Raw genomic sequence first — 71,398 nt, forward strand, 5'->3', positions numbered from 1 at the left:
TTTTAAAATAACCATGTTGATGTAAAAGTGTTATTGACTGTCTTACTTAAATACTTCAATATTGTTGCAGTTCTAATAAAACTATGCATCCCCAAAATTTTTCAGTGGTAAATTTACAGGAGCTGATGTGCACAGATGATATAGAAAAATAAGTCTGAAAAACATAGAGGCAACAACTGATACATAGTTTTCATATAACACCTACAACATGCTTGTGCCAGTAAAGCTACTAATTTTAAATTAAATGATGTGCTGTAACCTTGTATGCTTATTTCACATACTGATAACACTGTTTAGAACGTGTGTCTCATTTAATAGGTACTTGTGTGCATTATGAAACATACACTGTTAATCATTGCCAGGATTTCACAAAATTTAAGAGTACTTATTTGTGGTGAAGCACTGTATTCATAATGTTATTGTGAAATCAACTTAGATATTTTTTGTAATAACACAGAAAATTACGGTGAGGTTGATGTTGAGCTGCACCACATAGCATTACAGAGCATGACAGAAACATTTTTTAATAGTTTTTAACAAATGCATTTTAAGTGTTTTCATCGTGATGATTCAGGTTTTGTTGTTTTAAAGACGTTTTAAGATAATTTTTTTTATTGCTTAAATGTCAGAACACAAATTGACAAAAATGTTATTGTTTATTGATAGTGGTCATGTGCATGCAAATTGTAAGCTGTCTGTGAAATGTGCATTTGCATATTTATAAATACATATTTCAGGTATTCTGTGCATATCCATTGCAGAACATGGTTAATAAATATGGCCATTAATATATATATATATATATATATATATATATATATTTTTTTTTTTTTTTTTTTTAATGAACACATTTTAAGTCTTTCATTTTTTTAAAAATGTCAATATACAGCAAATCACTGGCTACGTATCTGCATTATTTTTACAACTATTGTTTTTTTTTTTCAAATACAGGAGATTACACAGTCTTACTGTAAGCAAACTGCAGAACAACAGCAACATCACTGTAATCTTGTGGTGCTGGTGACTGTGGAGTCACAGTGTACAGTTGCTATTCAAACTTCACACCCCAGAACCTTACAGCAGTAGCACAAGTAGATGCATATGATGTCTCAGACAAATATATGCATCTACCAAAACCAGTCTGACCATCAGTTGAAATGCTCAGGCTCAAGAAACTAAGAAGTGAACCTTACCAGGATATGGATATAGATACCAACAGCTCAACTGTTGAGCTGTCACTCACACGTTTTTTTCTGGTTATATCACAGAAGAAAATAGAAATGGTCATAAATGATTCGATAAGAGCTGCTTCTTTGTGTGTGTATCTCTGAAAACACATAATGGATATATCTGCATTTTAATTTATTGCCTAGTTTATTTTCAGCCATTTTTGAGTACCTTGTAGTGTTTTTCTGATTTGCTGGTGTCAGTAAAAGGATAGGCATCTGTAAGTATGTCTGTCTGGTGTGTGTGTGTGTGTGTGTGTGTGTGTGTGTGTGTGTGTGTGTGTGTGTGTGTGTGTGTGTGTGTTTTACAGCATTTCGAAGGGGTAGAATGGGAAGCAGTAGCCGCTTTTTAATCAGGCCTCTGGCTCGCATGAGCATCGCTGTCCATGGTGCTGAATAAGGGAACCTGTGCAAAGCGGTTCATAATAAATCAACCACTTAAACAGCCGCAACTCCACAAATGAACGAGTAAGCAGGATAAATCATTGGCTCGAGTGCTATTTATAGTCATAAGGTGTCAAATTTAGTGTTAATTTCCTACGTCATTCCGCCTCTGTGACGTAGGCTTTCTCTTCATTAATGAAGAAACAAGGGAACGATTTTCGTCATAATCCAATGACGTTACAAACGCCTGTTAGAGGACCTAATTCATAGAAGCAGTTAGACAGCAGCCCATAACGTGACATCAAGGGAAACGCTTTTGTAGCCATAAGAGACCCACAGATATGAACTTGCTTGCTTCATATATGTTGTTTTTGAGGGAAATAAAACGTCTTTTTAGGATTTTGTGTTTTTCGACAGAAATCTTATGTAACCTCAGCAAACATTCCATCACTTGAAACATCAGATCCAGCCTCCTAATCTCAGTGCAGGGCTGCATTTGCCACCGTGAGCATAAAAATTGGTTTGAATTTCCTTCTTTTTCCAGGCGCAGTCTAAATAAACCCTTTCTCGCCATGGCAGTAAATATATGCAGTCTAAATATAGGGCACCTGCGGACCAGACCAGCGTTCCTGCGCTTGTGGAGCAGAAAAGAAGGGTCTGAAATACAATGACATGTCCTTTAAACTTCTAACATTAGCTCACCCCCCACCCCCACCACCACCACCACCCACCACCCACCCCCAGCCTAGATATGGGGGGCGGCTTATACAACTGAATTAAATTAAAGAAACGCCTGAAGATCTCATAGGGATATTGCAGCAGCCGGAGCACCTGGTGGCTCATACCTAATCTAAAAGTGCATTTAAGTCAGAATCAAGAAACCACGTTCAAAATCACAAAACCAGCCCATCCATCCATCCCAATGTGGTCGTCTTATATAAGTGTAAAATCAAACTAGGTTTCTTAAAACGTCCCCTCCACGCCACATCCACGGCGAAGCACGCGGAGAGAAATCATTTAGCCTCCACAAGGCGAGGTACAGCCACTTTCTACACTCAGCACATCTCAGTCTTACCGTGGCTGCGCTGCGTTTCCCCTTATATTAATTCCAGTGGCGCGCTGCTTTCTGCCCCCGAGATCCAGTGCATGCGCGTGCTGCTGTGCGCAGAGCCTGCTGCCTGCCTCTGCTCCGCGATAAATCGGTCCCCCTTCCCTTTCCCCCGCATCGCATCTCTCCACGAGTTTTCTGAGGCGCTGCGGGGGCGGCCGGTGGGCAGACAGTGGGAGTGTGCTGGGACGGACGGAGGCGAAGGACTGGCGTCCAGACTGCTGCTGCTGCTCACTGACACAACCTGTGCGGAGGGGGCCAAGCACTCATCTCATTTCACATTTATAGTGGCTTAAGGCTTACGTGGACTCCACATGCAGCATGCTTCAGCGGTGCAGATGCGCCTCTGTGTTTTATCTGCAAGTCTTTCTCAGGTTAGCTTGTGCAATTAAAAATGCAATGGATTTTAACATAAAAAACTTCAGACAATGCCTGAAAATGTAGCATATTTTTGATCTACTCTTATTCTCATCCAAACCTGATATGCTCAAAAGTATCCAGGCAATTCAGTTGCTTTAAGGTGACACAGGCACTCAGCTGCACACACACAGCTTGTATAATCTCCATAGAAAATGACTGCTGATAGAATGGGACACTCTGGAGCAGCCACACATGAGCCTAACGTGACCATACCTGATGCCAATCATGGGCTAGATGAGTATAAAGTGGTGTTGTAATCCAGAATGAATCATCCAACATTAGTGCCTGACCTCACTAATGCTCTTGAGTCTAAGTGCAATCAAACAGCAATGTGTAAAGCTGTTCTCAGGAGACTACTTACTGCAGCAAAGGGGAAAGACTCCCTATTAATATCATTGATTTCAGAAGAAGCAGGTGTCTACAAACTTTTGGACATATACTAGTAATTGCCTATCATTGTATTATTATAGCAGCTACGCATAAATACAAGGCGATGCAATGCTCATCACATGGAATTGTGTAATGCTGTAGTCTATATAGGCTAAAACTAAACTGTATCGGCTGGTTGGTGCTATTTCTACATTTAGAAAGTGTGCTTAAATTACAGATTAAATATACCTTATCTGGTTTTAGATCATCTCTCTTGACCTCCATATGCAAGCAATGGGACCCCCCCCCTCCCCTTCCAAGAATGTCACACTGGCTTTGGCAATTTCCTCTGGTGTGCAGGGGTTGGGATTTTGGGTTGTGGGGAAAATCTAGCATTCCAAGACTTAGATTTGCAGCACTATTTGCACCACAGCTGTCACTTAAACATCTTGCTGAAGAGCACATCTTAGCACAGCATAAATCTTAAATATTGCTCTTTATAATTTGCGAGCTAAATAAATATTGAGGCACTCTTCACAGAAAGTAGGGGTGCAATACAATTCCCAGACTGCATAAATACTAACTCAGTGACTGTAGCTATTATGGAACACAGTTTCTATGGTAACACATTCTGTGGATTCCGACAGAAGCGTTCCCACGGTGACATGCACATGCCGCTGAGAGAGAGAGAGAGAGAGAGAGAGAGAGAGTGGAGTGACAGTCCAGTCCAGATTTAGCTGAAAAGATGCTAAATCAGTGCTTTTTAAAATGGATTATGGGAGTCATATATCTATTTTTGACACACCAATTATAATAAAGAGGTGCATTTAATATACAAACAATGGCTCAGTGCAACGCAGGACACACTGAGGTCTAACACAAAGCCCTACAATCAGACATTCTTAACAGAGGGTCTGTAAGTCACCCTCGCTACCTGCTTCTTCACAAAAAATAACATCAGTAACCAACTCCCTGGAGGTTCACTAATGTGTAATAAATATGCTCATCAATATGCAACGAATATGAATCTGTAGATGGTTTAACTTTGTTGCATGAGTTTAATACAATATCAGCTAATAATACAACATGAACTAAACCTCTAAAAGAATCATATATTTAACTCCAAATATACAGTAATTTGCAAAAGTCACAGACCACCCTTTTATCAACTTATCTAGCCAAAAGGGCCAGTAAGTACATCTTATTTTTTTTCAGTGTCTGGCCAAAAATAGAAATAGAAAAAATATTTAACAGCTACAACAACAACTAAATATCTTTTTTTCAATATCCAAAGTGTCCACCCTTTTCCTTTATTACAGCTTCCATTTGTTTCTGTACACTTGCTTTCAGTTTAGAAGTTGGTTACATTTTCTGCTTCTCACAGTCCAAGTAATCCCAAACACAGTTGATGATGTAGCGGTCTGGACTTCAGGGTGGCCAGTGAACTGTTCTAAGAACACCAGCAGCTTCTTTGTTTGATTCCTTGTTTGCCATTTGTTGTCAACAAGATAAGGGCTTCTTGACAGCTACACATCCTTTCAGACTCACAGTGTTGAGTTGCTCTTCTCATAGTGGAAGGATGAATAGAAACGCCTCCAAGAGTGGAGCTTGATTTTCTCCTCTCTCTCTCTCTGGAGCATCTTGCATGGTTGTTAGGAGTCCCATTTTGTCTGTATATTTTAATCATTTTTTGAGCTCATACTTTTCTACAAGCGGATTATCTTATAAAAATGTCTTCTGAAAAATGAATAACTTGTACTCAGAGGCTGTTTTGACTGGAAAATGAAACTTTTAGGTGCTCAGTACTGTACATTGAAAGTAAACATTGAATTTGTGTAAAGGTGCATGGTGCAAAATAGTCCATAGATTACAGTGACTACGTTTTCTTTTAACCAAGATTTAAAATTTAGCTGAAAGAGTATTATGCAGTATCTATTACATTCGTTATATGTATAGGTAATTAACTCCTAGCATGAGCTGCTCTTACTGAAAAAGTTGACCGTCCATGGGACAAGTTTCTCATTCACCTCCCTGCTCTCTGCTGGATCCTCTGGGACTATTTCACAGCATCAAGACATATGACTTGAATCTGAAATCTGCAGGGCATGAAACAGAGTCTTAATGTTACTCCAGAAAAAAATGCTGTGATGGATTATTTATAACTATTAAAACATTCTATCGTCAATGCTTTTCTATGGAGATTGTACAAGCTATGTGTCCACAATGGACCACCTGTATCAGCAATAAGTGCATCTTAAAGTGGCTGAATTTACTAACTAGAAGAGGTGTCTGGACACTTTTGGACATAGTGTCCAAAGCTTATTCTAAATGTAAGCATTGTAAGTGAAAGATTGTTCTAACTTGTTCAAAGGTAAAGAATCCAAAAGTGTTGTTAGAGCACTCATTTTTTTTAGCTGTAAAACCTTTCATGAATTACAAGTAAACACAAGTAACCTATCAACCAGTTGCATTTCTCTTACACCAGAACACAAATGTTACAGTCTAACAGTGCAACATTCCCATCACCTGTTATACAGTGGCCCCAAAACATATCTGGACATGTATTTGGGTAACTATGCAATGTGGTTGGATAGTGTAGTGGTTAACACCTCTGCCTTCTATGCTGTAAACTAAGGTTCAATCCCCCACCTGGGCAAGCACCCTATACTATACCAATAAGACTCCTTGTGCAAGACTCCTAACACTACCTTGGCCTACCTGTGTAAAAATGATCAAGTTGTAAGTCACTGGGGATAAGAGTGTCTGCCAAACTCTGTAAATGTATTACATTCATTGTGGTAGGAAACAAATAGCCAAAGTGGCATTATTTTAAACAGACTATGCCACATAATCTTATTTTTGGCAAATTACCCTTTTAAGTGACGACTGTTGCGTTTCAGTTTCAGATTAGTAGTTTTTATAGTTTTTTTTTCCAAAATGCCTTTGTACACTTCTGAGTTCATGATTCCATCACGAACATGAACACAAGCTCGCAGACACCACTGTAACAAAAACGACCCCCAGACTTTGACGTATCCACCTCTGTGTTTTACAGTATTCTTAGAGCTTATTCTTACAGCAGTCTGGAATTCTTCTCCCGGTTTTCTCCAGACAAAGAGCCTACCATCGGTCACGCTGAAAGTGTCACTTTGAAATAAAAGCATTTTGTTAAAAATGAAGTAGCCTAAAGCAGTTCTTTAAAGTTTACAAATGGTTAAACGTTTAAAGTGGTCCAAATACGTTTTGGTACCTCTGTATTCAGCTGTCACTTCTAGCTGCTGCAGTACGCCAAGCCTAGAGTTGAATAATGTAATAAAGTGAGCAGCAATTCAATCACAAACCCTTTGAATCCTGACCTGCAGCACAAACATTGTTAGTGTTTCCAGGATGTCCGGGATGAGTTTAATGCTTACTGCATTGCCGGGATATGTTTAATTACCCTGATATAACAACGGTATAACTGTACAACAACAACCTCAATGGCAAATATAATAAACATTATTTATTATTTTATTTTATTGTTATAATTGATGCATTACTGACGCATTACTGAAGTAACCACTCAGGAACTAATTTATCAAACGTGTTTTCTAGAGGGAAGCCATTCTTGAACACAACGAGACGGAGGCGGGTTTGTTTACACTCAGTTTGGCGGGGAATTCCGTTTCAACTTCAGCCGAAACGCTCGCTGAATATTGTAATTACAGCGATAAATAATGCGATAAATAGAGGCTGAAGTGCGTGAACTGATGTCATTTCCAACCCTAAACAGTTTCGCGGCAGTACCGTAACGTTAGCATGACGCTTAGCTCAGTTAGCCTGCTTTAGTTCCCTTGAATTTTTGTCGCCTCATTGTTGACATGATCTGCTCTGTGGGCTCAGAAACGAGTGGCTTAATGAAAGATGTGTGACTGTTTTTCTAACCTATTTAGCTCTGAAGCTCTGACTGCAGTCTGCATATATTAACTATGCAGCTGGTGAACTTAGCTCACAGTCTGATCAGTGAAAGTTAGAGCTGGCCGTTTTCCTGGAAGTCACAACTGTGCAACGAACAAGTCCTGTGTTTTTACTACTGGTGTTCAGCAGGCGAGGTCAGTTAACTAAAGCCGTGTTCGGACGGGATTTGTTTAACTTGAGGAGGTGGGGTAATTTAATGTAAATTGAACTGCTGTGTCCCATCTGAATGCGCGCTCCCGCTTCAGTAAAGATCCGGATGTTCCCCACCGTAGCGCGTGTTTTAGGTTAAGTAGCGCGCTACATAAAACTGTAGGTAGGATATTCTGATAGCCTAAATTACCCTGTCAGAAAATCATTCAAATGTATAGGTAGGATAGTTTGATAGCCTAAATCTTCTTATCAGAAAACGTTATCAGCATTTAAAAAATAATTCGGATATTTTGATCGCCTAAATCACCTTATCAGAAAGTAAGTAATAATATTAAGCGGAGTATGTATTGAATTAACGTTAAAAACATTTGATGAAAAATGAAACGTTTGAAACAATAATATACTATGCTGTAGTAATGATATGCGCATGCCAGGTAGGACCACTCAACAGGTAGGACAAACTGTTAGAACACCTTTCGCATTTTGCCTTGCTGTAAACAGGCACTTGATTAGAAATAATAAACTCAGGGTAAATTACTCTTGTATGGATCGAAATGTCGGTAAAACGCTATCATATTTGTGTTAAAAGGGAGTTTCTTAAGCATTGAGGCTCGAAGAAGCATTTGTGTTCTCTGTGACTAAAATCAGCTTACATGTCTTTACAGTCTTGGTGACACGAGCCAGGTGTCGCAATGTCTATAACACAAATAGGCACTGTGTCCCATGTGCATCTCAGAACATATAAAATTATAGAAAAAACTTTGATTTTATGCAGCTGTTTGCTGTGAATATAAACTGCATTACTCCACCTCCATCTGGAAAGCTAAGTCTGTCCGAACAGGGCTAAAGTTACTCTGTGATTCTTCCATTGGGTTAAATTACCTGAATTTTCACCCTTGGTGCACTTTAAAGGGATATTCCACCAAAATTCTGAAAGCTTTGATGCGAAATACTGCATTGTAGAGAAACGTATAGGGGTAGTGATGTCTACAACACAAATATAGTCATTTCATATGCTCCTCCAAAACCAGTTGACCTACAAGATACCTTTTATATGTAGTTTTTGAAGTTAAACTGGTGGTACTTTTTTTTTTTTAAAAAAAGCTTTCTTTACAACACACTACATGCACGTCTTCTGCGTGGAAAACAATGTAGCCATCATTTTTGTAACTATTTCCTGTAATAACTTTCTTCGATGCATTAAATATTTGTGACGTCTCTTTCTTATTAGTTTCTCTAGAATAGAGCATTTCCCATCAAACCCATATATAGAAATCATGAAAAATAGATAGAATTCCCCTTTAAACTTTTAGCTAAAATATCTTAGCTAAACTTTATTAAAATATGTCATAGCCTTAGTTTACATCTATATGTGACCTCTTTGGTCCATTTACAGAAGACTCACGTTGTTGATATTAACTTCACATGCCTGGACAATGGCTGGACGAGGGCGTGGAAGAGGACGAGGTCAGCTGAGTTTCTGTATGGAGGCTGTAGGAATAGGAAAAGGAGAGAATCTCCCACCTTCAACTGTCCAGCCTACACAACTGTTTCCTGTGAGTTACAGTCTTGCTAACCACTGACTGGAAAAATATCATCATTATAACACTACATTATTTTGTACTACATTGGGTGGAAATTTGACGATATATAGTAATGTTTTAAATTAACATTTATCTGAGTAAATAGGGATTATTTATTGTAGTTGGAGAACACATGTTTTAAAAAAACTGCATAATTAAGTCCTGTTCAGTTGGATTTATTTTGGTGTAGTGTGTCAAAGATTGTTGTATTAGCTTACATTGGGCAAAGTGTAACAGTGTGGAAACCTAGAACCGAGAGTGAGGAATGCAACAACTGGTATAAACTGAGGTGTGATCAAATTTTAGATCTCAGTCCTCTTTTTTCAGATGTAAAGTGTTTTGAGATATGACAGCAGTGTGACCACCATGAGACGCTTTAAGGCACAGCATGTTGTCACACTCATGAACTAATGAAATATGGATTTTCACAGTTAATCACTTAATATATTAAACTGGTGTTTTCATAAAGCTGTTGAGGAACCTGTTCCTTACTATGAACTTTACTGTTGTTGGGGAAATTATACTCTTGTTTGAGAAGGTCATTTTTTTAAAATAGTGTTCCTAATTTTTCAGAATTGCTAGTTTTAAGGAGCTTAGCTGATTGGACAAATATAAAAATATAATTTTAAATAAAGCTGATTTCATGTTTAGCACTATCCTGTGTGGTTGAGGGTTGCCTGAGGTACATCATGCATAGATATCACCAAGCACTGGGTATCTTCCATGATGTCTCTGCCAGGCCTGTAATGTGGCCATTTATTTAGTGTAGTTTCAGGCTGGTTTTGCCTTCAGTCTTGTTCCCAGACATTTGCATCTGCTTCTTAGCAAAGTATATCCTAACGTTCAAGTTCTATAGGCTTACCAGTGTTTGATTTTTGTGGTAAGCCACGTGAGCTAAAGCTGGTATGTTCTTCTGTTTGTGGACACCACAAAGATATATGCGTTATTTTGATCATGTTAGTTAATCGTATTAGTGAATTACTATAAAATGAAAAGGTTTTTTCTTCTTCTGTAAATAACATTTTTGGAGATACAAGACAGCAACAATATATTCAGTATATTTATTGTTCTCCAGTGATAAAAAATTGTCTTTGTCACTGCCATGCTTATGTAAACTAAAGATATATTATTTTCTACTGCAGACATTAATTGTGTGTTTAGCAACATGTGAAACATTTGTATGTGGTAATATACTATAACTGTTAAACAAATTTGTTTGGATATTTGTGACATGTGAGGTAATGGCTGTTATGGTTAATTGACTGTTCTCTCTGTCTTGTTGTTTCAGCCCTTGGAGCATAAGCCAGTGCCCTTGCAGACAGGAGAGGAGGCAGAGTACATGCTAGCTCTGAAGCAGGAGTTCAGAGCAGCTATGAAGACTCTGCCTTTCTATGTACGGCCTGCTGCACCAAAGAAAGGTTTCAGCCTCTTTTCACTGAGTGTTATATCACTGACATTAGTGATTAAGCTTTGCATAGTGAGTAAACTATGACACACAAAAAGAGTCTCACTTAAAAGCTTGGGGGCATATTTAGGTGCATTGTCTATCAGACAAATATGTATTGTTTGTCCAGTGTAGTGCTTTTTTTAATAATATAAGTACTGTATTTATAATATATTTGAACAATGTATAATTTTGTGGATATGTCACTAGGAATATTTATGTTCATGTTGTGTTTTTATTGGGGGGGGTGCAGGGAGAGTCATTCAAATTAACTGTCACTCTGTTATTATGCAGCTGTTATTGGAGAAGCCTTATTTGAGTCCGATTTGCACCCTCTGAACAAACAGTCGGAATAACTCAGAAAATGTTTACTCTATCGCTTAACCGGATAGATGGTGTGTGATAAGACCCCTTGAGGATTATTGTTGTATTATTGTAATGTGGTGTGTATTGAGAAGAAAATGTCTTGACCTATGATGAGTTAAACACAGAGAAAATCTTGAAATAAGCATTTTGAGAAATTTACAAGGGAGTGAATGGGGCAGTTTTCTGTGCCTAGTGCAAAACAAATGCTCATAACTCTAAAGGTAATTGATAAAATGATGAGATATTTTGAGGTTTCAGAAAGGACAAGTTTCTCTACCATTTAAAACTGAAACAGAGTTTCTAGGTGAAAGTTTAAGGATTTTAAAGCAGATTCCCTGAGTGACAGCTGTGTGTGAGACTGCGCGGCCTGCTATGACGTCATCAGTTAGAATTTGAAGTTCTGAACATTCCGCCATTCATTCTTATGGGAGGTTTTTAATTTTTAAACTTAATTTTATTAAAAACTACCAATCCGATCAACTCCAAAAATACATAGCACAAGTCAAAGCGCCAAGACCTTCAAAACCCTGTTTGAACGGAGTCTGTACGTTAAGTGGTTCGGGCTGTATTAATCGCAGAAAAGTGTGGAAGAAGAGTAAAAAGAATAATGAGAGATAACAGTAGAGTGCTTTTTCAAGCACTCTAACAATTGTTGCAATGAAAATATTTATTAAGCAGTCCTGTAAGTCATGTGTGCATACATTTGAAGTGTATTATTTCACAAATTTATATTCTGTGTATACTTCTGTTTATATTAGTTTGCATATAATTTATTTGTTTATTTATTTTTGCCAGATGTGGAACGTTACTCTGACAAATATCAGAATACTGAACCATCCGATAATACGACTGAATGGAGCCCAGGTAAGCGTTTTACCTGTTTATTTATTTATTTGCTTATTTGTTTTGAATAGATTTCAGAATGCTAATAAGACAAGACTGGACTGGAGCTCAATCAGGAGTTTTATTAAGAGATGTGAGCAAGGTCTGTTCCATTAGATCATCACTCCTGTGGAGCTTCTGAGAGTGAATCAGCAGCATTAATTGAATGACAAATTACCATGAAGTCAGGATTGGTTCTTGGCACACTAATTAAACCCACTATGTGGCAGCGTTGAGAGCCTGAAATGATAGCGTCAGGCAAATTAGAAGTGACAGGCTGAAGCAGCAGCGGAAGAACCGGGTTCCACAGTGGCTCATGGTGGTCAATCAGACAGCTGGAGCTGGAGAGAGGCTTTAGCTGCAGACCTCTCTACAGCAGACATCTATTCATTTGTTTGGCAAGTGATAAGATGTAGTGCAGTAATAGATATTTTGAGCTGGAGGAACATCAGTCTGCAGTAGAGTGGGGAAAAATAAAAGATTCTTGGAAAGATTCTGCATCAATACACAACATCAAAATTGGAATTTAATACAGACTTATGCAGGTTTTTCTGATGAAAAATAAACACTACAGGTAATATTGTATATAATGTACTTGTAAACAATGTGCCATGCATGGGCTACATTCAAAGCTGACACTACTTGTAAAAACAGACAAATATGGGGGGTGCATAAAGATGCATATGGGGGGTGCGTAAAGATGGATAAAGATTTTTTTTATTCATAATCATAATCAAATGTACTTACTGTAAATACATAATCAAATGTACTTATTGTAAATGGCCTAACTCGGCAGAATCCTGTTTATTTAGGCCCACTATTCCCCAAACAGTCCAAAGTGATTTTTTTCCCCAGATCAGTTTGGTCACTGGAGGAAAACATTGTTGTCATTAGACTACAGTTGTGTGCAGAAGTTTGAGTATCCCAGTCAAATGAGAGGTTTTGCTGATTTTTTTGATAAGTTACCTAACAAAACTTCTACAAGTAAAACAGTTTTATGGCATTTTTCTGCAAATTTTAGTGCAGTTTCTTTATGTTTACAGAGTTTAACACTGGAAAAATAAAATATAAAATGTACCATAACTTTTTACATGCCACATTTTTTTCCAGTATGTTATATTCTGCACATAAAAGTAATTGTGCATTAAAATGTGCAGAGGTGTTTCTCTATAGAGGATGTGCAAATTTATTTACACAAAAAAACATGTAATTTGACCAGGTCACCTATATTTTGTTGATAACCTTTGCTTGTAAATGTAAAAATAAAAAAAACAAATACAATCAGTAACTTTTTTTTCTTTTTATTAGATTTAGTTTTAGCTTTCCATACCCATTCATTGCAACAACATAACTCAGATTTTTACTGAGCGTTGTTTAAGTAATTATTGCTGTAATTAATCCTTCTATTCTAGATTGGAGGCGTTTTCCAAAAGAGCTGCGCGTGCGGGTGAAGAGGCCTCTGAGTGAGAGTGAGTGAGCCACAGATCAGTCCAGATAAGCTTTTCCGCACACCCAATATTTACTGATTAGCAGCCCCGCTGCCTCCACTTCCCAGAGGGAGTGAGGCCTTAATCTACAGCCACTCCACACTGAGAAACCACAGCGAAACACCACATTGACTCTGTGGGAGAACCATGCCTCTGCTTCAGCCTCACAGGCCAGGGAGGATAAAATATGCGTGCAGAGCTTTTAAAGAGAAATAATGTCAGGCTTTAAATGCACTTCTTTGAAAAGCAAAGTGCCGCTCCTTGTTAGTGGCGTGAACTACAAGTTGCCTTTCACTGCAGCTGTGTGTGCTCTTGCAGCACTCAGGTCTTTCTGTAGCCACACGTCTTAAAAGAGGGTAAATGGCATAAATTAGAGCGCATGGAAGAGGCGGCCTGCCTTCTAGTCCTTAAGTGGTGAAAGTAGGCTCTGACTCATTGCTGTCTCAGGGGAAATTCAGGAAGACAGCACTCTGTGCTATTACACGCACCTCCAAAATGAAAGGCTGTGGATAGATGGATGAAAGATGCAGCAGGAAGGAGAGTGATGAGCAGCATAATGGCTGTATTGAAGAAAGCAGCATATTTAGTTTAAAGCTATGTGTCTTTTGAAGAAAAATGAATATCAGTTGCATTTTCCTAGATTATTATGGTTGAGTGTGTTTAGTTAATCCAGTGGAGTACAATTAGTTCCTTTCTGTACTGTACTTTTAATTAAGCCCTGTCAGTCTTACTATGAGGAAATGCATGATTTTCAGAGAGCACAGTTGTTCCCAAACACAGCAAGCAGCCACGGGTGGATAAAGAGGAGATCATTCGCAAGTTGGAGGTAGAATCTTGTTTTCCTTGTGTGCACTGTGTATAGAAGTATATTATATACAGTACTGTGCAAAGGTAGACCGGGTAAAGTCTTTATTTAATCTGAAGTTGACAGTCTATTGGGAATACCAGCAACTTTGTTTGATTTGCAAATTTTCTTCTTATCCGTCTATTTCCTTTTCTCAGTAATGTCTTCTTGACAGCTGCATGTCAGACTCATAATGTTGAGTTGTCTTCCCACAGTGGAAGGATGGACAGAAAAACCTGTGGATTTTTTCGGATCTGAAGCAAAAGTGGAGCTTAATTTTCTCCTCTCTCAAAGTTGCTTACAGTTTTGGTCGTCTACCAGGTCTTACAGGTTGTTAGAAGTCCCATTTTCTCTATTTCTTTTCACTATTTTTGAGCTCAAGTTGTGTTTTTGATTTTTTTTCCCACTTGTTTCCTCTTAGTTTTGCTTTTCTTTATGCATGTTGATTATCTTGCAGTTAATTCCCTCAGAAACTCCTCCTGAAATATAAATAACTTGGACTCAATGACAGTGGAAATTAAATACATGAAGAGTGGTACCTGACTTTTGCACTGTACTGTATTGTAGGAAAACTAACTATTTAGACTTTTTACAGATCTGTCCTTGCTTCAATAATTCCCTAAGACACATGTATGTCTTCATCCATCAGACATTAGAGAAAAAAGAGGAGGAGGTGAGTTCTGATGAAGAGGAGGGTGAGAAGAAAAAAACAGAGGAAGAAGAGGCAGAGGGTGAGGAGGAGTATGATGAGGAAGAGTTTGAGGAGGTAAGATTTCTTTTAGCTTCAATTTGTAGGTGGGCCTTACACTTGATGTAGTCTTACTCTAACTTCCTCCTTGTATGTGTGCTGTGTTTGTGTTCAAATAACAGGAGACAGATTATATAATGTCATATTTTGACAACGGTGAAGATTTTGGTGCAGACAGCGATGACAATATGGATGAGGCTATTTACTGATGCTGAACTGGAGATCTGCGGGCAGCTACCAGAAGTTAAGCTGAGGATGTTCGAGTCCTCCCAACATTAAGCACATTTTAATGGTTGACTGTTTTATTTGGCAGCTGTGTGTGGAATCCAGCCCCCTCTTTACCAAGAGGATGAACAGGTTAGATTTATAAGACTGCTTTTGTAATAGAAGTACAACTTTAAGCCAGAGAGTTACATTACAAGTGATACATGATACACCTTAAAATTTAATCAGCTCTGTTCACTTCGTTGATTTTACTCAAGTGGCCAATGAAAAACAAATTATAAACGTAATGGGTTAACTTTAATTGAAAATATAACGGAAACTCCTTGCCTTGATTGTATCAAGCATATTGTCGCTGTCAGAAAACAAAACCTTGTATTTTTACCCTTTTTATTTATTTACATGATTTGATAATGCCAGCTGCCAATTACATTGGACAAATAGAAATTGAAAATTACTTGGAACAAAATCGTGCTACATAAAATGCATTAAAGTTAAATCTCCTGGAAAGTTACCATTTTCAAGAGACAAGGTTCAGTACTGATGTAACCTGTTGACAGAATTCAGACGTGTGCGGATAAAGAGAATAAGATGGGGTTTATTCTCACCAGACAAAACCGTAGTCAGAGTACGAGCATGGGTCAAAGCCAGAAGGTGCAGCAGGATCACAAGGGTGATCATAACATCAAACAAACAAAACCAAAGGGGCAGGCTGAAGACGCAGTCACAGGGCAGGCAAAAGTATTCCAGAAACACACAGCAAGAGTCCAAGGCAAAGGTACAGAAAGGGGTGAGCAAAATCAGAAAATGAGATATCAAGCAGAGGTCAGAAAACAGGCAAACACAAACAGAGAAGCTGCTCAGTAAGTTCATCAGAAAATACTAAGGATCTTCTTGGGATTGTGGGTGGTGTAGTCCGAGTTGGACTCTGAGTCAAGGGGAAGTTGCGCTGTCACATGATCTCCCAAAGGAGTCTGGGAAATGCAGTCCATTTCAATCTGCGAGTTGGTCCGAGGCATGACATCCAACAGCGATGAAGTAAAGTATGTTACAAACAAATAACTGAATTATGCTAACAAATTTGAACAATGTCCAAATACAGTTGTCAATTTCAGATTAATTTTGCATTACATTTTGTAAAATAAGATGGAAAAAATGAGAGCCATACACCTGTTGTCAGTTTTGTATAACAATTTGTAGATTTTTAACACCCATTTGGGTGGTTTTATATTGAAGTTTATCTGTTTCTCATAAATAGCAACATATTTCTTAATAGTCATATTATTTTTTTGTGTTCCTTGTTTGTATTTAAAAGAATGAATGTGCACATTTTGTACATTTTAATTTTTTAATGTTTTTTGTTTGTTTTTACATTTTAGTGGGTTGCATTGGTGAGGTGGTCTGCATTAATTACATGTTCTGTTTGCATCACCAGCACTCCAGTTACTTCAAAGTATTATAGAGGTTGTATTATTGTTATATTTAGTGGTTTTAGTGAAAGACTTGTGTCTCAGTAACAGTAAGCACAATAAATTCATTAGTCTTAAATAAGTGACTGTGAGTCTTTAAGTGATGTAAAAATGGCTGCAAGCAATGGCAGATTCTTTAAAGGGTGAATTTCACTGATTTTTTTTAAAGATAGCTGCTTAATTAAATGGTTAAGATATAAATAAAATCATTCAATGGTGTAATATGAAATGCTCTGTTTCAGAGAAATTTACTAGGTCAGGACTGTTTACATTGGTGGTGGTAGGAACCAGATGTCTGAAGAATTTAATACCCCTTGAAGCTACATCAAAGAAAGTTATTACAGGAAATGGCTACAAATATGCTGCCAGAATTCCCCTTTCAGATGCTAGTTTTAGTTCGTTTTCTGAGCACTATTAAATGCAAGACTTTCTGTAAGAGCAGTTCTGTTGAATGGCAGGTAGGTGGTGTCTGATGATAGTTAAAAGTACTAATGGCAAAAGGAGCATCTGGGCTATGTCTGGTAAGATGATCCACAGTATTTAAGAAGATATATAGTTGCCCATATATTTTCCTGGCACAGACATACAGACCCCTCATAACAGAGCCTATAGCGTTGCATAACAGATGTGCTTACTACCTCAACTAGGCTTTTATTGACAAATATCCATCCAGGCACCCCAACGGCAGTAAAAAATGACCATCACAGTGTTAACAACAACATGAAACAAAGGGAGGGAGTAATTCAGGAGGATATGACGTTCAAGCCGGGTAAACACTTCTAACCACTGGTTAATGCAAAGTCCTCTCCTTGGATACAGTTTACATCAAGCAACACAACTACACTGATAACATCGCCAACAACAGCAACAGCAGTTTCCTTCTAAACTGGGAACATGGCACCTGTCGCTCCCAAGAGCAGCTTTGCATGGTCACACCCTCTAAGCTCCTCACAGCAGCATTGCCTGTGGCAGACACACAAGGGTTGTTTGTCAACCCAAACAGACCACACAAAGTGTCTGGGCCACGTAGAGTCCTGGGCCGTCCAGTGCCTTGGTGACACCATTGGCAATGGGCATCCCCAGTCCTCTCTCAGGGCCATGTTCTTGGTGCAGTAGCTGTATCCAACACTGCGCTGGAGCAGAAAGTCTGAGACCTGTATTCTATGCCGGGGCATGGCAGAACTCTTTGTAGCTCATAGCATCAAGTCCAGTGCTACAGGAGCAACGGCAGTAGCAGCGGCACTCCTCTCAGTCGTTGATGCCGGCAAAGGTGCTGCTCATGTCCGCTGCCTGTGGCCCTCGGGAATCCATCCACCAACATGACCAGGAGCTGATTCCTCTCTCTCATCAGCTCAACCAATGATGACAGACTTCATTTGGATGGTCATCGCTTCCCAGTTATCAGGTGTGCCACTCTTGATGTAAGAGAGCATGCCTTGATGTAGCACCAACAAGCCAATGTCAATGAGGGCAGTGAGTTAGCTTCCATCTATGCTGCATTTGACCCAAGGTCCACAGCAGCAGCTTCCCGGCTAGCTTCCATTTCCCCACCAGATCAGGTTTGCAGCATTGCCTCACACCGTGTCCCCTCTTCCTGCATCATCAGCATTTTAATCCCTCCACTGTCACTTGCTCAGAGGCCGCATGGCATGTTTTCTTCTCCTCAAGCTCCTCCACCACATATCACTGTGTAGCATGCTGTGGCATTCTTATTCCAAGAATGAGTTCTGTCCCCTGCTTCAGCGGCGGTTGCTTGAAGCCTGCTTGGTGCAGTGAGCTGCACAAGATGTCTCAGATCCTCTAGCAGCACTGTGTTCAGGAAGTGTTCCAATGCCAATTTCTTGTGTGCAGCTTATTCAAATATGGGTCTGCCTGCTCATCATGCTTATCTCCACCACCAGCATGCTTCTCCACTCTCCTTTCAGCTTCTGACTCCCAGGGAGCAGAAACACTGCCTGTGCCTGCCTAAAGCAGGGCAGGGATGCGGTCAATGCCACTAGGTCATCATGTTGTTCTGGAGGCAGATTCACAAGCTCCTGTAGTGTTTTCCCCTCAAGTGCCAGACACAGCTGCATCATGCTGTCCAGCAGGGATGTCAGGTGACCACTTGCGGTTGTGCGGAGTACAGCTCCCAGGTGTCCTCATTATTGAAGCATGATAAGCGCCTTCCTCTCGCCAGGCTAGAAAACATTGCACATACAGACAAATGTTCTATTTTGAACAGGTATTTAATGGCAGCAAGAAAAGACCAGCCCAACGCTAACCAAGCTACGAAATGCATGAGGGGATAATGCAGAAGAACATGACATTCAAGGAGGGTAGACACTTTTACCCACTAGTTAACCGCAAAGGCCACTCTCGTCGGACACCGTTTACACTAAGCAACATAACCACTATGATAATATCAACAACAAAAACAGTCCCTGTGCAAACTGAGAGCATGGTGTTCTCTAAGAGCCGTTTTGCATGGCCATATCTGTTAAGCTTCTCACAGCAGCACGTCCCATGGCAGACACCACAATATCTTCCATGTTCTGTAACCAAAGGTGCTGCCAGACTTACATTTGCTTACCTTTAGCTTTCTAGAAATTGTTTTTTATTTTTGGCAAATTAGCAGTTTCCAATACTTACTTCATGATGACTGTTCTTTGACTCAACTACGAATAGTTGTTAAAAATGTACCTGGAATTGCTTGATTAAATTTGGCATTCAGTGGCAGTAAACTGTGTGTCAACATATTTAATAACCCCATTTGTTTTAAACTAACCATGACTCACTTTGACCATCCTTGGACAGTCATTATTCATGTCATCTGTCTGAAAACATGGAAGCTTCTGACCTTTTTCTTTGCAACTGAAACCATCTCTGGCAAACTACTGTTCTCAGCTCTGTTGACATGTCTAGATATTAAAGAGAAATTCCATTGAATTTCCAATGTTTCTGCATAATGTATTCACTGAGTTGTGAAAAAAATAATTCAGAGTGGTTTGTTGTGCAATACAGAGAAACTTACCAACTGAGACTTTCTTTATAGTGTTGGAGATAGGAACCTGGAGTGATGGTAAGATATTGATGAATCTGAAAAAAAAATACTGTTTGGCTTGTACCCCTGTGCAATAAATTCAAAACTATTGTATAACAGTGTTTTCAGGAATCAGACTGCATAACCATTTCATGTAATAATTGTTTGTGGTGTTTTGGTCTTTTTTTGTGGTGTTACCTTTAGAGATATCAAATGCTTCAACAATCTGATTCCTTTTACCACCACTCTGAAGAATTCTGACTCAGTAAGTTTCTCTCACATCAAACCACTGAATGACTTCGGTTACATGTTAACCATTTAATAATGCTTCAAATAATAATTTGAAGAGTCAGTTGAATTCCTCTTTAACAGGGTACGACATAAGCTGTACAAAAGACATAGAGTTTATACTTTATACTTCACATTTTATGATGTTACACAATATATGGGATATATAGGACAGTCATTGAAAAGAGAACATTAAACTTTACCATTAACCCCTTAAACCCTGAGGGTCTGTATGTGGGTCCACACTCATTGTTATGTATTATTATGTACATATTGGTTCCACAGAAGTTGCCGAATAATTTATAATAGTTAATGAATCATAAGCCTAAGATTTAGGTTTTAGGGTCAAGTATACAATATGATGACATATAAAGAGAATTTAGTTATGGCCTGTGGTTATACTGTGAAATGTCTCACATTCATAACAAAAGCTTGCAGATTATTTCTGTGTGTGACACCAAAAAGGCCATTAGGTTTGAGCCCTGCATGTTTTAATGTACTTGCCCCTCAACTGCATCTTGTCATTACACCTTTGAAAAAGGTAAGTCTGCAAAGTTATTCCTCAAGAGCCAATATTATGCAAAAAAAATCTCTTGCAATTTTTAAATAAAATTATTTGGTGTATGTAAACATGGTCATAGTTTAACAATATACTGATTACACACCAGTCCATCTATGGAAATTAAGTAGCCAATACACAGTTTCTGTGACATCACAAGAACCGTCTAATTTACATTTAAGCCCCACCCATTCACATCTGGGTTGCGTTTTGAATGAGGCACAAATACAGGATTGCAAGGCAGAGCAGAGTTCATTTATGTGCCTTAATCTTAGAGGGACAGTAACAAAAATGGCCTGTTTATTTCTAAGGGATGAAATTGAAAATGGTCATGTAAAATGAATTATGACTATAATTACTGTTTGCTGCCTGAACCTACACAAATATTATAAGTGGACCCCAGCTTGGGGGGGGGGGGATAAAATGCAAAAAAATGTTGTATATGGGCTCTTTAAATGTCACAACAAGGCTCTCCTATGGGACAACCTGAAAGCTCAATCCTAAATGAAACTTTTTTAGAGGCATTCGTTGATCCAGGAATAGGCTAAGACTTTTTATTCAGGGAAATTGTGAAACTCATTCCAGTGGAGGACCACAGCTGAGAAACAGGAGCTGGGGGAGGGCCAGAGGGTGTGGCAGCTGGAGAAAAAGAGGAAGACAGCTGAATCAGTGCAGGTCTACAGTTTCTTTCTCAAGCATGTTCATCACTGCCTGACAGAATGATAACAAGCTTAATGACAAACCTAGGACTCAAAACCGATTTCTGGAATTTGGGGCAGTTTCAAATAGCCTGGGAATGACGCATGTGATAATATGACACCTCAGTGGCACGCTCCAGTAGTATGTATTCTGTCAGGCCTTTTACTGTCTCCAATTTGCACTTGAATTCCACCACAGTTTCTTCAGTATTTTCTTTGCCTTTATTTTAAAAGCTCACACACCTGGGCTTGCCATATAGTCACTGATAACTGTTCCATCCCAATGTTGTGCTTAAAAACTTATCTTTACTAAGACCTGCTTTTCTCTTAATGTGCGTAACTCTTTATAAAGCCTTAGAGCCTGTGGGTACTGTCCAAACTTTCACTGGTGCTTTGCTGATGCCTGTCTGAGTCATTATGTGCAAAAGAACAAACCAGTCCTGGAGCAGTTTGTTAATGAATATGTCCCCTGGTGCTTTCTCAGCATCTGGTCTGAATCCCCAACACAAATACTGATACATGAGCCTGCGACTGGTACAGCAGGTGCTAACTCAGAGCCCAAACGCAGCACGTAGGTGTCTAAAACTGTCTCCCAGTAGGTCCTTCACCACCAGTACTGCAAAATCCCTTTGGTGTTAATTAAAAGTAACATTACAATTTATACCTTAGCTCAATCAAGCAACTTTGAACTCATTTAGTAGAGAATATGGATATGAGCTAGCATTCTGTAATTATGTTATGCACAGTGAAAAAGTCTAAATTAAGTTTTTCTATTAAGTCATTATGTTTTTCATTTTTCAGATATTTGTGAGATTATACATGCGGTAGATGATACAGTATGCTCCTTAAGGTACACCAGGCGCTACTGATCTTTCCATATTTTTCTTCAGGAGTGAAACCAGTGAAATGTACATGCTGTGTTTCAATAACACTAAATGACCTCTTGAGTGACAAGGGAATCCTCTTGGGGTGAAGTAAGTAAGCAGACACATGCAGACACACATATCCACGCTTAGCAGGTTGGTAATTCCAGCTGAGGGGAAGAAGTGCTGCTCTTTGTCTTTCATCCCCTTTAATTAAGATTCAGCACTGGGCACGGCTGAGAGAGGAACAGTGGCCGTGTGTTGAAAACAAAAGCAATCCAAGGCCTCATGACACTCTCCACTCCTTTCCATTCTGTCCCCTTCAAACAGCCTGTGTTTTTCTATTCAGTAATTGATGTTTGCTCTTGAACACTGTGTCCAGAACTATTGAACTACACACACACACACACACACACCCTTTTAATGCAGGAACAGCTTTTGTTTTTGTGCCTGATACATAGATTCCTTTCTGTGATATGCAGATGCAGATCATATTTTTTCGCCTGTGAGGCAGATTTTTCTTGTCTAGTCTGCTCAGATATCAAAGAGGCTTGAATTAAACGATGCAGAATTTAGGAAAATATAATAATCTAATCTATGTGCATGTTTAATACACATGCTGTATTAAATGCAATTAGTTGTAATTGTTTATCTCAAACTAGGTGTATTAATTTAGCTCCCATCTCTCTTTGTCCTCATTTTAACCGAGCACTAATGATACCAATACATAACGTAGTGTATGTAAATAAGCTGGTAACACTTTCTTTTACTGTTCTTTAATTGTAGGTGTTAAGCAGGTAAATGTGAGGTACAAAGTGTCCAAAGTACAGTAAAGAGTTAATATCTAGAACCTGTTTGGCAATTGACCTGTTAAAGGAAAATTACAGTGATTTTTTTCAGTTTTCACAGTGCTTTCTTTATTTCTCTTGTTAAGTCATAAACGAGAGACCTTGTGCTCACTTTTCATGTGATTAACTTTGTTTGAACAAGGCACAATTTCTATTTATTTGCTAAATTGAACATATTTGGGAAAACATAAAATATAAAGGTTTTTGCAGTGGCCACAAGATGGCAATTTCCGATATGTCAAATTCAGCAAATGCCTGGTAATTATGCATTAAAATGTGAAGACGTGTCCTCTCTGTAGAGGATGTGTTAACGTATTTTCACTCAGAAAATCAACATAATATGTAGTTTGTGCAGGAGTGTTCAAACTTTTGCATATGACTGAACATGCACATCTACATTTACAAAAGAACCATACATTTAAAGGTTTTTTCAGGAACCAAAAGTGGTTCTTCTATGCTCCAAAGAACAATTTTAGGCAACTTTTTACCTTTATGGCTTACTTTATGCATTTTACATATAAGCCAACAATGTAATTGTGAAACACTGTATAAACTGGAAGCAAAGGTTGTTTTTGTTGTTGTTGTTGTCGTTTTTTGTTTTGTTTGTTTTTTAATGGAAATAAATATATCCTGTAAAAATAGAAATGTATGCCAAGCCAGTGTCATCAACTGCTTGATGTTACAGTACGGACAGTCACGTATCCACTCCAGCCTGAAACAGGAGCTGAACATACGTAACCTATCTTGTAAAAGCTCACACGCAACTCAGACTGGTGGCACATCAGCAGAATCAATTAACACACAAACAAGAACATTAGATAAATCAGAGTGATGAGGCCCCATCTATAGACTGCAGTTATTTAATCTATTTTTCTCTTCACTGACATCATGATCTGAAGATATCTTTGGTTGATTTTAATCTAGAAGTCTTCTGATAGCTGACAGACATTCTGTGATTGGCCCTTATTGCTGAATCGTGACATAAAGCATCATGCTGACTGATTCCCTAAGTAGGGGAAAGATATTTGGAACAGAGGTCTCAGCACGCAGACACTGAATGACCAGGGCCTGCTCCACTGGAGGCCAGTCAAAATGCCTCAGCAAAGCTAAGATCATTTCCAGCCTGCTGGTACAGTATCGACTGTATGAGCTTTAAAGGTTAAAGTTCAGAGTGGTATTCCACAGCCTTACTGGCCAGAATTCAATGATTTTTTAAATATGTGTCAGAAAAAGTGGCAGGAAAAATAAAAGATAACTATAAATATGTGAGTAAACTGCAAAGTCTTGCATGAAAGCCTACACATTTTGACTCAGTACTAAGTCCAGTATCGCAAACGTATTTGACTGTACAGTCACAGTAATGAGCAACACAATATTTTACCACTCTGCGTAATCACTGCCTGTTGTTCACTCTGTGTTTGCAGCAATTTTCAAAGCTTTGCTGTCACTTTCAATCAGAGGGCTAGTTGTGTTGCCATAGACCCCCCACAGACAGCAGACTGCAGGAACAGTTCATTCTTGCCTGACACTACAGCATGCACACCAGGCTGTGGTTAGTTTTCAGCAGCAGCTTCAGCTGTCAGTAAGAGAGAAGGCCATCCCTGACACACAGTCAGAGACCAGCAGCCTGGGTCAAATGGCCAGTGATGAAAGTGAGAGTTTTAATTTGAACAGTCCAGAAACATATGCCTGTATGTATGTCAATGTATGTTCTAAGTATGTTGGATGTTCTTATGAAACTGCTATAAAACTGTCATATATATATATATATATATATATATATATATATATATATATATATATATATATATATATATATATATATATATATATATATATACACTCAACAGGTTGGACCCCATTTTGCCTTCAGAACTGCCATAATTCTTCGTGGCATACTTTCAACAAGGTGTTGGAAACGTTCCTCAGAGATTTTGGTTGGTTATTTGAGTTACTGTTGCCTTTATATAATTTCGAACCAGTCTGCCCATTCTCCTCTGACCTCTCACATCAACAAGGCATTTTCGTCCACACAACTGCTACTCACTGGATATTTCCTCTTTTTCGGACCATTCTCTCTAAACCCGTGAAAATCCCCTTTCTTCCCCATTCTGATGCTCGGTTTGCACTTCAGCAAGTTGTCTTGACCACCTCTACATGCCTAATTGAGTTGCGGCCATGTGATTGGATGATTAGCTATGTGTTAACAAGCAATTGAATTAGTGTACCTAATAAAGTGGCCAGTGAGTGTGTATGTATGTATGTGTGTGTATATATATATATATATATATATATATATATATATATATATATACACACACACACACACACACACACATATATATATATATATTTTTTTTTTTTTTTCCATGTTTAACTCAACATCAAATCAATAAACGGAAATTATGTACTCTGTAGAGGATTCGTTACCTTATTTTCACGTAGAAAAGTGATGCTCCAAACCAATCATGGGCAGGGACGAACCCACCATGCCAATCAGTATATCTGTCAGGGGGCATTGTTAGTGAAGGAGATGCAATATTGAATCTTTAACTATGACTGTCAGCTTAAAAATGCTTTAGCACATTGAGTATAATATAGCTTATCCCTTTGAATTAAGTAACAGACCATGCTATATGGTTTTCTATGTGTGCATATGTGTGTGTATGCATGTGTCTGTGTGAAGGGTGTTAGGCTGTGCTTCAGCATAGAAAGTGCCTGCTTGACATTTTGGTTTGAATGGCTCAGCAAACATAGCGGCCTCGGTGCACCAAATATCACTGCAGAGACTGAGCCACTTCCAAGTCTCCACACGACTCTATTGTAGACTGACCACTGGCTGTTTTTCTTAACTTCACTGCTTGCAGTGGAGTTAAATGTTTGTAATCATCTGAAAGGCTTTAGGACCAGCACGGTGAGGCTGGGAGATGACATATTCCTACTTGGCTTGGTCCACGGTTGCTGCTAAAATTGGAGGGGGCTGTAGGTTGACGACAGCTAGAAAAGGAGAACGCGAGTGAGGGAGAGAAGATACATCCTGCTCCTTTTTCGGGTAGGCTCTCTTTTTAGGGAGACAGCTGCTGAGCAGATAAACAACAGCATCGGGTTTCTGATTTGATGGCTACAGACTTGCTGAGTTCGCCCTTGACATGATTCACATTCGCTGTAATGCATGTATGCCCTCATGCATGTATGCCTTCTGAAGTCTGTTCTGTACTTTTCCTGCAACTTTTCATGTTCCCTGGTGTCCTTTTCAAAACCAAGGCACTTAAGGCCTTCTTTGAATTACTCAAAACTAACAGAGTGTGCAGAGAGTGAAAATGGACAAATTGCTGAGGTGAAAATGAAATGTTATATATTGTCAATATATTGAAAAGGGTTAATAGAACATATAGTGATTTGTTTTCAATGTATTTTTGTGTAGGTGGCTAAATATGACTATTTTAAGATAAGGTGACAGCAGCAATTTGACACTACAATAGTGTCATTGTTGGATAAGAACAGTATATTTTGAATGACCATCTCAATTGGTCAGCCTCATACTGTACTTATTTAACACAGATATTGTGTTAGTTTGAAATGCACAATATTATAGTGATGATTTGACTGATTTAGGGGGCAAAAGCTCATATATTGTGTCTAGCATCAATTGTGTTCTTGTTTTTGTTGCACTCACTCATTTAGTGTGCCCAAGTAAGTTAAAGATCATCACCCTGGTGCCAACCACATTACTGGCCATCAGTCAATAGCAGTCAACAGTATTTGAATACCTTGTTATACAAAACAGGTGCCCATTTAATAATATTGGGTGCCATGGCTTTGTGTCATGGGTAGTTTTTTTTATATCCTGTTGCCAACCTAATCCCCTACATTGCAGTAGCCCTATCCCACTCAAGCACTCTGCTCAGGAACCTACTCACATGTCATCAAGGCAAGCAGATTCTCTCCTCTGATTTTACTTCCTATAAAACAGCATGTGCTGACCAAGATGTAAGAAAGTGTAGTGCGATTAATTAAAATGCTTCAAACTAAAACTAAATTGATGTATTAGATGAATGAATACTTGAATACTTATGTCCTTTCCTTTTAAGCGAGCAGTACTAACTCAACTGTCCTTGAAGACTATGAATGAGTGATTACACAGTATACACATGCTGTTTTAATGTGTGCAGTCTTACAGTTAGCATGAAACAGATTTCAGTTTTATTTATGAACTTATATCATGCCCCTTGGGGCTGAAGAAAAAAGATATACATTTCTTAATTACAATTTTCTAATTCTGTCAAATAACCGAACTAAACAGACAAATTTAAGAGATTCTGTGCTCAGGTGCATCATGACTAAATACAATGTCTAGAATGAAAGCAAATAAACTATAAGAACAACTTAAACTTGTATTACAAACACTTAATCATCACAGTTAATCATTGTCATTAGGGTAAACAACAGTATCATGTTTCTGACTTACTGAATTCGCCCTTGACACGTTTCACATGTGCTGTAATGGATGCATGCCCTCATGAGTGTATGCCTTCCGAAGCCCATGCCGTACTTTGCCTGCAACTTTGCACGTTCCCTGGTGTCCCTGGTAAAAACCAAGACACTTAAATCCTTCTTTGAATTACTTAAGAGCTAAAAAAGTGTGTAGAAAGTGAAGACGAACAAATAGCCAAATTCAAATGGCATATATATTGCCAGTATATTCAAAATTGTCAGTGGAATATACAATACATTTTCAATGTATTGCTTTTTTGTGTAGGTAGTTAAATATGACTTTTAACATTAAGATAACATGACTGCAGCAAATGTGACATTATAACACTGACACTTTCAGATAAGAGCAGCAGATTTTGGATGACCTTCAACTGTATCCAATACCATCTCAATTATTAACAGAGTAGAGGGCCATATATTAAATGCATTTAACACAGATAATGGGTTTGTTTTGCTTAATTGCCGATTCACAATATATTAATTATCAATCGACTGGTTAAGAGAGAACAGGACCCATATATTGTATCTAACATTGACTGTGTTCTTGCTGTTATTCCACTCACTAATTTAGTGTGCCAGTGGATGAAAGGCTAATCAACCTGGTGCCAACCACATTGCTGGCAGATAGTAAACCCATAGGTCAATAGCAGTCAACAGTTTCTGAATAGCTTATGATACTCAGGGTGCCAATTTAATAATATTGGGTGCCATGGTTTTGAGTCATGGGTACTTTTTTATATCCTGTTGCCGACCTTTCCCCTACATTGCAGTAGTCCTATCCTACTTAAGCACTCCGCACAGGAATCTACTCATATGTCATCAAGGAAGGCAGAGTCTGTCCTGATAATACTTCCCATAAAACAGCATGAACTGACCAACATGAAGGCAAGTCTAGTGCAATGAATTAAAATGCTTGAAACTAAAACTAAAACGATGTCTGGACTTTGTTAAATGGGTCAGTGAATACTTAAGAGAACAGTACCACCTTGACTGTCCTTGAAGACAATGAATGAGTGTGCAGTCTTACATTTAGTACAAAACACACATTTAGAGAAAAATTCATTTCAGCTTTATTTATGAACTTACATTGTGCCCTTAAAAGTTTAATACAAAAAAAATACAAAATTTCTTAATTACAATTTCAAATTCTGTCAACTAACTAAACAAAAGATGAATTACAGATATTCTGTGCTCAAGTCTATTATGATTTCTAGAACGAAAGTAAATCAAACTATTAGAACAACTTAAACTTGTTTTACATAGACCAAGAGCCATTATAGTTATTGATTTTCACAACAAACAAAAACCAAAACAAACCATTTACTCTGATTCAAAGATGTATGCTAAAGTGAGGAAGTGCTAAAGCTGTCCTTTAAATCTAATCTGGCAAATTAATCTGAAAATATATTACACTGCTCTTTCATTCTTTTACATTCCGATCTGGAATGACTATAAATGCAGGCTTAATGTTACACCAATATGGCAAAGTTCAACATCTATCTGAAAAACAATCAGATCTCTAACACTGAGGATACCCCAGAAATAAGAATGAAAACAGACCGTATATTCAGTCTAACGTTGCCCTCAGGTCATTGAGGTTCTGGGGTACAGAGTTACGAGCCTCTACACAGTGACTCAGCTGATCCCTTAGGTTTTCTTTGGGATTCAGGTCTGGAGAAAGTGCAGGCCACTCTATTTGAGGTACCCTAGTCTCCAGCAGCTGTTCCCTAATGATATGACCTCAGTGAGCTGGAGCACTGTCGTCCATGAAGATGAAATTAGGCCTGTGGTGTTCATGCAGAGGCACAATGACTGGATTAATGATGTTATTCAAATAGTATGGGCTTGTCACTGTACCATTCACAAAGTGTAGGGCAGATCTGTATTGACTAGACACACCTGCCCACACTGTAACCCCACCACCACCACCTTGCTGTTAAGCTCCTTGTTAGAGAACAGCAAGTTGTTCAAAAAGTACTGACAACACTGAACAGCTGGACATGTGCATTCAAAAGTTTAGCAAAGGTCACATTAAGTTCACCTGTATAAGTTAGGGTGCATTTAGGTTCATCCTGAAATTTTACCCAAAAAGCCAAATATCCCCAACTTTTTGTGAGTAGTGTAGATCTCTGCCCATCTCATCCGTTCATTGACGGACTAATAAAGTAGAAAAAAAAATTTGCTGTCTGGTTTCAAGTCTTATCATCTCCTTTTATAGTTCTTGCAACTTTAGCCGTTTAGCCCAACTGAACGTTAATGTCACTGTCATTGCAGTCCTCATCCACCTGGAACACAAGAGAAGAGGGGGACAGGGTAAGCCTTTGCCTGTGCCAACTCACTTCTGGATTCCTTACAAGCTGAGCCAAATTCATATATGACTAGATCTGCGTACCTCAGTATAGGCAGGAGGAGGTGTGTGATAGTATTCTCCAACATTCATGAAGATGGGGCAGTCATCTTCATCATAGTCATCCAGGAGTGGGGTGATGGGGCTGTCCAGGTGGCCATGCTGGGGGATCTCGCTGTAACTGGGAGGTGCAGAGGGCATGGATACCACGCTGTTGGAGGCTGCACTGCACTCCTGGCTGCACATGCTACTGGTGCGGCTGGCAAGGCCATTGTAGGGGATGGTCCCAATCACCAGGGGAAGCTCCAAGATCAGCTTCTCACTGCCAGGGATGTGCACATAAATCTGAAGCACATAAAAGACACAGGAAATATTAAGAGATACATTGTTTTGTTTTTTTTTAAGTGCCAAATGGAGCTCTTTGGGGAAAAACTATTTTTATTTTTGATTGTAAGCCAAGAATAACTTTTATTTCAGCGAGTTTGGATGATCTTGTGAAATGGCTCGAACAGGTATGTGCTTAAGCTTACCATCAGAGTGTAGTCCAAATGGATGATGTTGCAACCAAGGACAGTTGGTTTCAGCTTAGGCACACGGATGCTCTTGCTCTGCCATACATCACACATGCCAGAGATGATATGATCACCCCTGACAGCAGAGATCTTCTCTCTGAACACCTTTTTGCGGCCATTGGCCAGGTACGTGTGTGTGCCTATGATGGCAGCTTTGGGAATGATGATGCGAGAGCAGGTGTTCTCAAATTTGGCATTGATGCAGATGTCCTCTCCCTCGCAGAAGCCTTTGCGGTTGATCTTGGCCACAATGGATACACGGCCATCAGGAATGAACATGCAGGTCATCCTCTTCTCCTTCGCACCAGTGGCTGGAAACTGAGAAGTGAAGGATCGGGCAAATCAGGATGATCAATTTCCCCTCCTTTGCCTTTTACACAAGGCATTGCCTACAACAGATTAATTTTAATGAAGTGAACTATGGATACCACTGACTATGCTGTCTTACCGAGAGCTCCAGCGTGTTAACATCCAGTGGTTCCTCCACTTGAAAGTACTTCTTGCTCTCCACATCTGAGTGGGAGGGCCGCTCCATCACTGCTTTGACATAATATTGAATGGAGCCAAACTTGCCTTTATATGAGGACACCAACTGCCTGTGAAAATAAAAATAAATACATTATATACATCTGATTCAGAAAATGACAGGCAAATATTTACAGACATGCTTTGTTTACTTTGTAGGTATGTTAAGATGCTCACCCTGACTGGGGAAGCTCGAATCCGAACATGTATTCATACTTTTTTCCAGGTCTAAGAGTAACTGAGCCATCCAAGTCTGAAACGCAGACAATAATCAAACCATGTTAGCCAACCATCTCAGATATAGTGCAGTCGGGCATCCCTGCAGAAATGAACAGTAAAAACTGGGATATGAACTGGGTACCAATTTTTAATGATGTTGCAGTAAAGTACAACAGCGTATCCACGCACTGTGACCCGCTTACCTGTGGGCTGCTGGTCAACGTGAAGAACATCTTCATATCTCAGGTACTCCACTTCATCCCTGCAGCGCTGCTTTCCTTTGTGGTACTCCACTTTGGCGCAGCCGATTCCATACAGTTTCACAGCCTTGACTACGGTCACCTCCGACACTTCCAAGACCACTCTGCCAGCCACTTTATCCCCACTGCGGTAAAAAGCCTTGCTGGGGTCACGGAACTCAACCTCGAAAGTCTTGGGCTTCTTTGTCAGCACAACCATCCTTGCAGGTGAAAGATTAGCACGATTCAAACGTTATGGCAGCTACTGCCAAATTTGCTTCTCTTCTCGCTGCTAAAGTTAAGCCTCACTGCCCGTGTACTGGGATAACGTCTCTTAAAGCTCTTATAACTTCATCAGTTGTTTTGATGCTAGCTTTGTTTTTGTCTCTGTTGCTTCTGTGGAAGGGCTGTAAACAGTGAAAGAGACCCAGCGGTTATATGGGCTATTTAGCAACTTCTGAAGCCACACACTCGGCTTTTGAATACGAGGTTGCTACCTGCGTGTCGGGCCTGCATGTGAACAACGCGTGCACAGTGTGTTCGATTTCTTGGCAGATGTTCTGATTGGCCTGGTACGTTGTTTGTGTCGTCACTGACCAATGAGCGTTCAGCAGAGGTGCATGGGCACCGCATGTGCTCCTGCCCTAATGAGAAAGGGGAGGCGCGGAGAGCTTTGAGTTACAGTACCAAGAGGCGGGCCTGACGTCCGTCCCCCTACATGGGCAGCCTATCAGATACATCGTGTTCTCTTGGTCCTGTATTGTACACATGTTGACAGTAATTGCTTGGTCTTTCTCGAAACAGTTATTTAAGCAGAGCTTTTGTTTGTTTGTTTGTTTGTTGGACTGGCCTAGAATCTAGTACCCTATGTAAGTAGTGTCAGTCATATATAGCCTCTTACATGAGTCCCCAGATTTTACCAAGACTGTGTTGGCATAAACTGAGTGGACCGGCATTAGTTATGCTCCCTAATAAAAGACTGATTAGTCAGACCAGACAGCCTTTCTAAGTGAGTAGGCTAATGATCATGGCATGTGTTAGCAATTTAAAGGAGAAAGCACAGGCTTATGTTTTTTGTAGGGATAGTGCTTTAAAGGGCCTATGTCACTGGAAAATCTAATGCTCATTTCTATTTGGAAAAAAAAGATCTATTCACTCCCCAGCCTATATAGTATATGTATAGAAACTAAGCTGCAAAACGTCCTGTTTTCTTTTTGTCACAAAAACTAACACATGCATAAAATTCATATTGAAGTTCTAAGAAGTGTTTCAGCCAAGACTGCTTTTTGAACTAGGCACAATTACAAGTCAATCAGAACAGAGGTCTTTTAGATATATCAGTCATAAAGGGACAGTAACAAAAACAGCCTGTTTTAGGGCCTAAAGAGAGGGTGGGAAATGAATAATGACTGTTTTTGGTACATTTAACCACTAGCTACTGTAATGTGGTATACAAAATAAAATAATATGCATTGCACCAGACATTTTTTTCTTAATGCCAAAACTGGTATGGTGCATTACAACTCACAGTTGACTGTGAAAGATGTGGCAACATATTACAGAGTGGAAATACCTAAAAAAAAAAAAAAGGCACTCGGTATATTGTCTTTGAAATTCAGAAATAATTTTATTGCATGTATTATTCCACGAACCTGTGATTTACCACCGAGCACACTGACACAGTGACCTGAAAGCTATGAGCTTGGAATACTGCCGAGTCATCAATTTTAAAGTCAGCACTATAATTAAGTGCAGCTAAGCTTGCCTTCTTAATGTGCTTCTGTCTAAACAATTTAGCTAAAAGACTGACGCAGGGCACTCCACTAAGAGCACAGACCAAGTTCATAGACTCCAGACAGCCCTTCCTTTATTTTAAAATCTTAGTATACTGAAGTGGATTTAAAAGTGTGAAGTGTGACATTATCTACAAATTGAGAACAAATCCAATCTTCAACAAAGAACCTGTGTCTAACTGTATGTACAAAAGTGCTTTACATCACCAGTCAGGAGAACATGGGCAGCAGCACGTAGTCTGTCATATCAGTTGACTGAGCAAATTCATCTCATTCTCTTCTTGGAGATAGCTATGCTGCCACCTACTGAGTTGTCCTTATAAGCAACACTGAAATGTCTTTTTTCCATCCCAGTCTAGGTCACAAACATGAAACATGAAAATGTATTGCAGAATATTACTTGGTATTATATAAACCAGGAGTGCCCAAATGTTTTGTCTGGGGCCAAAGTGCAAGGATTATGGCGGACAGGCATCCAAAAAACACAAAAGCAGTATAAAAATAAAGAAGGTAATATAAATATGTATTATGTACTATAATTACTAACATACTTTAAAAACAAGGACATTAAGAATGTAATAGGTTATACAGGATAAAAATATATTTGCTCTCTCACTGGGTGAGGAGGTGCGGTTAGGGTAACCTGGATGGCCAAATTAAACATTACCATTGGCCAACTTTGGCCTACTGGCCCCACATTGGGCAGCCCTGATATAAGCAATCAAAGCTGCAATCAAAATATCCAGTCCTGAATTCTCTACAATGCTAAAGGAAGGAGCAATGTCATATTACCTTCCACAAAGTCACAGAGATAGATCTGAATAAATGTGGAAGAAAGGGATAGGCTCCACCCTGACAGTATAATCATTACAGGAATCTACTGGTACAGTTTATAATAAGGTAATAAATGTCCAAACACCTTCCAGTCAAGTTTTCCAACTTACCTCCTGACATTCTCCATTCTTCTTTCCATGCAGCTCAAGGGTCGTAACTTTTCTTTGGTAATAGGTAACATGTAAAATGACAAAAGAGGCCAGTGCAAGTTATTTGAACAGATGTGATTGTATTTATATATGTGCACATTAAGTGACTCACTGTATATGTTGACACAAAAGTAGTTACCTTTCTAACACTGTTTTAAACCTGATACTCATACATAACACAAACTGAAAAACAGCATCTCGAGATTTAACCATCAATGTCATTGGATTAACATACTTTTTAAAAAACATAATGAAATAGTTGTCTGGGAGTCAGTGCCAGACTGTCTCCTAGAGTCCACTGTGTGCTTCCAGTAAACAAAAATCAAACATATCAGTCATAGTAACTTTTTTACATTAAAACAACATTATTCAATTTTAGCAACCAAGCTATAGTTTGTATCACTATAACTTGAGCATAAAAATAAATTAACACTGTGGTTATTTGGCTTACATTTCATAAAACTATATCTTGTTTGGAGACACTGTAACAATAAACCTATTTAAGATGATCAGTAATCAAATTTTCAAGATGAGTTTTACTGACAGTCAGAGTACAGTCTAGTACTGCACTACATTAAACTCTATATATAGTGAATGAGGCATTACTGATTATTTGTATAAAACGTACTATTAGGTAATAGCTGCCATTCAATTACATCAGTATAACCACAAATTCACAGTATGGATGCCAGTGTTTTTTTTTTCTTTTAATCCATAACACTGCTTTTCTTTAGACACTGAGGTTACCTACGGTGGCCGACAAGACCCTACTTGTAGTTCAATTTAAACACTTTGCAAACTCAAACATTTTGCAAAAACAGAAAAAAAAAACCTGTCATTAAAATGACAAATTACAAATATGGCTACATTTTACCAACACAGTGCAAATAAAGAAAACGCATCTAACTTCAGAAACACTGCAAAGCCAATCACAACACAAGGGAAATGTTTCTGGAAGACTCAAAGGGCACAAAGGGGGTGACATATGATGGAATATCACTGACAGAAGACGACACGAAGGCGCTCACATCCCAAGTTCATGGTGAACCTGGCTGGCCAGTTTGCTCTCTGACATGCCGTAGCTGTGCTGTGGTATTTATCTGCTATTACCAGTTATACTGTTACAGTTAAACTCAGCTCATTCCCATTGCGATACAGTGTTGATTGCTGCAGTGAAGTTGACCTACTTTACCGGTGAATGTTTGTGCTGCATAGAATTTAAAAGTCTGAATGGCTCCGTCCTCCGGAGACATTCCCGTGATTTGTGACTGGCTTTTCAGCGTTTCTGGAGTTGCACGTGTTTCTTCTTTATTTATAAAAAGTAGCTAACCTCGGTGTCGTCATATTAATGACACTGCTTTCTGGGTTTGCCGGGTGTCAACGAATTTTTAAAATGCAGCCCCCACGCTGTCATTTTGATGAAAATGTTTTCTGCGTTTGCAGCTCGTTTTTTCGTTTGCTTGTTTGTTTACAGTTTGCTGCGCCTTCTCGGCCACCGTAGGTTACCACTACCAGTAGTGTAAAAAGTTTTCTTGTGCAAGTTAATAGGGTAAAACCTTGTCGTTTCTAAAGTGAAAACCAGTAAACGTGGACATCACGATGCATATTTGAAAGCCCTTGCACTAGTCTTAAATAAACAGCTAAAATAAGACTATTTGAGTGAAAGAACTCCATATGAAGCGCCATTACAGCAGATCATTCACAGCGTCGGTGTGAGGAGCAGAGAGAGACAGCGGTTGTTAGGATTCCTCACAATCACTTGCTTTTTTAACATTTCAGAACAAGATAAATATTCAGAGTTACTGGTTAAAGGAAACCTGTCAATATGTTCAAGTGAGGACTGATTCTCAAAGGAAACGTTAGGAAACACTGACATTAATCCGTATCAATCCGCTCATCCCCAAAGCGAAGAACACCCTGACCCAGCGTTCTCCAACAAACCCAAACGCTGGTGTGGGGTGCACTACATATTTGATATTGTTGGGACTCTCTAAAATGTTCTTTACCATCTGCAATGTTCTAGAATGTTTTTTGTTTGCAGTATGTTGGGTCTTCTCCGCCACCGTAGGTTACCACTACCAAAACCATTCACATTGTTTTAGAATGTTCTTTTTTGATTCTTTGTTTGGTTTGTCCTTTTTATTCTGAAACAGCACAAAAGGCCGGCTGCCACTATTCCTTTGGTGTTTGTTGGGAAATGTTGGGTCTTTCAGTGTTATCTGATCTATCCATGTAGGTTGGACCAGACTTAGCCTACAGAATGTTAGTAAAATCCCTTTCTATCTAATGAGAAATTCAGGTTGGAAACTACCTAAATCAGTGTTTCCTAACCCCCTCATCAGAATCCCCAGACAGTCCAACCTAACTCACAATACATAGGGATGCGGGAAAAGTGTGGACTGTCTGGAAGTCCCCTGAGGACTGCGTGGGGAAACACTGATCTAGATGAATTTACCACCATGCTAATATTAGCTCACTTATGCGTCAGCTCCTAAACCATCTGAGCTATCCTAACGGTGTGCCCTTTCACACACTTTCAAAATAAATTTCATTTGAAACTTAACGGGCAATGCTTGTTAACGAGCTGTAAATTAACTTGACAAATCAAGACAAATAAGCTAAGAAGTGTGTATGCAGTGTGTATGAGTGGGCTTATTGTGTATATGAGACTATAAGGGTCTCATTCGTATGAGTGTCTAAATATTATATGTGTGTGTGTGTGTGTGTGTGTGCGCTGGGCTGTTTGCTACAAGTGGAATGAGCCATCCTCAGGGCCCCTGAATCACCACCTCCCTGACTACTGGACTAGCGTCAGGGGGTCATTTAGAGGGGTACTGCCCCACAAACCAATCATCATCCATTAAAGCCACTAGTTTATGTCCATGCTTCTATAGCAGCAGTCGAGAAAAACAAAGTGAAACTGCTACTGCCTGCTGTGCATGGCCCTGTGACTCTTTTCAACAGATGTACTGTATATTCCTGTGTTTTCCTTAGCTGTTTTTTACATGTCAGTACATGTTTATTAAATGCCATCCTGCAACTAAAAATTGAAAACAGGTGCATTTCACACCGTGCATTCAGTTTACACACTCTTAAACAGATATAAAACTAAAGAAGTAGCACATTGTATGTTTTACTGTACATTCCCTTGGTCTTTTGATCAATAAGTAGTAGTTAGCTTTATCTGTTTACGTTTCTCTTGAAATTTCTCCGGGTCTGATGCGTGTGCAAAGGATTCTGGGCAATAGAAGACCATGAAGGATACCTTCAGGGACATGGGAAGTGATTTCAGGATTGCAACTGCTAAAAAAAATACAAAGCTCTGAACTTACAATAATTTTGGCATAAGTGAAAACATTTAAAGTGTGTATTTGTACAATTTATGTATATAATATCAATATCTTCAATAGCTGTTCCCTGTTAAGTGAAAGTTGTATTTTCATTACAGTGAGCCGAATCACGTCCTTCAACAACTGTTAACACAAGCAGGTTGAAATGCAAAGAGAGAAAGCGTATATAGAGTTATAAGCCAGTTCTGAGCCCCAAAGCAGTCTAATATTATTATTAAACTTTAAAAAATCATTCTAGTCTAGTTTAAAATAATAATTTTTTATAAATATACATCCTGCTCTGTGTGCATTCCAACGTTAAATTATGGGTTAGACCCAATCAGTTACCGCAACACGTCAACAATCTGATTGGTCGTCGCTCAGTTAATTTGCCTAAAGGTCATCCAGAGATCAGAGAGCATAAGGTGCAAAATACAGGGGGACCAGGGGGGTTCAGGGCCTGCTAATTAGGCTCTTGATCCCCCGAATGTCTCAAAATCAAAAATCTGTTCCTGAAAATAAATGTATGACATGCTGCCTTCTATCTTTGGTGTTTTTAATCTAACTACTGATGCAGCGCTGGTCTGTCTCAGAGTGGCACTGCAGCATATTTGTTCACCCAGTTGGTCATTCATAGGCAAGCATAGCCTATGCACAGGATTTCTCTATAAAACTTTACAATATGCCATAGCATATTTGTAAATCTGAAAACTCGCCCCATTTCCCAAGAGATTCATGGCAATAGTGAATTATCACAAGTTGAACTGAAGAGATGTGTAAGATCTCACTTAATGTGTGTAAGAGTGCATTACCAAAAAAAAAAAGAAAAAAAAGAAGAATTGTTAGACCAAATATTCTGTTGCTATTGAAGCTAGCATCGCTACGAAGAGTGCATTAGCAGCCAACCAGTGCTAGAGTAGCCAGCCAGCATGGGATCCCCAAAATACCAGGGAGTATTTCAAACACTGAGAGAGAGAATGTGCATCAGTATAATCTCTCATCCCATGACCTTAAAATTTCCACACTCCAACTTAAAACACCCCTTCCCACATCCCTGGATATTCCTGTAGCATCCTTGATAGCTGTCTGGATGTAGGCTGCATTTCCTGACTCTATTTAGAAGAACCTTCTGTTTGGAACTGCCTTCAATAAAGTAGCAGTCTAGAAACACTGCCCACCTGGACAGCAGCCTAGGCCTGAATCTCAAATGGCTCCCTACTCTCTATAGCCTATAGTCATTAGGTCATGAAACTATGCCTTCTACACCCAAATAGTGCACTAAATGTTAGATGGGGAGTTGTGCAGTTTTAGTTGAATATGAATGGCTTTCTGTCAGACATGTAAGGCACTGCTTAGGAGAAGAAGCCATTGTTTCATGACCTATGTAGGAAGACATTTGAAACACAGCCTAGCTTTTGGAACGCAGCTGTGGTGTGTATGAGTGTTCATGTGTGTGGGACCGTGTTGCTGGTTAAAGATGGGTGTGTGTGTGTCTGAATGGGGGTTTTGTCAATTTTCCTTTCAACATTTCTAAAAAAAAAAAGAAAAGAAAAAGGGCCACATTTGTGGGCGGAGCATGGACGGGTCAATTCACAGTGCGAGTCTCAGTGTGATTAAAGTGGCGGCCAGCAGCGCGGGCAGTCGCGGCGCGACCCTGACCCCTGCAGCTGCCCGCAGATGCACCTTCATAGGGTCAGTGATCATACCACGTGCGTCCTCCAGGGCGTCGAGGGCGGAGGAGCTGGAGTTCATGTCCCCGGTGACCAGCAGGTCGAAGAGGCAAGCCTGGAAGTAAATGTCGCGCGAAGGCAGCAACGCGGAGCAGTGTGCGTGCGCAGCCGCAGTGGGCAGCGCGTGCGGCGTGTCTAAGCGCTGGGAGCTCGGGCAGCCCCACACGCACAGCTGCACGTCCTGCTCCGGCGTGTACGACTCAACGATGGCGCGCGGCGAGCGCACGGCCAGGCCCAGCGCGCGCCCGCTCTGGCGCACCACCAGCGTGGTGCCGATGTGCGCCGCCCAGATCTCAGCGTGGCGTCCTGGCGCCTGGGAGCGCACGCGCAGGCTGTGCTGACCCCGCCGCTCCCCGCTGCTCGTGGAACCGTCCGCGAAGGCCGGGGGTACGTTATCCAGCTCCGCCTGGTAGACCTGCTGCTCCGCGCACTCCCGCCAGTTCTTGAAGATAATGGTGATCTGCAGCAGAGGGGAACGGGGGGCGGAGAGAGGTTTTAAGAGTTGAGGAATGTCATAAAATGTAATCTCATACCTTTTGAATTCCAAACCTTTTGGTTTTGAATTTCCAAATGAGGAAAGTATTTGGCCTTGCTTAAAGATTTAAAAAGAGCAAAGGACCTGGCATTTATTTTAAACTGAGTATTTCAAGACTGTCATTTTCTTTTGGGCAAAATATTCTTTCAACAGGTGGCTGATGTATCTGAACATTATTCCTTATGCATTATGAAATTTATTGGAGGCTCCTGCAGATTTGCATCCAAAATGTACTCTTCTGAGTTCATGAACACAAGCTTACTGACATCCCTGTCAGGAAAACTGCTCCAGACTTTTACATACATTACAGTGCTCTCAATGCATCTGGTTTGGAATTCCTTTCAAGTCTTACACACAAAAAGTTTACCATCAGTTTGATGTTGTGCTAAAAGTGTCTGTCTCTGAAACAAAGAAGTATTTTATAAAGTAACCTAAAGAGCTTCTTTAGAGTTTACCAGTGGCTAAAGATGGAAACTGTCCAGATACCTTTGGGCACAGTATGTGAAGAACGTATTGCTGTTATCAGAAGAAAACCTTGTATCTCCAAAATGAGAACTTTACAGGAGAAGGAAGAAAACCTTTACTTTTAATGTAAGTCAAAGTCATCAGACTTTTTTCCAAGTAATTTTGGCCCATTCATCAAGAAATTTACACACAGTGTAAAGGACAACAGACATTTTCAAATCATGTCAAAAACTGAAAAATGACATAACGATATGAGGTTTTGAGATATGAGGTCCCAACAATAGTGATATATGTTCTAATGTATATAGCTCTAGATTTGGAAAGGCTTTATATAAGGAAAACATATTATTTATTTTTACAAGTGTTTGGTGCAATAATATCAGTTATTAACTTATTATTGTGAGGCCTTCAGGTCGAATCACATATGACCATATTCCAGGGCAGTATATGAAGTTCAGGACACTTAACTCCTGAATAAAATTAAGCTGTAGCTGAAGAATTTACCTTCAGCGCTAACTTGCACATAACTTAAAATTTTCTTTTAACTTTGCACGTATAACTGTACTTTTTTACTATTGTTTTTAGAGTTATTCTTATATTTTCTATTTTTTAATAAGATATTAAGATTATATTTGGTGAATGGAGGAACTGCAAAGTAAGAATTTCATTGTACAGTGTAACTGCCTGTTTCTGCTGAGCATATGACAATAAAACTCGAATCTTGAATGTGTTACAAACTGAATTGTCATTGTACTTGTGGACTGACAATAAACAGTGTTCTGTTCCCTGTTCAGACCTTGGTGAGTGCAGTGGCATAAGAGCCTCCTCTGGTGGGTGAGCTGGTGGCCTGTATGTAGAGGTACTGGTTGTCGACGAGTGGCCAGGCTCCAGGCACAGCACACGTCTGGAACTCATCACTGAAAGTGCGGACATGGGGGTCACCAAACACACCACAGTGCAGGTACTCAGGGGCACGGCCCTCACGCTGCACATAACCCCTCTCATAGAAGCAGGCGTCCCCAGAAAGCGGTGCCTGGGGCAGTGGCCTGGGCTGAGCTGTTGGGCCCGTCCTGGGGCAGCGATGCTGTATCAGCAGGTCTTCTATTCCCTGTACAGCGGAGTGGTAGGCCAGGTCGCCTCGACAGGCGCGGGCAGTGCGTCGGGTGCAGAGGGCGTAGGAGCGCAGGGCGCTGCAGTAACCGGCATTACCTGCCTCTTTCCCACCACCCACCTCCAAGGTAGCGGCCACAAACTCAGAGTTACATCTCAGGATCTGACACTGGGCCCATGCTGTGAAAATATGAAGTCACAAAGTTAAAGAAAAGTCTAAATTCTCCAGCAACCAAAAGATTTTAATGTCTCTGAATGTGCAAAACAATCCAGAAGTATCTAGACATCTGCTTATCCAGTCTTTTTCTGAAATCAAAGGTATTAACTAGATGTTTTCCCCATTTTACCGCAGTAACCGCCTCCACTCTTCTGGGAGGTCGTTATGCTAGATGTGTTGCGCAGAATATTGCTGTGAGGATTTGAACCCATTCAGTCACAAGAGCATTAGTGAGATCAGCTGCTAGTTTTTCAGGTTTACCAGTATTTCAACATCATTAATAGTACATATAAACATTTAAAGACACTGGTTTATTATAATAAACCCTTATAATACTAAAGGCTGGTAAAAATGACTATTGTGCACTGTAGATATTAGCACTGTGACCTCTAGTTCCTATCACCACCACAGTAAAGAAGTCAGTCAGTAAGTTTCTCTATGCAGCCTTTTGAATACGGCATTTAACATCAGAGCATCCTGAATGACTACTTGACTGAATTTGACTGAATGACTGAATTATGTAGATATTTTTTTTTAAATTTGTGGAATTTCCCCTTGATTTACTTTTAAATTACTAGTAGTGCTCCACTAAGTGTTCTACCAGTAGAAATACTACTGTTTAAGTAAGGCAAAAACATGTCTGATGTGACTCCTAAAAGAGGAAGCAGATGAAGAAACTTCACCTTGCGGAGCTAAAAGGAGAACAAGGAGCAGTCCAGTGAAGCTATTACTTTTCCATGTGGCCTGTGTGCAGTTAATGCAGCCATCCCGTGCTCCCATTCCCATCCATACACACACAGCCTCAGCGGGCTGCTGGGGCTCCTTACACTGCGACTGTGGAGCGAAGTGCTGAGGTGCACTGCAGCCAGCATCCACATGAGGGAGACAAGAGCAAATACAAATGGCACTTAAATCAGTGCTATGTTCAGTCTGATTAACAAGTGACTACTAAAGTTTCATTTCTTTATGCTTACGCTCTAAAAAGTGATGTATTAAATAATGTCACACCTCTCTGTGTTACCTGTTTTAACACTTTGTGTAATATTGTTTACTGTTTTTACACATTATGCAATAAAGGTAACACAGAATGTGTTGTTTTCAACTGAACACAGTGAAGTGTCTAGTTAGAGACAGAATGAAAAGCTATTAAATGTTTTTTTGTCTCTTGATTGCTAAAGAAGTACATAATTGTGATCATAGGACAACAGGCCACATTGTGATATGCAAAAATGTCAGGATAAGTTACCATTTTGGACTAACTGTAAGACCATCTTACCTCAGGTGTCAGAATGATGTTCTGGATCCACAATAAAAGGCTGGTCTGAAGTAATGAATGAAGCTGTAAAATCCATCAAGCGGAAAAAGACCTGAGATTGTCAAGCCTCTGGAGTGGAAGAAAATATATAAACACAACTGTTAAGTCATATCCAGGAGCTGAATGCTGATATTTTGGTAGACTTTGAATTGAACTCGACGCCATTATAGAAGAACATATTTCATGTAAACACTTGTTTACATTTTACTGTATGCAAATGCAGTGATCTGTGTCATATAACCATATAAAACACAAGGTCAGTTGTTTCGCTAAAGTCCACAAGGGTTTATTCTTGTTTAAGAATGGCATTGCTTCTGTTGAAAGGGACATGTTGCAGTTTGGACCCTTCCATTATTTGCAGAGTTGAGAGCAAACACTGCGAGAAAGCAAGCAAACTCGAAGGCCTCTGTTTGTATGTGATGAGGACAAAAGCTCTAATCTGAAGTTGACATCCCAACTCAATTTATGTTATTTTAGACTGAACAAAATGAACGACAAACAAAATTAAATACTGACTAGAGGAGAAATCCTTTGGCAAATGTGCACGACAGCCTTGAAGATCATATTTCAGTGTTCATCACTGAGCACTTGCATTGATTCTGTTTGGTACATTCCCCCACCTTCTCCAGGATCTTTATATATTTTGGGTGGGTCTAATTCAGCTTCAGGGAATTTGCACAAACGTTGACGCACATATGCAGAAGATTATGCACAGAATGCTTTCCTGAAATGCTGACAGAGCCAGCTGTGACATTTATTCCAGTTGATGGGATGGCTGAGGGGACAGTAGTAATGGGGGGAGGGGGGAGGGGGGGCTAGTTACAAGGCAGAAATAGAGGCCTCTAAATATACACCACCATGCCATGCCAGCCTACTCCTCAAACCTTCCCCACCCCTGTCCTGTCTGAAATAGCTTGGGCTAAAATGCTGGGGCAGTAAGGCAGGTGTTGGAAATACAGTAGAGCTTCCAGCATTCTGCCCCTCATGGCTATCCTCTTCCCTTAGCAATCTAATTTCAATTGGGTCTCTAAACATGCAGAATGGCCAAGCTATTTCTGACACCTTCTGTTGTAGAGGGCCTCTGTGCTGGTAAAGGTCCTGTGGATCTCACATTTGTTCACACTTGTTAGTATATGTCAGTATATGTATGCAGAGAATGTTGCATTTTTTTAAGTAGATGCTTCTGACTTTAAATTTCACCTAATGTGTGCTGGTACAAAGCAGCAGAATCTGTGTCGGAACAGTTCTCCAGTCTTGGAACACAGAGACAACACTGGGATGTTGAAACAACAAAGTAAACAGCCGAAGATCCCAGACAAGCACTGGGGTTTGACCCACTAATCACAGCAGCATCTGATTCACAAGTGCATCCACGCACAATCATAAACACAAACACACACTCACTACGGTAAATGAACCCCCCACCCCCACCCCCATGAAAAGCATTTACACAAGAAGTTTAATACCTGTACATACACAGGTTTGCTTTTATGATAGCTAAGTTACAAATATCTGTAAATACATGTATGTAAAAATAATGCCCTATGTGTTTTATGTATTACATACATGCATTGTGTATACATGTAAGTATCTATATGTAATAAGTGTTTTCTAGCCCTAATACTTAACCTCAGTAACAAATCAATTGAAACAATGAAACACGCAGCTTTTGTAGAGGCCACATTTTAAAGTCAAGACCATTTAGTTGGTCCTGGTTTTTTTATGATTTTCTCTGGTTTTCCATCAAAGTCAGGAAAGTTTTGTCTTGAAAATAGAAGATAACAAGGACAAACACACACACACACACACATACACACACACACACACACACACACACATGTCCTGAAGATCAAATCAGTGTGGCAGACCCTCTGCAGGATTTGTGTGTCATCATTTATGTCATGTCCACCTGGAGGAGGGTCTTGTGTTGTAGTGTAGTGGTAAACCACTTAGTGTAGTGGTTAACACCTTTGCCTTCTGTAGGCTGGGGTTCAATCCCCGACCAGGGCAAGCGCCCTACACTATACCAATTAGGGTCCTTGGGCAAGACTCCTAACACCACCTTGACCTGCCTGTGTAAAATGATCAAATTGTAAGTCGCTCTGGATAAGAGCGTCAGCCAAATGACATAAATGTAAAATGTAAATGTACTTAAAGCAGATGGGAAATGTATGGACATGATTGATCACTTCATACACTTCAAGGTTGTTTAATGAGATTTAATCTCTCCCAATAATGACAAACCAGCACGTGTTGATAGTGAATTGCTGGTTCACTATTAATAAAGTATGCATTCCCACTAATGGTTGTTTGTCATGTGAAATAACAGAAAGCCTCGGACACTATAGCCCTATACACCTTTAACACCACTTAAAATTCAAAAAAGCTGATCTGGACTCAGTTTATGCATTTTACACAGCACTGACTAGAACTGCATGGACTGCTGAGATCTGATCTTAGAGCTGGGCCCTTTGAAACGCTTGATCTGTGACAACTCGAGCACGCACTTTCAGGCCGTAAATATAAACAGGCCCCTGGTCAAATCAATCACCAATTACCAGTCACTGGAATCTGAAAGACTAAACATTTTGTTGTGATTGCTGACGCTGCTTTACAGCTTGAACTAATTCTGTCTGCTACCCAAACGGTAATGCATGGGTTGTCCATGTCACGTGACCTTGCCAATTCTCGTAATCAGTTTGGGAATCTGGAGACAAACGCTAGACGGAAATCTAGGAATGGAAGGATATAATCAGTGTCACGTGACATGATATTACAGCCAGAAGCTTCTCGCAGTCAGTCAGAGATCTACAGCGATCTTTCGATACATAACCGTGTTCATGACTTACCTCTGTGAGATGGTCACTCCGTTAAACGGGCCTCGCACACTCCATATCCACTAAAGCACTGACCGCTGCTCTTCACCTTCCCGCGTGCAAAATCGAGAGTAGGCTATGTGTGAGTAAAGAAGTGAGCGAGTAAGTTAGCGCGCGCGTGTGTGTGTGTGTGTTTGAGAGAGAGAGACAGAGAGAGAGAGAGAGAGAGAGAGAGAGAGAGAGAGAGAGTTCCTCGCGCAGTGCGCACCTGCTACGCGCGCGACAGCTGCGCGCGGAGGAGCAGCGGACAGAGCACAGCGCGCGAGGGCTATTTTAACCAGTGCAGCAGCAGCTAAAGATCTTACAACCCCTCTCGTCCCAAAAGGGCGGTGTTACATTCAGTAAACGTTCATTTCTAGTTGCAAATATAACCAGTAAAAATAAACAACAACAACGTGGCTGTGAAAACGTTAACCCGAAGAACTTCTGTGAAGCGCGTGTGCTGCTCTGCGCTCGAGAAAAGTGGCGGTTTGGTGAGAGATCTGACTGTTTGAGCCTGCGTTCGCCTCTGCGCACAATGATTTGTGATTGAAGGCACGAACCGGGATTTCTCAATGTACAAGCTTGTTTTAACTTCAAGGGAAACCGATTTTTCAAATATTCTACATAATTGAATAGGTGAGATGTAAATAAAGTCACTCCGAAAGGTTTGATGCGAAATGGTCCAATCTACCTACAGAACCCTGCCGAGTCAGAATCACTCACAGTGGAGCTGATGTCTGAGGAGCTTTAATGCCTCTGAAATCTTTCTCACAGAAAGTCATAATGTCATAATATGAAATGTCTAGACGTCTGACAGCTGACACACCGTCATATGACTTTGAAAGTTTTGGCTTTAAATGTATTTTGATCCATTTATCTTAACTGATGTAGGACATGAAAAGGCAAAACAGTCCCCAAAGAAAACATATGGAGGTTTACTGGTGGTTGTGCCTAAGTAAAATGGCCATATTTGTGTTGTGGACATGGCAGTCCCTGATTCTTATCACCACCACTGTAAAGAAATCGGAGTCTGTAAGTTTCTCTACAGTGAATCATTTTACATCAGACCACGGACTTAATTTGCATCTCAAGCACTAAATTATGCAGAAATTTTGAAATATTGGTGGAATTCCCCTTTACTGGCCCATAGGATCCAAGGGTCCAGTGGAAAACTGCTGTCCTGGTCTTTTAAAAAGAGTTTGATGTACCGTGTACACACTGTTCAAAGCATACCCCTCGTCCTCCTGTCCATTCGGTCCATATACTGTCTCTGTTGGAACAAAACCAAACAGAAGAAAGAAAAACGTTCTTAATAATGGAAGTTAATGTAAGTTAAAGCAGTTATTCTGTTTCCAACAAGTTTGACCATTTCTGTTGGTCCATTCATCAGAAAAAATTTAACTCAATGTAAAGGGAATCTGGTGTTTTCAAAAAACATTTAAAAAGCATGGTGATATGCAAACTAAGCAGCAAAACACCTTGTTTTGAATACATTTCACAAAAAACAGCATATTTACATATTTCTGCTTATTCAGCCTACAGTGGTTTAGGCTTCCCCATTGACAGTTGGGTTATAAGGAGTGTTTTATCATGGTGTAGCCATTCTGAACAGGGTTGCTTTTTTAAATATCAGTCTTAAAGGTACAGTTAAACACAGCCCATTTAATTCTAATGCAGCATTTACATATTGGCATACAAAAATGCTCCATGCCTCAAAACAGTACGTCATCACCAGCAGCATGCAGCCAAGAAACCACTGTCATAGTGACAGTGTTACAGCCAAAAATGGATAATTATCAAAGCAGAACTTTAGTGATTTGGTTGTTTGTTTATGATGGATTTAAGATGTTTTTTTTTAAAGACTCTTTTAATGCAGGGTGCCCCTGGACGTCAGTGAAGAGACATTTGGTGTTTATAGCATGCAAAAACAAACAAACAAACAAATAAATAAATAAATAAGCATTTGATTTATTCTAGTAATGTCTGGCACAAGGTCCTCGCTTCACTTCTAAGTGTTTCAGATAATGGCGCCGCTCTCTGCCCTCTCTTCTTCTTGCAAGATAAGACAAAAGCTGTGATAATGATGCTGATGGTACAATTTTCTATTTCTGCTCCACTGAAAACAATGGAATACATGTTGGTGTCGACTGCATGTAAATACAGCATCAGTGATAAAGAAAAGGTTGGAAAATGGTCATTTAATAATGAATAACAGTTGTTTGGGGTACATTAACTACAGAAATATCGGAAGTGAATGCTATAATTCAGCATGTGAGGTCCTTAAACAAGCAAGTATGATAGCCACCTTAAAAACCAGTTAATAGAACTTCTATAAAATATTTGACAGAACAGTAATGGCTTTTATTTGAAATTTATTTGAAGTTCAATAAAATCTATACTTGAAAGCAACCAAGTCAACACCCACTCATTTCTACAGCGCAGCTATGTCTATTTACTTCACCTCACCCTCATTCAATGACTCTCCAAAATGTCTAATTTACTGAGACAAGTCTGCTCCACTCTCTTCATTGTGTTAAATGGGGTGTTCCATTGTTTACAAACAATAGCTGATATTTAAAGCGATTAAGAGAGGCTCTTTTTGTCACTGATAATTGGTTGTGATATTCAGAGCTGTGCATGAAAGTTTTGGAGGAAAACTCCACTGGTGACCCTCCACTACCACCCCACGCACCCCTCCATGCAAACACACACTCAGTGATGAGCCTCTTCAGAAAGGCCTTTCTCTACTTTTATTATGTCTTCAGATTAAATTCAATCCAGTTAGAGCTCCCTCCAGGCTGAGGTCAGGCTTCTTCCTGTTGGCTGACAGCAGCTGTGACACACACTTCTCAACAGGTGGAAGGGCACTGGGACTCATTTGGGTTAGTATGTGAACAGAGGCCAAACCAGGACACGTGAAGTGAGCAGTTTGTCATGAAAGTACAGGTTTTGTTTGGGGTATTTGCCATTAATAGCATACTTTATGCTACAAATTGATAATCTGGCATGTAGGCTGGATCTTTAGACTATTTAGGGCACAGTCGATTTCTCCATTCAATGTTTCAGGTACTACTGCACTTTTTAGATGTTTTAATGTATCCAACGATGCACATGAATAAAATAAATTATTTTTATAGTAGTTGACTGAAAGACAGCAACTGTATGGCATAATTAGCATATTATAATCATGTGCAACCACATTTGAACATAAAAAAGTTTGTGTTTTTTATTTTATTATGTTTATTATTTTATTTCAGATCATTGCAGAAAGCTAACGCTGTCTGTCCCCTTCTCTTCTCTCCCTCCATCTCTATTTCTCTCCTCCCTCTGCTCTGTTTGCTCCCTCTCTCTCTCTCTCTCTCTCTCTCTCTCTCTCTCTCTCTCTCTCTCTCTCTCTCTCTCTCTCTCTCTCTGCTCCGCTGAGCATTCTCTCCACACTGCTCTTTGTTGACTGTGCTGATGGGGGCGGGGCTCTGCGGGACGGGACTCCTATTGTGCGGGGAGATTTGGGGAAAGAAAGGCAAGAACCGAAACCTCGGTGTTGCAGACGTGCCAAAAGCGAGCAAACGGACTACGGTAAAGGTAGGAAGAGCTGCGTGTGGAGGAGTGTGCGTTTAAAATCTTTTCTTTTTGCGTAAAATCGCCCGAGTTCTACAGTTGAGGGCAGAGCGCGGCGGTCAGCAGTGGTTTCACGGCCATTCTGTGCCATTGGGTGAGTCACAGCATTGTTTTGATTGTTACTTTAAGTTAAGCGCGAGCAAATCGACCGCGTTTAGTTTCTAGCTCGCTGTGGAATTGAATGGCAATCTGGTATGTAAGTCATTAGCTCGTGTGGGGAAAGTTAACTTTTCCATGGTAACGCGCTTTAGTCGGGCTCTTTTGTAGTTCGCCAACTACAACGTTTCTAAACAACCTGTTGTCTAGGAAACACTGCGTTGCTCGTTGACGCTCCAAGATACGTGCTGCACGAACACACGCGCTCGTCTGTGTATTGAAAATGGTCAATTGCGTGTGTTTTACGAATTTAGCGGTGGATTTTAACGAAATCTAAAATTTAAAAAGCTTTTTTCATACTAAACCTACTTGGGGCCTTTCTGGGGCGGGGCCACGACAATGCCCCGCCCATCGCGCTTTCCCTCTTAAATTAATAAAAAAAAAATACAGTAAAAGCCTAAATTAATAGGGGTTTTTAAATTAAAAGTATTCATTTAACATCTTTCTGCTCAAATGTCTCACATCAAATATAAATGTACAATGGAAAATTATTTTTTCAGCCCTCTGCTCAAACAGTCTTTGTTGTGTAACTTATGCCTTCAAATAATAAAAGCATCTTTCTGTATGGATATGTCAGCATGCTTAACACCTTCGAAAAGTATTAAGTACAGTAAAGTCTAGCTCCTGTGTCTGTGTGCTGTTCGCAGATGAACAGCGTGTTTGTCCTCAGCTCCTGCCTCATCTATTCCACGTGTCCCGGGGCCTGGCAGGCTCGGGGTGCGGTGCACTGTTGTCCAATCCCCCACCAATATTGCACTCGTCCCGGCCTCCCAGTCCACGAGGAGCTCACAGCTCTTTCTGGAGGCACAGAGGCTGACCAAGGTTTATAATACCACTGGACAGCAGGTAGACCCACTGTTATCACAATCCCACTCATAGCAGCAGAGAAGCCAGTAACAACAGGTCTACACGCAGGAGTTCTTTTTGTGTTAAACTAATTTCCCCTCTCTGTTTATTTCTTTCTGTATGGATTTAGGTGTTTTGGGACATTAGGTCTCCTGAGAAAGTCTGTTAAATGATTTGATAATAAAATCACTTTTATTCGTCAACTAAAAAATTGCCTTTGTTTGTGAGCCTGTTTATAGTACTGTTTTTGATTCTTTAAAAAGAATGCATGATTACGTATCAGTAAACTGGAATAAACAGTGGTTTATTTGGCCTAGAATACCCATATCCATCCTAAGGGTTTAACTGTTTAAGGGAAGTAGCACATATAGGCATGATATGTTAGTAAAATAACATTAAAATGATAAAACATGATAAAACATCTTGTCGAGAGCTATTACTGTCTTTTTGTTATACAACTCAAATGCAACTACATGATTAATTACATACTTAGAAAGGAGTTACATTTACAGTTTTCATTGTATATTGACAAGTTTGAATTTCTTTGCATAAAACAAGACTGTATGCAAAACATTAACTTCTCCTAAAATTTGAATTATAATTTAAATGTTGATTTAAATTATTGAAAGTTTAGAATTTAGATATTTCTCAATTTGTTTAAACAATATACATGAGATGATTAACAAAAAATACATGTTTTTGTTATTGCCGATGTTAACAGTGAGGTCTAATAGTCATCTACCTCTGTTTAGCAGAAACATGTGCACAAAAGGGACAGAGATGACACAGGTTGGGTCATCAGAAAAAGTGTTATTTGGCAAATCGGTATCTTAAACACATTATAGCTTATGATATTTACACATGTGGGACAACAAAGACAGGGCAAGAAACTGCCCATTAATGCTGTCCCACAAGGAACAGTCATCCTGTTAACCTTAGTTATCATCGTTAAGATCATCATATAACACATCTTTACACGTCCTTCCTTTTTCTCGCTACTTGCACATCACCAAACACACATACATACATACATACACACTCACTCTCACTTGCACACACCTTCATACATGGCCTGCTGCTCCTCCCTGCTACAGCACACTTGTTCTTATAATAAAAAAAAGGTCAGTTTGTCCTTTCTGTGCTTTTTCTTTGCCTCTTCAGATTCGGAGGGATGTGGTGTCATTCTTTCTCTCCTTTGATCTTGTGTTTCCTTTCACACAAGAGCTCAGCAGTCTCACTCATGCACAGCGGCCGGTCGGGAGACTTGGAGCGAAGTGTGGAGACTGTGTGAGAATGTGTGTGTATCCATGTGAAAAGGCAGTGCGGGTCAGGGTGGCCATCTATGAGTCTCTCATTCTTCACACTTGAATGTGCATTAGAACCTGTTTATGTTGCGGCTGGAAGTCATCAGGCACCGTATCTGTACAAAGACAAATATGAATAGTTTAAGTGCTGTAAACTTGTATCATCCTGTAATGTCTTTGTCTTGTAACTACATTTTCATAAACATTTATTAATAAAGACATCAGTTATTGATTCTAGATCCAAAAGTCAGCTCAAAAATGTTTTAACTCAACAGTTCCAAAATGTTCAAATTTAAAATATGTGCCACTTTAATTATGCTGCAGTTATCTCCATAAGGTAATGATGAAATATGATTGTTTTCTGCTGCACCAATACTACTACTACTAGTAATAACAACAACAATAATAACAATAATAATTATTCATTTTTATTCATATTAATTTATTAATATTATCAACAACAATAATACTCATAATAATAATAATTATGATGATGATTATTATTGTTGTTGTTGTTGTTGTTATTATTGATAATAATAATAAATTAATATTCACTATATCCATAGTGAAGAACGTTGGGTTAAAAAAAGGTTCCACTGTAACTCACAGAACCTTTTCTGGGTGCTATAGAAGCATGTTTGCTTAGACTGTACCATTGCAGCGGTAGCGCAGGTTGGACCAGATGATGTTTTCTTGAGAGAAGCAGAAGACTCCAAGCCGTCCTCCTCTCATGGACGTGTCAATCACCACATCAGAGTCGGCCACCATCTCTGTTCCCTCAAAGAGCTTTACTCTGCCATGTGTATAAACATAAGAGGAACTATGTTTACCAAGTCTGCTACTGAGCTAGGCCTCTGAGTTCTAGATTTCTTAAACTAGACTCAACTGCACTTCAGTAACTCCAGTGATAACTGATTAATAACATAACGCTATAGCAGTCAGTGTAAGCTCACATGCATAGCAGCACTCCGTGAAAGAGAGACGTGGTTAGGACAGAATGAGTGAAGGCCGTGGTCGCTGGTGCTTGGGGTACAGCAGAGGAGAGTGCTGTAGGAGTTGGAAGGATGACGTGATGCTTTAGGGAAGCTGTGCTGAAGTGAAATGTAGTGTATGTGTGTGTGTGTGTGTGTGTGTGTGTGTGTGTGTGTGTGTGTGTGTGTGTGTGCGCGCTGAGCTCTATTCACTCCTCTACGTGAATACAAAGCAGGTGTTTCTCTGTGTGTGTCTGAAAGAGCTTGGAGTTTCACAAAGCACTGGCGCTACGCACACACACAAGCCTAACAGAGGGCCTCCCTCCATCTCATGTAAGCAGTAATGTGCACAGAGGAGTGAAAAAAAAAACTGTTTTGAATTCAATAACAACATCTTTTCAAAAGACTTAAAACTAAATGATTGGGATCAACTGTTCTCTATACATATGTATAACTATGAATATATAGTCTGTTAAATCTTCTATGCCATATTATTTTGTGATTTTCTGGAAACACACCTGTGTCACTACACCTAATTGGCATAACACTAGATTACAAAGGTATATGATACAGGAAATCAGGCATGTTCCTCGTTCTCTACCGTCCCTGTTCTCTCTGTCCCTTGCTCTGTCTTTCCAGCCTGCCCACTACAGTAGTTTCCGTTGGATCTGCATATCAACAGGCACCAAGGAAATTCTTGCCAAGGATTTCATTGGCATGGCAACCATAACAATGGAAGGCCAGGGGGCCCAAGCACTCAACAAAGTCAGAGGTTTTGGAGGGCTGGAGGAGTAGAGGAGGGGTAGCTGAAAAGAAAATTTTAAGGACAACCAGCCAGACCCCCCATCTTCCAGCTCACCATTGAGTATTTTGTTTACTTCCCATTGGAATCAGTGCATCTATTAACTGTATACAACATAGCACCCTCTAGTGGCTAAAAGGAATCTTCAAAATACACTGAAACCTTTTAATCATGTATAAGCAAAATGTAATAAAAGTATATATTTGTAGATTAGATTATGTAGTCATGTTCTGTAGATAATTTGATAAATACTGTAAATAAATATGCATTGTATGAGAAAAATATATGTACAGTAATTCAGTAGACTGAAATAGTTCTTGCAAAAATCTTTCCATCCCCCCCTGTGCCCCATTATCATGCCACTTTTCAGTATTTCATGATATTTCTTTAAGATGTCGTAATAAAACATGTGTGAGGTCATAAACAAAAATGTGCGGTCAGTAATATTTTTGCAGATTATACAAATACTAGCAGCTAGAAACTAGGCAGACCGCATGTTTACTTGGAGCAATTTCATGGTATTGAGGAATGCAAATGGTAGTTTAGGTCAAATTTGTTCTCTGGAGACTTGGTCCTAGCACAGGCCCAGTTTCAGACAGACTAACCTGATGTAGCCGACTTGTGGCCGGTGACTGAGCTGCCAGCGGTAGGAAGTTTTGTCTTTCCAGCCGACGTTACGTGGGTCCTTCCACAACAGCTTCACCTCACCCTCTGTGTGTCCTGTGTGCCATAGAGCATTACGGAGAAACTCGCCAGGCCCTGTACGGGACTTCACTGCCTGCAGGGAGAAACAGCACATCAAATGTACACCTTTATTACAGTGTATCTTTTTAACAAGTAAATAAATTTGTATTCCATCCATCCATTATCTTCCGCTACTTTGTATACCAAGTGTCTCTAATTCATAACATAATTCAAACATAATACAATACTTTATTGGGTCTATATGTGGGTCTACACTTCACTTCATCACTCCATAACTTACATATTAAGTTCACAGTAGTTACTGAATACTGCAATAAAGGATGTAATTCACTAGAATAATGCAATAATGAATCATGACACTTCACCGGGTAAAAGTGCAGCTTTCATTGGGAAAAAAGTCCCAAACAAACTGAGCTTTGCCAAAATAAATATAATCTGACTGGCACCTCTACCTTAAGCTGTAGGCCAGGCTCAGCCAAGGCTCGAAATGGTATGGACTGCCAGTAGGTTTGCTCTGTCTGTTTCCACATCACCACATAGAAGCTGGAAGAGTCCTGGTAGCCGAAAATAAAGCCAGCGTAGTCATCATCAGTGACGGTGTTTATGTGGAAAGTGCCCTCAAAGTCCACTCCATTAAATGCTGTGTAGCCTGCAGATGGTCCAGTTTTGAAGGGAGAGATAGAGGTGAGAAAGCACACTGAAAACCCTAACCATGTTATCTCGCTGTACATTATCACCATACTCCAAAGGAATTAACCCATGTGATTGTCTGATTATATGATAGCCTAGGTGTAAAATATTAACTTATATGTAGGGTGACACTAAATGTGGTAGTTACGTAACTGTAAAAATAAGCACTTGAAGATTCTTCTACCACTATGGATGCAAATATTGCTAATGAAGAGAAGGCAAGTGATTGGTGTGTAAATGCTGGGCTTTGAAAGACTACCTACCAACTGCCAGTCCAGGGTCACTGTTCATTGTCTGAACAATCTCCATACCCTTAAAGTCAAACAACAGCACTGAATAAGGTCTTATTATTATTTTAAGGTTTTATTCTTATTTCAAGTACTAATAATTCTCACAGTGAATTATATGAACAGTTCATATTATATCCTATTTACTTGCGTATTTATTTTACTGATTTACTTATTTACTTTTTAATCATTGTTAAAACAAAAGAAACAGGCAGGGATGAACACTGCATCATGCTCAATAAAAATACTAAGTATTATAAACATGACAAAAATGACAAAAAGGTGGAGTAATTGAAATAGAACTTAACCTTCACTGAATGTAAACCCTCTTCTGCCAGGTACATGTTAATTCACATTCTCTGTTTGAAAAATTATGTAACACTCCTGGGAAAAACACACAAGGATAGGTACTATGTAGAGATCTGAGCTCTACAGTGATTACCCTCCTCAGATAGGTGGGACTCACCTGGTTAAGCACCACCCAGTTAGGATCAATCTGGGCATCACCCTCAGGGTCCAGTATGACAGTCTGATAGGCCCTGAAGTCTGTCAGTGTGACCTCAGCACTCTCAGGACACACGTCGATCAAATCCATCACTGCATCATTGTCAAAGTCATTCTCACACACATCTCCAACACCATTACCTGTGATGAACAGGAGAGACAATGAGTGAAAAGAACAGGGGTGGCTTGAACTTGGTTACATACTTACTCTGTAGGTTAGAGTGATCTGACACTGTGCCTCTTCCTCAGCATACACACACACACACACACACATATTCAACATATAGTGTAAAGTCTCAGAAGAAGTTACTGCTGCAAAGTTTGACAAACTGCCTATTAAAATCTTTGACTTCAGAAGAAGCACTTGATACGCTGCAGTTGTCTTAAAACTTTTGGAGATAGAGTTCTTTTGCATATGACATATTCATATCATATTGCCAACCGCTACTGCTGTATGGAATGTTAAAGCAAAAGGCCCAATAATGTACTGTTTTGTCAAGTTGCAGGTAAGGAATTTCTGCTGGATTCATTACCGTCCGAGTCTTTCTGGTTTGGATTGGGAATAAGCCGGCAGTTATCAGGGCCAAGACCTCCTACACTGTCAGCATCAGGGATTCCATCATTGTCATCGTCATCATCACAGTCATCTCCAATACCGTCATTGTCCGAGTCAAGCTGAGAACTATTGGGAATATTGGGACAGTTGTCTCGAGTGTCCTGATGTCCATCCCCATCGCTGGTCAAAGAAACAGATAAACAAAGTGGGCTAAACTAAACACATATACAGTGATCAGGATATTGCCAATAAACCATTTTACATGGATAATAAGCATACAAAAGCAGAGAAGGAGCTTGAGCTCTACAGCGGAGGAGATTACTGCTTGTTGTTATTGTTCAAAGACACTAGGTGGCGCCAAAGCAAAGTGGTCAGGCAAGTTGAATCATATTACCTTACACATGAATTAAAGTAGATCAAGTAAAGCATTCGGCTACCCAGCATTTTGTAGTTTAATAGATCACTAAAGCTTATTTTGGGCTTTATGAATAGTTCCAGGTGGTGTGCAGAAAAGTGTTTGTGTCTTTGTGAATAAACAACGTAAAGCAAGTACATTGGGTGACAGCTGAGTCTCAGGCACAGCAAAACAGCCAATTTGTGTGTGTGTGTGTGTGTGTGTGTGTGTGTGTGTGTGTGCAGGGTGTGTGCGCACACATGCTGAAACTTACATGTCCTGATTGGTGTCACACACATCTCCCACAAGATCGTTGTCTATGTCAGTCTGCAAAGACATAATTGTTATAATACCCATTTCATTACAGTTATAACAATTAAGTTGGACTCCAATTAAATATATCTTGTTTACAAACATAGAACAAAAGCATGTTTCCAATTTGGTTTCACAGGCATGAATAAAGCACAGGCATAATCCATTTGAAGTCTAGCCTTAGGCTTAATCTGGTCTGGGAAAGAAGCCCACAGTGCTCAAGAAAAAAGGCCATTTGTGATTTAAAATGTACAGCTAAAACATGTGGTGAAACCTATAAACAACAATTAAAGGATTTGCACTGTTTTTTCCAAATTTCTGCATAATTCATTTACTGAGATGTAAACAAAGTCATTCACAGCAGTTTGATGAAAAAGGTTCATTGAAGAGAAACTTACTGACTCAGAGTTCTTTACAATAGTGGTGTTAGAAACCAGGTACTGTGATGTTTACAACACAATATGACTTGTGAACCTGCATGTGTCTTCTGAGTGTGTAATATATATGTAATTTAAACAATGGCAAAAAAGAGCATTAAATATAGAAAAAAGTGTTGGTTTTTTTCATTAGTTTGCCTAACAATACCCTACATGACCTCTACGCCATGAGCGGATTTATAAAATTACAATGCCTTGTTTTAGGCCAAACCCTTATCTCAAAACTACCGTAAAGCAATTTCTCAGACATCAGACAGCGCTACTGGTAGCCAATTCATGCAATAACATTAAGAGAAATAGCTTTCACAGAATTAAATGCTCCCTATCACCACTGTTTGAATAATGTTCAACACATTTCTCAAGAACAGGGCAATAATTTGCATCTTCATAATTTAATCATGCAGTCATTTTCTGAATAAAAAGTGGTGGAATTGCTTTAAATTGTAAAAATGTTTCTGACAATCCAAGAAAACTGCTTTAATAACCTCTGAAAAAGCAATAATAGTCCTAAAAAGTCCTAAGTGGGCCTATTCAAGGCATTGTAATTCTACTTTGTGAAGTGTGAGGACCTGCATGGGGTTGTTGATCTCAGGGCAGCTGTCACAGGCATCTCCCACTCCATCCCCATCCCGGTCTGTCTGCATGGGGTTTGGCACTTTGGGGCAGTTATCCAACACATTCTGAACACCTGCAACACACAAACACAAACAAACACACACACACAGATGCACACCAGACACAGATCAGACACACAACCTTAAGGCACAGAAAATGTTTTCAGCTTTAAAAATAGCTTTAAATACACTGCTCTGTACATTAGGTAAACATAATGTTTATTTGCACAACTGTAATATAGAAAACCTCCCTTACTGTATAACTATACAAGTCCTTTGGACCGTAAAGCAACTGCACAAATGTTAATTTTTACAAATGTTCATATCATTTAGTAATATACCGTGAATAATAGTTATGATGTGTCTCATCAGACCATGCGCATATGTACATATTCACATATTCATCTTCTTAAGCTCCTTTATTCTATTAGTTCTGTTTTTCCACTTAGTTACTATTTTTTTGTCTTTAGAATATTTGTTAGTATGATAAATAGTCTGTGTGCTTCTCTTGTGTGTTTAATATGTCATTAACATTTGCACTTACCTACAATATACAATATACTTGGTGAAATAACCTGATTCTGACATTTCATGACAAATGGATCAATAGACGTGCTCCAAAATACTTGGAACAAAATCTTGATGCATTAATGTGTATTAAATTTCTGAATGTTCTTTTCTTTTTCCTATATAAAGTTACCATTTCAGGAACAGAATCTTATATCATCTAACCATCTCCATCAATGTCGTTGTCGCAGGCATCACCCTCTCCATTGTTGTCGGTGTCTTTCTGGTCAATGTTGGGCACGTTGGGACAGTTATCACACGCATCCCCAAAAGAGTCAGTGTCCGAGTTCTGCTGGTCTTTATTAGACACCAGCCGACAGTTATCCTGGTCAGTTAAAGACATCAGCACACAGTGATCCCACCTCACTATATACCAGTAACACTACATTCCACAAAATCAGTGCTATGTTTACATGTAAAACAGCAGTGGCGGCAACTGTTTTTATTTTTAGCACAAGCTGAAGGCAGCAACATTACAGTTAAATAGATGTTAGACAGCAGAGTCAGATACTACAAATCTCCAAGCATACCTCCACATTCTTAATGCCATCTCCATCAGCATCCTCATCACACTGGTCACCTATACCATCATTATCTGCATCCTCCTGACCTGAGTTAGGTGTATAAATACAATTATCCTGTACAGGAAAGATGACAAATACCCAAAGATCACACACACACACACACAAATGACGATGATCAAACAGCAAGACTGATGTTGTACAATTATGAGTTCATGAGAAACTTCCAATGTTTACTACCTACTACTAAGGGCTACCTACTACCTACTACTAAATGTGAACAGCAGATATAAGGCTGAAGTAAAAGAAACTTGTTAGGTGAAATCATGGTCCTTTTTTCTTTTTTTTTTTGTTTGCCTACTTTTCCCTCAATGTTAACTGCTCCCCCCTGATAAGTGTCCAAATAACCTAATGGTTATCAAACTGCTTTTCATGCTGCTGCTCACACAATGTCAAAGGACAGCTGAACCCACTTAAAGGGGAGTGCTAACCACCCAGTTCTGTATACATGACCACCTACAATTGGCTAGAATTAGTCTAAATCAACAAAGGACACAGTCATGTTTCCCACCCACTAAGAACACAGCCAACTCCTGGCCACAGACTACTGTGGTTGTGGATGCAACTTTCTTCCCCAACTGTTCCACTTAACAGTCAAAAGGAGTAGTTATTAAGATAATACAGGCATATACAGTGGGGAAAAGTGTATTTAGTCAGTCACCAATTGTGCAAGTTCTCCCACGTAAAAAGATGAGAGAGGCCTGTAATTGACATCATAGGTAGACCTCAACTATGAGAGACAAAATGAGGAAAAAAAATTCAGAAAATCACATTGTCTGATTTTTAAAGAATTTATTTGCAAATAATGGTGGAAAATAAGTATTTGGTCAAATAACAAAAGTTCATCTCAATACTTTGTTATATATTCTTTGTTGGCAATGACAGAGGTCAAACGTTTTCTGTAAGTCTTTACAAGGTTGGCACACACCGTTGCTGGTATGTTGGCCCATTCCTCCATGCAGATCTCCTCTACAGCAGTGATGTTTTGGGGCTGTCGGCGGGCAACACGGACTTTCAACTCCCTCCAAAGGTTTTCTATGGGGTTGAGATCTGATCTGGCGACTGGCTAGGCCACTCCCGGACCTTGAAATGCTTCTTACGAAGCCACTCCTTTGTTGCCCTGGCAGGGTGCTTGGGATCATTGTCATGCTGAAAGAACCAGCCACGTTTCATCTTCAATGCCCTTACTAATGGAAGGAGGTTTGCACTCAAAATCTCACAATACATGGCCCCATTCATTCTTTCATGTACACAGACCAGTTGTCCTGGTCCCTTTGCAGAGGAACAGCCCCAAAGCATGATGTTGCCACCCCCATGCTTCACAGTTGGTATGGTGTTCTTTGGATGCAACTCAGCATTCACTCTCCTCCAAATACGAGAAGTTGTGTTTGTACCAAACAGTTCTACTTTGGTTTCATCTGACCATATGACATTCTCCCAATACTCTTCCGGAACATCCAAATGCTCTCTAGCAAACTTCAGACGTGCCCGGATATGTACTGGCTTAAGTAGGGGGACACATCTGGCACTGCAAGATCTGAGTCCCTGGCAGCGTAGTGTGTTACTGACAGTAGCCTTTGTAACGTTGGTCCCAGCTTTCTGCAGGTCATTCACTAGGCCCCCCCGTGTGGTTCTGGGATTTCTGCTCACCGTTCTTGTGATCATTTTGACCCCACGGGCTGAGATCTTGCGTGGAGCCCCTGATCGAGGGAGATTAGCAGTGGTCTTGTAGGTCTTCCATTTTCTGATTATTGCTTCCACAGTTGCTTCACACCAAGCTGCTTGCCTATTGCAGATTCAGTCTTCCCAGCCTGGTGCAGGTCTACAATCTTGTTTCTGATGTCCTTCAACAGCTCTTTGGTCTTCACCATAGTGGAGCTTGGAGTCTGACTGTTTGAGGTTGTGGGCAGGTGTCTTTTATACAGATAACGAGGTCAAACAGGTGTCATTAATACAGGTAATGAGTGGAGGACAGAAGAGCCTCTTAAAGAAGAAGTTACAGGTCTGTGACAGCCAGAAATCTTGCTTGTTTGTAGGTGACCAAATACTTATTTTCCACCATTATTTGCAAATAAATTCTTTAAAAATCAGACAAGGTGATTTTCTGAATTTGTTTTCCTCATTTTGTCTCTCATAGTTGAGGTCTACATATGTCAATTGTTAATTATGTCAATTACAGGCCTCTCTCATCTTTTTAAGTGGGAGAACAATTGGTGACTGACTAAATACTTTTTCCCCCACTGTACAAAGGTTTAGGTATCCCTTGCCAAACTGAATGTTCTGTTGATTTTCTAAGTGAAAATAAGTTCACACATCCACTGTAGCGAATACACTTCTGCACATTTTAATGCACAACTACTGTTTTGCTGAATTTAACATTTTGGGGGACAAACACAAAATGTGGAGTGTGCAAACCATTATGGCACATTTTATATTCAATGTTTTTTGTTTCTCAAAAAGGTAAATTCAGCAACTGACGGGACATATTTTATAGGGACATTTGGCTTTTACTGTTTCACTGTACTTGTGTAAATACAAGCATTGCTATCATAGCAAAACCTCATAAGTTCATGACTCTGGCTATTCAAATATCTCCCTTATAATTCTAGATCATGGGCCAAATGCAAAATACATAAAAAAACAGATTTAGACCATATCTAGAATGCTTATAAACAACAACCAGTGGATGTACACTGTCTAAAAAACTGCACAATAGCAAGAATTTAATGTTATTTGTCTACTATGCTATTATCTTTTTATTATTTTTTTTATCAATTGTTTAATTTCTCTTACTGTTCCTTATCATGTCAAATAAATATTGCTGTCCTTTTAGTATAGATTTCCAACATTTTTATTTTGGGTACTGCTGTTTATTTTTGCACTCTGTTTTAACTAGTTATCAAACTTCAAATAAAACAAAATCTCAGGACAAGCACAGGAAATGTCAAGCATCATTACATTCCTGCCATATTGCCAATACCTATAAAGCAGCACTTTGCTTTACTACACCACTCAGGGCAGAGGTTCTGACCCATGCTAACTTTTCAAATACATGAAAGCAAAGGCAGCAGTTACACTTTCACTTGCAGCATACACATATAAAGCTGTGTGAAAAGTAACAGGCAAAAAGCACACTGGAGAGCAGGCAGTGTGGTGATTTCAGACCTGTTTGCAGTGCTTGTCATTGTCCATGCAGGGAAGAGAACGGTCAGGGTAGCCATCAATGTCAGTGTCTTTACCACATGTGTTCCCATTACCAGCCCAGCCCACATTACACTGAAGAAAGAACACAGAAACTCCTCAAACCAGTCATTCAGTAATGCTCAGCCGAGGCATGTGAATTATAAGTAGCAATTAAATAGTAAAAATTCACAATTATTTTACCGCACAGGACACCCCCCCGTTCCTCTCGATGATACAGTGGGCGTTAGAATCACAAGGGTTGAAACTGAGTGTGGCACAGGACTTCCGAGGAAGACAGCCAGCAGTCTGATTACCTACATACCCAACTTTACAATGACCACACCTAAACGAACCCTGAGAGAGAGAGAGAGAGAGAGAGAGAGAGAGAGAGATAATGAAACAGAAATAATGAAAATCAACTGGCAATTTTACAGCCTCTGGAGTTCTTGATTTTCTTTGTTTGCATTGAAAGTCTGTTTTATTTATACAGTCTAGGTAAGTAATCCTGAATCAGTTTGCATGTAATTTAGTCAATGTATTCCACTTAATCTCATTGTGATATTCAATGTTTTATCAAATTATCAAATTCAAATACTTACGATGGTGTTTACACAGACAGAATTGGCAGTGCAGGCATTGGCAACTTCAACGCACTCGTCTACATCTAAGCATTCCTATGAGAAAAAAGTCAGTAATGTAAGAGAAAGATACTGTGTGACAACCTGTGTATCATAAATATCCTCCACTCATAGTTTTCATATAGAAAACTACATTTCTAAAATATTCAATGAGCATTGCTGCTGTAACAAAGCCTTGTATCCCCAAAATGTAAAAAAAGGTAAACAAAAACATTTATTTAACGTTTTTATTTCTTAATATACTGATAAGTAATTGTGCACTATTTCTGTTGATCCATTTATCATTGAATGGTCACATAATGTAATGAGCAGATATTTTAAGTGATTTAAACAAAAATGACAAAGTTTTGATCTGACAATGACAATACGCATGTGTGCTTCTTTGTACCTGTTTGTGGTTCTTGGCAAACTCTAGGCCAACCCCTGAGAGAGGTGGACCCCAGAGTCCTTGTGGGCAGGGCTCACAACTGAAGCCCTTCACTGTGTTTACACACGCACTGGGAGAGTAGCAGGGTTGAGCCAGCATGCACTGAGAGAGACAAACAGCAATTATACTATTATATGTTAATTTCATTAATGTTATTTACCCTGTTGATTCACAGCATTTGTTTTTACCCTGAAAACATGCTCACCTCATCAATGTCATGGCAATGGGTGCCGTTGCCTGTCATTCCCTCGGGACATGGCCCACAGCGATATCCTGGGAATTCAAACGTCTCCATGCAGGCCACACCTTTGAAGCAGGGGTTGGGCTGGCAACGGGACCGAGCCTCATGAAACCCTGAACAGAAAAGCAAAGAAAGAGGCCAGAAGAAATCATTGGTAAATATTGGTATAAGGATGGCTAATATGGCAACAGCAAAATACTTGAAGACATTTTCATTACACATGACCATGATACTGTGAATTTACAGTAGGACAAGTTGTATACAACAGCAGTGCCACACTTTGAGGTTATAAAGAACTATGATATGAACTATGATAAATATTTACATTTAAAATTTTGGAAAAAATAAAACAGAACAGAAAAAAAAATCTAACATTTGGTAAAAAAAAAAGATTACAGCATAATAGGCTAAAATCCAATCATTTGATTCTTACTATTATTGTTGTTTGCAGACTTTCTATAATTGATCTAAATCTGTATTTTAAGTATGCATGTTGTTCACTGTTCTAGAAGTACTGATATTTATTCTCATATTCTTTATATACATGAATATATTATTCATATAATGTATTGTCATATTGCCAAACACTTTGGTAACGTTTTGTAGAGATAAACAGATTAGTTCTAAGATTACACTTAAAGTCCCAGTCAGGATGCTGTGAGTATCACCCGTTATTTTATTTAAGTTTTGAAGTTTCTCAGATTTTATTTAAAGAGCAGAGAAAGTTATTTTCTTTAATTTAAAGTCTGACCCTGTTATTTTGGCCAGAGCATCAACTTGAACACTGAATGTAGCATCTCAGACTGCCAGTTAGTTGTGATTGTGCTGTCATGTACACAGCACATGGGTGTTTATTTGCTTCTGACTCTAACTCATCTGAAGGCAGTTCACAAGCTCTGTGTTATTAGGTTAAATTTCCCCTGTAAACCTAAGGCAATGTTTTTGATAATGCATGTTACAATTCAAACTGCAGATCATCCATCCATCCATCCATCTTCTAAGCCGCTTCTCCGTCAGGCTCGCGGATCATGTGATTTGAAAATCCTGCATATTGTGGTTTTGAGATAAAACCAATTCATCCTTCAGCTCTACTTTCTTTTACAGAAGCTTTCAGTACAATCTGCCAGGTCAGTTCTGTTGCTCCAGTCACGTGATGAGTATTTTTAAATCCTGCTGTTTATGAATTTCAGGGGCTCAACAGAGAGAACTGCAGAAACACTCACCACACACTTGGCACTCCAATATAGTGTTCCTAATGAGAGACATCTCCTTCACCTATACTTGGCAAAAGGACATGCATATTCAGACTGACCTACACAGAGTTGAATAAAAACAGATATTTCCATAGTTAATGTACACGTCTCCCACCCAGCCACACAAATGCACACCTGTTCTCTGATGTCCTCTCGAAGCTCACCCAGGATCTGGTTAAAGATGATGAGCTGTCCAATCAGAGCTTTGGTGTGATCACCTGTTATAACCAAACAACATCTGCTTTATGTGTCTGTCTTACAGTGTACCCACTCAATAAAGAAAAACAAAACAAAACAAAACAAAACAAAACAAACAAAAAAAAAACACAATAACTGGAATGGCTATAATCTCACCTAGAATAGAGTTTGCCTCCCCATTTACTGTGATCAAAGCAAAGACAAATATTAAAAGATATAAATGACATTTTTACATCTAGAACTTACCACAAATGTTTACTAGGGGAACACCCTAGAATCCAAACACAAATGTTTATCTATAAACACTGTATACTTGTGGGGCTGATGTATTACCTATGTTGTAGGCTGAGGAGTCACCCTGAAAAGGGCAGTCAGTCAGAGCTCCTGCTTTAGCTACACTGCCCCCTAGAGCCAGTTTGAGGGACTCCACTGACCCCTGTAACCACAGAGTCATGCTCAGACAAGCAGCAACACACTTATTATTGATATCTTTTCCTTTCACGATAATTTTCATGATTATTTCAAGTTGGCCGTTGAACATTCTCTCATACAGACATGCTTATTTAAAATCTAAGAAACAATCTAAGAAAAGCTCTACATAGTCTGATACTGTTGCTGAACTGTACATTTAGTGCAACGAGAAAGCATGTAGAAAGCTATCATTAGCCCCTTAAACTATAAGGACTTGTCGGAAGGTCTAGATTTCAATTACTTACTCTTCTAACATATATAGTCTCATAACAGTTACTGAGTACTTGATCTATCCATGCTCCTCTCACAAATGCATTTTCTCATAGCTACTGTTGTGAAATTCGAAAAGCTTTACAGGCCTAAATCCCATTCAATGTAATGCAATCAGTATCAATTTGCAATTTGTATTTTGTATTTGTTTTACTTTGTATGTGTCTGTCAGGACAAATCAAATACAGTTTATTTTGTGTAATCAAGATTTTTAGGGATAAATGCCTGATTGACAGACTAAGCAGAAAACTCACTCACTTTAGCAAAGCTAATACTGCAGTCTGCAACACTAATTCCTGAAGAATGGCTGAGATTTGCTGACATTTATCCCATCATACCTACATCAGACACCAACATTTTAAAACAGAAAACATGACAATATTCAGGTTATGTCAAGAGAGTCAATCTACTCTGTGATGGTAAAGAAGGGAGATAAATCAGTCTAGCTTGAAATTTCAATCAATTAATTTAGCTAATTTAATGCTCAGTAATTAACAGAGCTGAACATTATATCAGCTAAAGCTGCTAAACTTTCAGCTTCGCCTTTTAGTCAAATATTTACATATTTATTCCAACAACCTTAAACACACAACAAAGTAAACTATACTGCTCATATACTTCCATACATATACAAACATACACATGAAGTTTCTAATTAATAACGTACTGTAAATTTAGTTATTTTAAGATTTTAAATTTGGGGATTTTCTGTAACGCTTGTCCAACCTTAGTATGTGCAAAAGAATGTACTTGTGGGAGGAGCATGTAAGGTCACTTAATAATAGTCTGAAAGTGAACATGAATCAAATATTTTTTTACCTCGTTAATTTATGTTTCTGGTCATATTAAACATGATTTATTATATCCTATAATTTATTAAGACTAAATGTTAGTTTTTTCTCTAATCTTCGTCCAACATCCCCACCTATCACTGAGCAAAACACTCTATTACCTCAGAAAGCCCCTCTGATACCATTATTCACTTAGACATATGTCCCTGAAGGGGAGATTTTATGCTGAACAAGATTAAAAAGTGAATAAGTCTCTAAGGTGTTAAGGTAAAGGATGGGTGGAACTCAACCATGGATTAAAACCATCTGAAAACTGCCACTAAAATGCCTCAATAAGCCCACCTGAAGCCGAGTGTATGCCTTGTACCCGTTCCGAATCTCCACCAGCTCCGCCTCTGCAGGCAAGGGGACCAGTGGGGGCAAGCGCTGGGCGGAGTCAGCCAGACGGCAGTTGACGTAGAGCTCCAGGCTGAGATTGTCTCTGCGTAGGCCTCCCACGCGCAGAATTATGGACTGAGCTCGCCCATCCGCAAGGTTAGCGCTCTGCAGGTTCACTGTGTGCAGCTTCCCATCCTCACGAATGTACCGCACCAGAGCTGGCAGAACAGCCATTTAGTAATTACAGCCTTTATTATCAAGCACCTCATGCATACGTTTGAAACCAGATATTAGCAATTACAAACTGGTTAGTAATATGCCAGTGATTACAGTGTACTTAACTTTGCTATTATGTAATCAGGGACGATTTATGTAGTGCAATGGGGCCTTTGTGGAAGGAAAAAAGAACATCAATGTGTGCTAATATTGTAATAGAGGTTGATGGTTACCCTCTGGTGACCCGAATATTAAGTCTTTTTAAGAGGAACAGTAAGTGCGTTGTTCTTAAGACCTGGCACTTATTTGTTGTACTAGTCTGACCTATCTTGCCTTCAGCCAGCACTGCAGTGTACCACGCTATAATACAAAGAGCATTACAGTATCTAACCCAGTCATCATGTTTGACGTTTAGCCTTAAGCTTAAAAAAAAAGCACCTTTGTTGATCTTGCCCATGATGGCGAGCTCCAGGTACTTCTTATTGTCCTGCTTATTGTAGAAGCCCAGCAGTACGCCACCCAGTTTGGGAGGCAAGCGGAAGGTGGAGACGATATAAAGATCACTGGAAGTCTTGAGAGCTCCAGACATCTTCTCAACAGCAGCCACATTCTGCTTCACATCCTGCAGGGCCAACATGTCTATCACTGAAACACAGAACAGGAAGGATTTAGTGTTGTCTCAGGCACCCACAGCTTATAAGTTAAGGTGAAGCGGTGAAACTTTTCCAGACAAGTTAAGTGCTGCTCCTTGTAATCAGTATTATTTATGTTATGTCAAACACTCATAACTCTTTTTTCCCCTCTTTTTTCACAACATTTGAAAATACTTGCTGCCCTATAGATGTTGTTCACATTTCATGACCAATAGACCATCATTCCAAACACTAAATATCGGCATACGCATTATGCTCCATGAAAACAGCGTCAAATATTGTGATGTTATATTATTGCCATATTGCCAAGCCTTAACGGAAACTCTTTTTTTATATAATGTAATGGAGAAATCTTACTTGTGTAATCCCTTTCTTTTAGAGTGGGGCTGTCACTGTTGACTTTATGAGCACTGGAATAATGCAGCAATTATGTTTGTGATTAATGGAATAATGTTTTTGTTCCTAAGGCCAAGCAACAATATCACATCTTGTACACCTTTTAAAGATTCAGACATTTTACTTAAAATACTAAAAAGGAAACATTTGAAGAGCCTCATATATAAATTAATAACACTATATAAACATTAACAAAAATAGAAATAAACTATGTGGAAAAAGTGCATTTAAAATGTGTCCTTTAGTTTTTATTTCTTACTGTTTATCAGAGGATTTGCAGGTATCAGCAAATTCAAATGATGTTTTTTTTATAGCAAAAATGCTTTTTGGGCCATTTTAATGCCATTTTGTGAAATCTTTAATGCTGCTTTTATGCCGTTGAACAACATATCATAGCTTTACATTTTATATAGCAGCAATGCAGAATTATTTAATTAAGTAACTTGAGAACCCCCTCTATGACAATGCTAATTTTCACCAGCATTTCTATTATTAAATTATAGTACTTTTGTTAGCGGCAAGCTAGAAATGAACGTTTCAGTTCTGTCAATACTTAAGCCAGCTTTACTTAAACATGGATATGGGAAGCATTGTAAACTTGTAACAGACACCCAAGTGACATTTTCTTTACGTTGTATGTTGCCATTTTACAAAATGAAATGTTTTGGTAAAGTCTGACATCTTTACCATGATCTATAGAGAACTATAATGTTCAGAGAATGTAAATTTTAGAGAAATACTTGCAAAGCAAACATGAGTGCAAACCACCTTTCTGTGTCCATTTTAAGCCTTTAAATTGCTGGCGCACCCAGGCTTTCACTCAAAATTCAAACAGACAGTTTGTATTGTTTTCCATGTCATGACTTAGTAACAGGCCTTTGGATGTAATAAGCCTTGGAATTTAAGGGATTCCAACCACTTCTTTATTACAAAGAGCATTACCATCAAAACTGACCCAAGTACCTCTATCCAAGTGTCAAGTCTACACCATGTTGGGACACCCAGTTCCTGCCTAAGCAGCAGGGTAAAGACCCCTGGTAACTTTTCCAATAAATCTCCCCCATTGCCCTTCGCCTTGCCTCTCCTTACTCACTTCTGACATACTGACTCACTTACTATCAAAACGTTTATACAATTGGCTGTGGCAGGCCAGCAGGAGCACAGCCAGGAGAAAGCTGAGTGTGTGAGGCTGAGGTAAGGACAGAAGGAAAGTATGAAATGAGGGGCAGGAGCAGGCGGCAGTGGGAAACCTCCAGGCTCGTAGACTGGAGTCTCACCCTCAAACTTCATGCTGCACTAAGAATCCAGACACTGGACAAAAGCTGTCACAGGCACCAGTGAATGGAAGATTTGAGAAAGATCAACACATGGAACACACACACATCAAAGCAACCACATTAAACGTGGAAACCACTGGTTTTGCACATTTAGTCTGTATGACATGAAGAAGGCATTTCTGATTTGATTGTGAATGAGTTTTTCTATATTTTCTTATTTAACACATTGCCTGTAAGCAGTAAAATAATTAAACCAGTAAACTGATACTAAACCATTGTCCTGAAATCCAGGCTCTTAATGCCTACCATGGAAACCAGAGCATTAATACAGTAATGAGATGTGAAAAAAGTCTACAGTGATACTACAGGTTTTTCCAAAAGCCATCAGCATCTCACTGTAAATTTGGACAATTGCTACAGTTTTCTACAGGTATTCTAGATTACTACAAGACAGCGCTACATGCATTACACAGATGTATACAGCAAAATAAAAAATGTATAGTTTCTAAAAGTATTACTCATTAGTCATTTTGATAAAGGATAAGTGATCAAGAAAGTAGTAAATAAAGTTAGTAGTTAGTTTCAGCCTGAGATGTAACTTGCCTACCTTGTGGGTCTTGTTTATCCAGAGGTTCACCCCAGCAGGCCAGCTGCACCATGCTCAGTATAATCCAGGCTGGCACGTATCGTTTAGCATTCATGTCTACGAAGAAAGAGCGCTGGACTCACTCAAACCGGGATAATGACAAACTCCCGTCAGAAAACCGGGGAGGAAAGTAACAGTGAAACGTTTGTGAAAGCAGTGAAGTGAAAATGCTCCTGAAACTGCTCATGTAGAAAGCGTGAGAGGGGATGTAGTTGAGTGATGTAGTTGGGTCGAGCAGCCAGCTGCTTCTCCTCTCACTCAGGGAGAGAGAGAGAGAGAGAGAGAGAGAGAGAGAGAGAGAGAGAGAGAGAGAGAGAGAGAGAGAGGCTGTAGCCTAGGGGCGAGTAGTTCTCTGGCGCTCGACTGCTTAATTAGCAGTTGGATAACGGTGTTTGCTAACTTCTCTGACTTTGTTTTCTGTGAGATTTGGTCGCCATGGCGACTAATTTACTTTGAAATGTAGATCATTTAAAATAATTTTGCTAGAGGAATTTTTTTAACAAAAACAGAATGACATAAATAAGAGTGGTAGCTAGCAACGTGATGAAAGTACTAGCTAATAAGCTACTCGGTGTTGATTACGAAAATTACCTCCTGTTTATTTCAGTACTGTTTCACTCTCCCCATGACAGTGAACTGTCCTTAGTCTGTTCTCCACTCTATCAAAGCCTATGGTTCTCTTTTATAATGTGAGCAAATCAAAAGTTCTCTGTTCTGTTCTATACTAATTCTCTCCCAGTTACGCATTAGTGTCAGACAGATTTTTCATAATAACACCACTATGCATTATGGATTCTGAACCTCATTAGCGTGTTGACCAGCTCGACAGTTAGCTATAGCTAACAGGCTCCTCCAGATGTATTCAAAGACAGGACAAGTCTTTTCTTAAAGATGCCATTGTAAAACGACAATAAACATAACTAGAAAGGGAAAGTTCGTGAGCGAACTTTAAGTTGGCTTGAAAAAGCCAGTTCATTTCGTTAAAACGTTAAATGGTTGAAAACTGTTGATAGTTGTTAAAATGTTGCTAAAATGTTAAGTAAACGCTGCGGTATCCGTGGTGGATGGTAATTTGTTGCTAGGTGCTACTGTCAATGACGTTCCACCTTGAATTCTGTGCCACGTTAATTTTTGGGCTACCTTAAACTAAGTTCCACCTTAAATTTAGTGGTATATTAATTCCAGTTCGACCTTAAATTCTGTGCCACCTTAATTTTAGTGATACCTTTAAGTTTCACAAATTCTCTGCCACCTTAAATTTAGTGCGCTATGATCATTTCAGTTCCACCTTAGATTCTGTGCCACCTTAAAAGAAATTCCACCTTAAATTCCGTGCCACCTTAATTTT

General features: G+C 39.5%; 5 protein-coding genes across 9 annotated transcripts in view; 1 reads left to right on the forward strand and 4 right to left on the reverse strand.

The window, feature by feature from the left end:
- Positions 1-2,959, reverse strand: part of LOC108436536 (ankyrin repeat domain-containing protein 34A) — a 14,551-nt gene extending 11,592 nt beyond the window's left edge. Inside the window, exon 1 of the mRNA XM_017713070.2 lies at positions 2,686-2,959. The gene's annotated coding sequence lies outside the window, so the exon portion shown is untranslated. The remainder of the gene's footprint in view (positions 1-2,685) is intronic.
- A 4,154-nt stretch (positions 2,960-7,113) lies between these two features.
- polr3glb (RNA polymerase III subunit GL b) lies at positions 7,114-19,382 on the forward strand. 5 transcript variants are annotated; one of them, XM_017713103.2, is made up of 8 exons: positions 7,114-7,204; positions 9,011-9,170; positions 10,486-10,615; positions 11,803-11,871; positions 13,302-13,358; positions 14,132-14,202; positions 14,870-14,986; positions 15,091-19,382. In XM_017713103.2, the coding sequence occupies exons 2-8, from the start codon at positions 9,051-9,053 to the stop codon at positions 15,175-15,177; spliced, it is 651 nt and encodes a 216-aa protein (XP_017568592.1). In that variant the 5' UTR covers positions 7,114-7,204; positions 9,011-9,050; the 3' UTR covers positions 15,178-19,382. The 5 variants fall into 5 exon arrangements, with proteins under 5 accessions (XP_017568592.1, XP_017568593.1, XP_017568591.1 ...); XM_017713104.2 differs by having other exon boundaries at positions 7,119-7,138; XM_017713102.1 differs by having other exon boundaries at positions 7,145-7,598.
- Positions 19,383-29,621: 10,239 nt separating this feature from the next.
- txnipb (thioredoxin interacting protein b) lies at positions 29,622-31,819 on the reverse strand. The gene is made up of 6 exons (XM_017713108.2): positions 31,298-31,819; positions 31,053-31,128; positions 30,799-30,946; positions 30,309-30,668; positions 29,824-30,123; positions 29,622-29,716 (listed from the first exon to the last, which is right to left on the reverse strand). The coding sequence occupies exons 1-6, from the start codon at positions 31,551-31,553 to the stop codon at positions 29,669-29,671; spliced, it is 1,188 nt and encodes a 395-aa protein (XP_017568597.1). The 5' UTR covers positions 31,554-31,819; the 3' UTR covers positions 29,622-29,668.
- A 5,270-nt stretch (positions 31,820-37,089) lies between these two features.
- Positions 37,090-45,842, reverse strand: hjv (hemojuvelin BMP co-receptor). The gene is made up of 5 exons (XM_017713107.2): positions 45,660-45,842; positions 42,772-42,879; positions 42,179-42,354; positions 40,965-41,458; positions 37,090-39,628 (listed from the first exon to the last, which is right to left on the reverse strand). Exons 3-5 carry the CDS (start codon positions 42,279-42,281, stop codon positions 39,029-39,031), a joined length of 1,197 nt encoding a protein of 398 aa, XP_017568596.1. The 5' UTR covers positions 42,282-42,354; positions 42,772-42,879; positions 45,660-45,842; the 3' UTR covers positions 37,090-39,028.
- Positions 45,843-50,571: 4,729 nt separating this feature from the next.
- thbs3a (thrombospondin 3a) lies at positions 50,572-70,286 on the reverse strand. The gene is made up of 23 exons (XM_017713109.1): positions 70,012-70,286; positions 67,517-67,723; positions 66,827-67,080; positions 65,286-65,388; positions 65,109-65,135; positions 64,890-64,972; positions 64,725-64,776; positions 63,466-63,614; positions 63,222-63,362; positions 62,795-62,869; positions 62,397-62,549; positions 62,178-62,288; positions 58,962-59,069; positions 58,597-58,756; positions 57,820-57,938; positions 56,776-56,828; positions 56,085-56,287; positions 55,514-55,692; positions 55,024-55,072; positions 54,523-54,719; positions 53,971-54,143; positions 52,246-52,385; positions 50,572-51,708 (listed from the first exon to the last, which is right to left on the reverse strand). The coding sequence occupies exons 1-23, from the start codon at positions 70,103-70,105 to the stop codon at positions 51,647-51,649; spliced, it is 2,892 nt and encodes a 963-aa protein (XP_017568598.1). The 5' UTR covers positions 70,106-70,286; the 3' UTR covers positions 50,572-51,646.
- Between the last annotated feature and the right edge of the window lie 1,112 nt (positions 70,287-71,398).

This window comes from Pygocentrus nattereri, chromosome 3 (assembly GCF_015220715.1).
Source record: "Pygocentrus nattereri isolate fPygNat1 chromosome 3, fPygNat1.pri, whole genome shotgun sequence".
NCBI lineage: Eukaryota > Metazoa > Chordata > Actinopteri > Characiformes > Serrasalmidae > Pygocentrus > Pygocentrus nattereri.

Bases quoted from the DNA above. Each gene is read 5' to 3' on its own strand.
- polr3glb (XM_017713103.2), top strand. From the start codon at position 9,051: ATGGCTGGACGAGGGCGTGGAAGAGGACGAGGTCAGCTGAGTTTCTGT. The intron at 11,872-13,301 runs GTAAGCGTTTTA...CTTCTATTCTAG, and splicing joins TACGACTGAATGGAGCCCAG to ATTGGAGGCGTTTTCCAAAA. The intron at 14,987-15,090 runs GTAAGATTTCTT...TTCAAATAACAG, and splicing joins ATGAGGAAGAGTTTGAGGAG to GAGACAGATTATATAATGTC.
- txnipb (XM_017713108.2), bottom strand. From the start codon at position 31,553: ATGGTTGTGCTGACAAAGAAGCCCAAGACTTTCGAGGTTGAGTTCCGT. The intron at 30,669-30,798 runs GTAAGACAGCAT...TTCACTTCTCAG, and splicing joins TTAACACGCTGGAGCTCTCG to TTTCCAGCCACTGGTGCGAA. The intron at 29,717-29,823 runs GTACGCAGATCT...CTTGTGTTCCAG, and splicing joins CTCCTCCTGCCTATACTGAG to GTGGATGAGGACTGCAATGA.
- hjv (XM_017713107.2), bottom strand. From the start codon at position 42,281: ATGGGAATGGGAGCACGGGATGGCTGCATTAACTGCACACAGGCCACA. The intron at 41,459-42,178 runs GTGAAGTTTCTT...ATATTTTCACAG, and splicing joins TCTCCTTTTAGCTCCGCAAG to CATGGGCCCAGTGTCAGATC. The intron at 39,629-40,964 runs GTCTGAACAGGG...CCTCTGCTGCAG, and splicing joins ATGCCACTGCACTCACCAAG to ATCACCATTATCTTCAAGAA.
- thbs3a (XM_017713109.1), bottom strand. From the start codon at position 70,105: ATGAATGCTAAACGATACGTGCCAGCCTGGATTATACTGAGCATGGTG. The intron at 63,363-63,465 runs GTGAGCATGTTT...TGTCTCTCTCAG, and splicing joins ATTGCCATGACATTGATGAG to TGCATGCTGGCTCAACCCTG. The intron at 58,757-58,961 runs GTATGCTTGGAG...TTAACTGACCAG, and splicing joins ATGGCATTAAGAATGTGGAG to GATAACTGTCGGCTGGTGTC.